This window comes from Neoarius graeffei, chromosome 18, assembly GCF_027579695.1.
Source record: "Neoarius graeffei isolate fNeoGra1 chromosome 18, fNeoGra1.pri, whole genome shotgun sequence".
Taxonomy (NCBI): Eukaryota; Metazoa; Chordata; class Actinopteri; order Siluriformes; family Ariidae; genus Neoarius; species Neoarius graeffei.
The window spans coordinates 61824363-61885310 of NC_083586.1; the positions used below are offsets into that span (position 1 = coordinate 61824363).

Genomic DNA, 60948 nt, shown 5'->3' on the forward strand with positions numbered 1-60948 from the left:
AGAAGTACAGAGAAAGATCTCACACACACACACACACACACACAAAATGGCATCTACATGAAGAGGATGTGAATGCAGTCACATCTGTAATGGCTGAAGAGTATAGTGTTACACTTGCGTGCCTCTTTTCTTTCCACCATTCCAGCACACGACTGACCTTAGACAATCACTGACACTTGTTTGAATGCCCTTTATTGTTATTTTGATTCTGAATTGGATTTTGTTTCTTTATGGTTCATATTCAGAAAAGTACCGTACAAGTACATTTGTCTTCCTCATGCTACAAACAACGTAAATGTACTAGGGTAAGATTTAAAAGTCAATCAAGTTCCACATAGCAAAGATGTTAAATATCTCATCTCATCTCATCTCATCTCATCTCATCTCATCTCATCTCATTATCTCTAGCCACTTTATCCTGTTCTACAGAGTCGCAGGCAAGCTGGAGCCTATCCCAGCTGACTACGGGCGAAAGGCGGGGTACACCCTGGACAAGTCGCCAGGTCATCACAGGGCGATGTTAAATATACTGTGGGTAAATTTGTGTGGGATCTCGATCCAGGGGATCTGTTCACATAGAGAATAGGCCTATTTGATCAAAAGTATCTTGTTTAAAAACGTAGCTTGCTCTCTTGGCTTTGGGGGAGACCATAACCTAATGGTTCGAGAAGCAGCTTTGGGAACAAAAGGTCACCAGTTCAACTCCCTGGACCAGCAGTAATGGCTGAAGTGCCCTTGAACAAGGCACCTAACCCTGGGCTGCTCTGGATAAGGGTCTCTGCTAAATGCCATTAACGTGTGGTGTGTCAGAGTGTGTTTATTGTGAGGACATTTCACAATACCAAAAGTACCGCAGAGCATGTGTTACATGTCCCAGTGTTAGAACAACAATAACCAAAAGGTTGTTGGTTCAGAGTCTCCAATTCCCTGTAAAATACACATGAAATGTCAGGAGGAATGAAGACAGGAACCACACGTTTCTCTTCCCAATTTTCCTCTCATTTATTACAGAATGTCAGAAAACATGAAATAAACATTCAAAATGTTCCCTGGTACGTGAATGTATCTTTGTTCCAATGTCCATGGTTTGGTTTCGTGTCCTTACATTGTTGCAATAAGGTACATCGGTATGTTTTTTCCCCATCATCATGTTCACCACACTCAATAACCATTGCTAGGTTACACATGACATTAGTATTTGTTCAAGTGTACCTTCTCAGCATCTGTGCTCATCACATAGCTACTACCACATAGTGAAATAAACTCAGCTAGAAGCTGCACTCCTCATATACTGTTGTTATCTGAGTAGCAAATAAACACACATATATATGTAAAATAAACTGTGAAACATAAATGAATATACATGTGTGTTGTAAGCTATTTTAAGTAGTCTAAGACTGTTTTTATGTCTCAAAACACTCAATATGTCACATAGGGAATGTCAATCAACTTCAAATATTAGTCTGGGTCAAACTCTCAAAACGGAAAATCTACATCTTTAAGATTAAACAGAAAATAATTAACTTAAGTGTTCAGGGCCATAGCACTGAAAAGTTCAAATGCACACAGTGACAATAATAATGTGTTTTTACCCTCATAAAAGTGTAGACATTGTCTGTGACTCGCGGTTAAACAATCGCCATTTCCCTGAGAGTGCTATCGCATGTAGCTTTTACAATCAGTTTTTAACTCATTACAATACACTCAGATTGACTGACAAGAATCATTACGATCGCAATACATAAAGTTTAGCTTTAGGAGGTAGTTATTTGTGATTTTTTTTTTTACAGTGTACCAACCTGTAAAATACACATGAAATGTCAGGAGCATTGAAGACCGGATCCACACGTTTCTCTTCCCAATTTTCCTCTGGGAAAAGGGCAGAACCTCTCACCTTAGAAAACCTAGGCACAGCGCATCTGTACACATTGGTTCCGCGCTCCTCTTTCCTACTAATCTAAGGATTCTTGTCACAGTCCGGTCCGGTCCATCCATGCCTGAGTTTGTGGGACTCCCATGCCGGCTCCAGGCTGGATCCGGGCCACGAATTCAGTCCTGCCTTGCTGAAGGCCATTTTCCCTGAAGCAGCACTCCCACACCTGCTACCACTCCTCTCCCATCAGCCAGGGCCTTTTTTAGAACTGTTTGGAGCCACTCCAGTTGCCATACTGTCTCCTGTAGACTTTCCTCGCCTTGCTACAACCTTTTGATATTGTGCCTTCTTGAGTCCCCCTGCCTGAATTGTTGCTTGTTTTTTCTTGTCTAGTTTTTTGTCCAGTTTTTTTTTTGCCCCTGTTGTGCCTGCCTGTTCTTCTGGATTGTGTTTTTGCTTCCTCTGCCTGGTTTTCCCTTGTCCCTGTGTTCTTTGTTTTTTTTGTGAAGATTTTTCTGTCCTGTTTTTGTCCCTGACAGTGCCTGCCTGCTCCACTGTGTTTTTGATCTCTTGGCCCATTCTTTGACCACTGATTTTTGCCTGAGCCCTATTGTACCTCTGCCCTCTACTTCATTAAGGAAGTTTTTCTCTGAACACTGCCTGTTTTGAGTCTGCTCTTGGGTCCTCACTTCACCTCAGCTCACCACTCCTGACAGCACAGTCTGGCCAACATGGACCCAGCAGATTTCGTCCAGCTAAGAGCAGCAGTGCAAAAACAGGGAGCTCTCCTTGGGACCCACCAACAGGACATCCAACAGGTGAACCAAAACCTTGTCACCATCTCTAACACTCTCAATCTTCTTGCCACTCAGCTACAACAGCTTCAAGTAACGTCTGCTCCTACACAACCCCCTCCGCCTACTGCTCCCCCAGCTCCTGCTCCAGCCCTCTTCAGAGAGCTGAGACTTCCCACCCCACAGCCATACGACAGAGAACCAGGTACCTGCTGATCATTTTTATCTCAATGTTCACTAACCCTTGAGCTTCAACCACTGGCCTTCCTCACAGAGCATTCCCGAGTGGCCTACACCATCACCCTCCTCACTGGCAAAGCTAGGGAGTGGGGAACAGCTATGTGGGATGCCAATGCACCATGCTGTGCCAGCTTCAAGAATTTCACAGAGGAGATGAGGCGAACCTTTGATCGCTCTCTGTCTGGCAGAGAGGCAGCAAGAGAAATCATGGGGCTGTGGCAGGGCGCCCGGTCCGCTTTTGACTATGCAATTGAGTTTCGCATTTTGGCAGCATCTTGTGGCTGGAATGAGAACTTCTTGTTTGACACATTGTTGAATAGGCTGTCAGACTCCATCAAGGATGAGCTGGTCTCACGAGAACTACCACCTGATCTCACCGGTCTCATGGACCTCGCCAGTCGTATTGACTCCTGGATCAGACAGCAGGTGAAAGAGAGAACTCGGACTAGTCTTGCTCCCCCTCAGCCCCCCATCCCTTCCGCTGAGCCAATGCAGGTAGACCGAGTCTGCATCTCACCTGAGGAACGACAGCACTGTCGGGATATGAGGGAATGTTTTTATTGCGGACAGATGGGGCATTTCTGCCAATCTTGCCCTTTAAAAGGAAGAGTTCACCAGTGAATTTAGGGGCCCTGGTGGGCAATGTCCAGAATCAGCCCCTTACCGGTCGAACACTACTCCCAGTGGTCATTATCCATGGCAATCAGCCCCATGACCTCCATCGATTCAGGGGCTGACAGAAACCTGATCTGCTCAACCACTGCCAAGCGCCTGGGGATTCCACTACTGGCTCTGAACCCGTCCCTCACTGTCCTGACCCTTAATGGTACTGGTCTGACCACTATCACCCATAAAACAGCCCCGGTCACCTTAAGAATTTCTGGCAACCACTCTGAATCCATCCAGTTTTTTGTCATGAGCAATCCCCATGTGCCCATAGTTCTTGGTCTGCCCTGGCTAACTCTACATAACCCCCATGTCAACTGGACTAACAACACCATTTTAGGATGGAGTCAATTCTGTTTATTGTCATGCCTGAGATCTGCCCTACCTCATGTCAAGCTGCTCCAGCCCACCATTGGTGAATATCCTGACCTCTCTAACGTGCCTCCCGAGTATAATGACTTAAAACCTGTGTTCAGCAAGTCTCAAGCTGTTTCCCTTCCTCCCCATAGGCCCTATGACTGTAGAATTGACCTTCTCCCTGGGACTGCACCACCTAAGGGGCGACTTTACTCTCTCTCTCCTTCTGAAAAGCAAGCCATGGATAAATACATCACTGAGTCTTTAGCAGCTGGAATTATTCATCCCTCCTCTTATCCTGCAGGGGCAGGATTCTTTTTTGTGGAGAAGAAGGACAAATCCTTGTGCCCTTGCATTGATTATCATGGGCTAAATGACATCACCATCAAGAACCATTACCCCTACCTCTCGTGTCTACGGCGTTTGAGTTGCTCCAGGGAGCCCAGATTTTCACCAAGCTAGACCTGCATAATGCTTACCACCTTGTGAAGCAGGGAAGGGGACGAATGGAAGACAGCGTTCAACACCCCCACGGGCCACTACGAATATCTCGTGGTTCCATTCGGCCTGACTAATGCTCCCGTGGTTTTCCAGGCCCTCGTTAATGATGTCCTGAGGAACTACCTTAACCTTTTTTGTTTTTGTTTATCTGGACGATATATTGATTTTTTTTTCCTGTTCCCTTGATGAACACTGCATCCACATCAGGCAGGTCCTTCAACAACTCCTGGAAAATAAACTCTTTGTTAAGGCCGAGAAATGTGAGTTCCATAGGAGTTCTGTCTCCTTTTTGGGTTTCATTATCTTCCCCGCACAGATTCAGATGGACCCCCTGAAACTCAAGGCAGTTGCTGGCTGGCCCACCCCGTCCTCTCAGCGAGAACTTCAACGGTTTCTTGGGTTTGCGAATTTCTACAGTCAATTCATCAGGAACTTTAGTACAGTGGCTGGGCTCCTCACGGCTCTAACTTCCACCAAGGTCCCTTTCAGCTGGGGGGAAGGGGCCGAGAAGGCATTCTCCAAGCTCAAATGAAGGTTCATGTCTGCACCCATACTCACCATTCCGGATCCGTCCTGGCAGTTTGTGGTTGAGGTCAATGTTTCGGAGTCAGGGGTCGGGGCCATATTGTCCCAAAGATCAGCTAGTGACAACAAGCTTCATCCTTGCTCCTTCTTCTCTCGTCAGCTTTCCCCCCTCTGAGAGAAACTACGACATTGGCAATAGGGAACTGTTGGCCATTAAACTGGCCTTGGAAGAATGGAGACATTGGTTGGAGGGGTCAGACCTTCCCTTCATCATATGGACAGATCACAAGAACCTTGAATACCTCAGGACTGCCAAGCACCTCAATTCTCATCAGGCCCAATGGTCTCTCTTCTTTTCGCACTTCAAATTCACACTTTCCTTCCACCCAGGCTCTCAGAATGGTAAGCCTGATGCCTTGTCCAGAATGTTTTCTCCCCTCCAGGAGGAATCGATCTCCCCTGAGACCATCCTTCCTCCACGGTGCCTGGTGGGGGCCACTCTGTTAGAGGTGGAAACCCTAGTCCAGAAGGCCCATGAGCAAGACCCAGGGCCCAGTAATGCACCTCCTAACCATCTTTTTGTTCCTGTTTCTGTGTGGGCACAGGTGTTGCAGTGGGGTCATGGTTCCAGAGTGGTGTGCCACCCAGGAGCAGCCCGGACTCTGGCACTCATCCGACAATGTTTTTGGTGGCCATCCATCAAGGAAGACATCCAGAAGTTTGCCGCAGCTTGCGACATCTGCTCCAGGAACAAGACTGGCAACAGACCCCTTGCCGGCCTTCTGAGACCCCTTCCTGTTCCCCACCGGCCCTGGTCACACATAGCCCTGGATTTCATCACCAGACTCCCTAATTCAAGTGGCAATACTTGTATCCTCACTGTCGTCAACCGTTTTTCTAAAGCTGTTCATTTTGTCCCTCTGCCCAAGCTTCCCACCACCAAGGAGATCGCCAAATTGCTGATACTCCATGTTTTCCGTCTCCACAGACTCCCCTCAGACATCGTATCCAACTGCAGACCCCAGTTCTCTGCCCAATTCTGGAAGGCTTTCTGTAAACTCATTGGTGCTTCTCACAGTCTATCTTCAGATTTTCACCCTCAGACCAATGGACAGATGGAATGGGCCAACCAGGAGCTGGAAGTAGCTCTCAGGTGCATGGTGTCCAAGGATGCTGTCTCCTGGAGCAAGACCCTTCCTTGGATAGAGTACGCTCACAACTCCCTACCCACCTCTGCTACAGGTCTTTCCCCCTTCCAGTGCTCTCTGGGTTACCAGCCACCACTCTTCCCCATCCAAGCATAAGAAGTCGCTGTGCCCTCTGCCCAGGTGTTTGTGTGCCGCTGCAGGAGAACGTGGGCATTGACCAGGAAGTAAGCTCCTACATTCTGTCAAGATGTTTAAAGAGCAAGCCAACAAACACCGCTTGGTAGCTCCCATCTATCAGGTGGGGCAGCGGGTAATGCTCTCCACTCACCACCTGCCCCTCAAGATGGTCTCCTGCAAATTGGCTACCAGGTTCATAGGACCTTTCCCTGTTTCCAAGGTAATTAATCCCTGCTCTGTAAGACTGTCTCTGCCTGTAACCATGCGCCATATTCACCCAACTTTCCATGTCTCCCAAGTCAAACCCCCTCCTCCTCCCAGGTTCATAGATGGTGGTGAGGTCTTCATGGTCAGAAGGTTGCTGAAGGTACAACACTGAGGCAGAGGACTCCAGTACCTGGTTGATTGGGAGGGGTATGGTCCTGAGGAGAGGAGCTGGGTTCCTGCCAGGTTCATCATGGATCCCACCCTCATCATGGACTTCCACCAACAACACCCTGAGGCACTTCCTAAGGTGCCTGGAGGTGCCCGTTGAAGGGGGGGGTACTGTCACAGTCCAGTCCATCCATGCCTGAGTTTGTGGGACTCCCATGATGGCTCCAGGCCAGATCCGGGCCAGGAATTCAGTTCTGCCTTGCTGAAGGCCATTTTCCCTGAAGCGGCGCTACCACTCCTCTCCCATCAGCCACGGCATTTTTTAGAATTGTTTGGAGCCACTCCAGTTGCCAGGCTGTCTCCTGTAGACTTTCCTTTCCTCGCTACAGCCTTTTGATATTGTGCCTTCTTGATTCCCCCTGCCTGAATTGTTACTTGTTTTTTCTTGTCTAGTTTTCTGTCCAGTTTTTTTTTGCCCCTGTTGTGCCTGCCTGTTCTTCTGGATTGTGTTTTCGCTTCCTCTGCCTGGTTTTCCCTTGTCCCTGTGTTCTTCAGTTTTTTGTGAAGATTTTTCTGTCCTGTTTTTGTCCCTGACCATGCCTGCCTGCTTCACTGTGTTTCTAACCTCTTGGCCCATTCTTTGACCACTGATTTTTGCCTGAGCCCTATTGTACCTCTGCCCTCTACTTGATTAAAGAAGTTTTTTTTTTCTGAACACTGCCTGTTTTGAGTCTGCTCTTGGGTCCTCACTTCACCTCAGCTTGCCACTCCTGACAATTCTCCTCTCCAGAAAAGTAATATTAATTACTTTGGGCATTAATTTCATTATTGAAATGTTTCCCCCCCCCCCCCCCCCATTTAGCTAGCAAAAGGAAGTGCTCAAAAATAATAAAAAAAAATAGTTCCCAAAATAAACGCAAAAATGGTCACATCTTTTGAGTGTATCACACGCTCCCCACCAAATAAAAGTGGCTCCTGACACATGACCTTCACAATTCTCATCCCATTCTCATTATCTCTAGCCGCTTTATCCTTCTACAGGGTCGCAGGCAAGCTGGAGCCTATCCCAGCTGACTACGGGCGAAAGGCAGGGTACACCCTGGACAAGTCGCCAGGTCATCACAGGGCTGACACATAGACACAGACAACCATTCACACTCACATTCACACCTACGGTCAATTTAGAGTCACCGGTTAACCTAACCTGCATGTCTTTGGACTGTGGGGGAAACCGGAGCACCCGGAGGAAACCCACGCGGACACGGGGAGAACATGCAAACTCCACACAGAAAGGCCCTCGCCGGCCCCGGGGCTCGAACCCAGGACCTTCTTGCTGTGAGGCGACAGCGCTAACCACTACACCACCGTGCCGCCCCTTCACAATTCAAATTTCAAATTCGAATCAATTTTGTGCATGTTATTTGACTGGTACTGTAAACATACAACAAAGTATTTTCAAGGCAAATATGGAATATTGTCAATATGTGTGTATTTTTAGCATCTCTGAATTGAGTGTGAACTCTCTGTGTGTGATTGAGTCTCTCTCGCTCTCTTTTTTTTGTTCTTCTTTAAGTTCAGATACAATGAATTGGATATGTGGCCAGTGAGTATGGGTATGGGGTGATGGTTGGAGGCTGGAAGGGGCAGAGATGAGAATGAGGGTAGGACATGTGAGTACAAGGCATCAGCTGGATTTCGACTGCATTCACTGTGGGACGTAGCTGATAAGCTGGCTGGCTGAGGGACGGATATGTGAACACGTAGCCAGGCTGCCTCTTTCTGGTAGACTGCCACAGAGGGATTCGCTGCTCAGGATGAATCACTGGGACGCTCTCCTCCTGGTGAACTACTTGTAGTGGCTCTTGGCCATCATTAATTTGAGGCGGATCCATATCATGTTCTTCATCACTGTTCATTCCTTGTTCCTCAGTTATTACATTTCCCCCGTCTTGCTCCAGTTCATCATCATTTCTCTCGAGTGGATTTCTTTCTATTCAGGTTTGTTTTGCATCCCAAAGGCAGTGCTTTTGATCTGGTAGTTTACTTCCAAGCCTTGGGGCTCTGCATCAGTCCTGTGGTCAGAGGGGGTTCTGAGGGCTTCTTAGTCCTCTTTTGTGACCTCAATGTGGTGGCGTCTGAGTTCTGGGGCAGCTCTACTGGTAAGTCGTTAACCTGAAGCAGCAGGTTTTGGTGCAGGGTGTAAATGGGGCAGCCTCTTTTCTCAGGGCTTACTTTGTAAACAGGGTTGTCTCAAACCTGCTCTCTCATGACATAGATGGTCTGTTCCCAGTAAGGTTGGAGCTTACCAGGACCTCCTCTTTCACTCAGGTTACATACAAGGACTCTGTTCCCAGGCTGAAGAGTCACACTTTTACATCATAGTATTCCTTTCCCTTGGAGCTTGACTGCTGACTGTTTGCATTTGCTGTTCGATAGGCCTCAATCATCCTTCCAGCCCATTTTTCTGCATATCATTTTGGAGTTTCAGCTTCCTCATTTGCCATAAGTCCGAAAAGAAGATCAATGGGGAGGCACAGATGATGATCATACAACAAATAATAAGGGGAAAAGCCAGTGGCCTCATGTTTGGTGCAATTATATGTGTGGATAACATGGGGTAGGTGGTCCTTCCAATTCTTTTTCTTTCTCTCCCAAGGTCCGAAGCATTTGCAACAGAGTGCAATTTAGTCGCTCAGTGGGGTTTCCTTGGGGGTGATATGGAGAGGTCCTAGAATGGCCGACACAGGATAACTGTCTGAGTGTCCTGAAGAGCTTGTTTTCAAACTCTCTGCCCCGGTCATGGTGGAGCTTATTGGGATATCCAAATCTGGGGATGAAGCCATTAAAAAGCCAATCTGCAGCAGTCTTCCCAGCTTTATTTCTAGTATGGTAGGCTTGCGTAAACCTGGTGAAGTGGTCTACCACTATAAGGATGTATTCACAACCACCTCAACAGGCTTCTAGGTGGAGAAAGTCGATGCACACAAGTTCAAGGGGCAACTTTGATGTAATACTGCCCATGGGTGCTCTTTCATGGGAAGCTGTTTTTTTTCTGTTTGATGCAAGGGCATTTTCTGGTCACATACTCTTCAATTTCTCTTTTCATGAAAGACCAGTAGAAATGCTGCAGACATGGTGTACTCTGTCCTGCTGGCGATGCAAGGTGGCTTTGTAATAGGCCTTGACCTGACAAATCAGCAGTGTAGCTCCCTAATGACTGGCATGCGTTGAATTTATGGACCAGTGGTGCGGCTCCCTAGCGAGGCAAAGATCCTTGTCTTGCGCTGACCTCCCTCCAAAGACGCCTACCAACTGCCTCATGGATTTCAGTTACGTCTCGTCACTTTGGTCCCATGGTACTTGTATCACTGGATCTGCTCCCTTGTGTAACAGAATGGCCCTCTGTCAAAGTGCATTTTTATTTTTTTTTTTAATCTAACATCACGTTTCCATTCACACCCATGCACTCATTTCATTTATATAACTTTACAAGAAATCAGTAGTTTTTTCCCCTTTCTTAATTGTCTGACCAATCACAAGTGGCCTAGTACGACACAGCAGGTCATGGTCTTTTGACAAAACAAGAAGTGAAACGTCAAACTGTGGTGAGAGTTACGGTGAACGGCACACTGGTGTGTGTGGCTGAGGAGCCGGTTTTAGTTTTCGGAAGAAGAGTTTCAGAGGCATCTTTTGGATGGATTTTACCGCTCGTGGTGGAATACGGGACTGGGATTTCTAAGAAGTGGAACGGACAGATTGGGAAATTGCACAGGTACCATAATAGGAAGCCCAACTGTTTTTTTGCCTGGCTCACCTTGGTTACTTCAAAATCATTCCCCCAGATCTCCGCTCTCACACCCGGCCTCCAACAAAATTGCCAGCCTCTCTACATCGCTCTCCCAGCTACTCCATACATGTCAAGTTATACAGTTTCCCCGTATTTTGTACGGGAAAATGCAATTTTTGGGCTAATACGGTGTACACTGATTTTCATCCAGGAAAATTATGTTTTGTATCAGAGATTTTTTCCATTACTCCGAGAAAAATTTCTTAGCATCCACCATTTATTTTTTCAAACACACATGCACAATGAAACGGAACTATTTTCGATTTATGTGGTTTTATAGTTGCACATGGTTTTCTCAATCATTTAAGTACATTGGCTCGGACTGCCCAGACTTCTGTGATGGCTGCAGAAGTTATGTTCTGCCAATTTCTCGTGGAACACAACATCCCCCCAACTGTGGCAGACCATTTTTCGCAGCTAGTGAAAAAAAAAAAGTTTCCCGATTCAAAGACTGCACAGGTAAGCATTTGTGTGGGTTTTTTAAAAAAGTTTTTACTGTTTGTATGTAGGAAAGCTTCCTCCATTGTCATGATAATTTAGGGAGGCGATACTGGGAGTCGTCGTTTATACAACGGCAACTGTAGTTACCCGGCGATTTCTGGTTTCGCTTCCCTAAACATTTTAATTGCTGATAGACATTATATGTAGACACAGATGACCAACACCTGTTACTACCATCAGTCATCAGTAAACTGGAAAAGTATTGAATGAAGAGTAATGGTGGTAACGACCGTTGGTAACCTGTCTCTAAAATGTGTAGTAGGGGACGGAAGCAATTTAACACAATTTACATGTTTGCCATGCTCTGATTTTCTTTTATTGACCAGGAAAATAATAGATGTATATTGGGGAAAGGTCTTCGATGTAAAAACTGCTCTGGGTGTTGCCAGGTTTCCAATGCTGAAACAACTTTTTACTGCTTTGCTGTGCCTCCCACATAGCAATGCAGATAGTGAGAGGGCTTTTTCATTGGTTAGGAAAATTCATACTGAGTCCAGAAAAAATATGGCTGCAGACACATTAACTGAATATCTGCAAATTAAAATGAAGTGTGATGAGGAGCTACAACTGCTACCCAAGCAGTGATATTATAGCTAATGCCAAATCTGCAACATCTTTGTACAACAAAGAACACTCCAAAAAGGAATAAGATTTAAATTCTTGTTATAAATTACTGGGAAGATTTTCAATTTAACTTCATAATTTATTCATATTTTCACTTATCCTCATCTCATCTCATTATCTCTAGCCGCTTTATCCTTCTACAGGGTCGCAGGCAAGCTGGAGCCTATCCCAGCTGACTACGGGCGAAAGGCGGGGTACACCCTGGACAAGTCGCCAGGTCATCACAGGGCTGACACATAGACACAGACAACCATTCACACTCACATTCACACCTACGGTCAATTTAGAGTCACCAGTTAACCTAACCTGCATGTCTTTGGACTGTGGGGGAAACCGGAGCACCCGGAGGAAACCCACGCGGACACGGGGAGAACATGCAAACTCCGCACAGAAAGGCCCTTGCCGGCCACGGGGCTCGAACCCAGGACCTTCTTGCTGTGAGGCGACAGCGCTAACCACTACACCACCGTGCCGCCCTCACTTATCCTTGTTTGCATAATATACTTGATGTGGTTCAGTTATCTTTAGTTGGATCGAACACTGCTTGTGGTGTTGACACTTTTTTCTCAAATGGAACTTTTACTAACCTTCACTTACTGTTTGACATGATTATATATAATTTATTACATGTAACCTACTATTTTAATTAACATACCGACTTATTACTGCTGTTATATTTCAAGTAATTTTCTTTGGTGGAATGTAATATTGTAGGTGATGTCAACACTTGTCAAATATAATTTTGTGTGATTTTTATGAATTATTTAATATTAATACATTTTATTTGCAAAATTTACATCAATAATTCTGGTATTACTGATACAATGTATATTAAATAATGAAGTTTCTAGTTCAGTCATTCTCTTTAGTAGATAATTGTTTACTTGACTGTACATACCGTATAGTCCTTTTTAATTCAGTTGTTTTCTCTGGGATCTAAAATTTCTTTTAATTCAGTACATGCTTATTTGATCCCTTTAACTTGATGCAATGTGATAAATTTGCCGATTACAATAGGAGTGTATAATGTGGAATAAAACAATCAGTGCTTTGGATTATATATTGGAATTTTTTCTCGTGTATAAGGGTTCATGGGTGTATGTAAGGGAAAAGTACAGATTTTTTAAGGGCATGGGTAACTAAAGGTTGACATGTATGTCCTCCCGGGTCACACACACAGCCGACCCCTTGCTCTCACCCCCCCCCCACACACACACGCATGCCTGCTTATATACACCTTCACTCACGGGCAGCACGGTGGTGTAGTGGTTAGCGCAGTTACCTCACAGCAAGAAGGTCTGGGTTCGAGCCCCATGGCCGGCGAGGGCCTTTCTGTGTGGAGTTTGCATGTTCTCCCCGTGTCCACGTGGGTTTCCTCCGGGTGCTCCGGTTTCCCCCACAGTCCAAAGACATGCAGGTTAGGTTAACTGGTGACTCTAAATTGACCGTAGGTGTGAATGTGAGTGTGAATGGTTGTCTGTGTCTATGGTGGTGTTTACATTAGACCGTATCAGTGGATCATCAGATTAACGTTTTTAAAACGATTCGCGTGCACACAGCAACGCCAATACACGATTCGCGTGCACACAGCAACGCCAATACACGGATACGCTCGGCTCCGCAGGCATCCTGCGCTCCAAATCACTCCACCCTGAACAGCGAGTGCCCTCTGGAGGGTGCGCACTCCGGCCCTGCGCAGCTCACAGAGCGCGCGAGTGAAGCGCACGAGCAGTGATTCGGGACAAATAGCAGGAAGTGAAGTTTGCGCCGTTTTTCAGCAGTCGCGTCACATGACCAACGTGGCATGACCAACGCCAGCGAATCAGGAAGGTGGATGTCACAGTGATGTTGTCCAATGACGACGTCAGCTAGAGCTCAGCACTGCGTATCCTCGTTCCTCAATGTTTACACAGCACCGGATCAGATACGTACTGGGTTGAATACGTGGGCCCTGGCGGATTCAAACTGTTCCGCCTGTGGAGTCGTTTCCCGGCGTTTTAATGTGCATGGACAGTGCATCCGCGACGAAAACGATACGGATACAGTCTAATGTAAACACCACCTATGTGTCAGCCCTGTGATGACCTGGCGACTTGTCCATGGTGTACCCTGCCTTTCGCCCGTAGTCAGCTGGGATAGGCTCCAGCTTGCCTGCGACCCTGTAGAACAGGATAAAGCGGCTACAGATAATGAGATGAGACCTTCACTCACCCACAGTAAACCATTTTTTTTGTTTGTTTCATTTGACTGTTTATTTTGTTGATTTTTGTTTGTTGCTTCAATTTATGGAAGACTGGAACCCAGCAAACTGAGTTTTCTAAATACACTAAAACAAAATTTATTCTGTGTCCTGTGCTATGTTGTATTTTAATGCTTTAAGAGGGTTTTGGTAACGGAGATGTTGTTGTTTTTTTGACTTGTCACAGTCTTTCACTGCCTGGCGCCCAACTTAAATAAATAAATAAACTAACTTTTGAAGACAAACTCCACCGTTACACTTGATGACTGACAAGAGGAGAGATCCTGGATGAGCCCCCACAGTTTGTTACGTGTCCCAATGTTAGAACAATAACAAAAAGGTTGTTGGTTCAGAGCCTCCAATTCCCTGTAAAATACACATGAAATGTCAGGAAGAACGAAGACAGGTACCACACGTTTCTCTTCCCAATTTTCCTCTGGGGAGAGGGCAGAACCTCTCACCTTAGAAAACCCGGGCACAGCACGTCTATACACATTGGTTCCGCTCTCCTCTTTCCTGCTAATCTAAGGATTATCCTCTCCAGAAAAGTAATATTAATTACTTTGGGCATTAATTTCATTACTGAAATGTTTTTCTTCTGTTTAGCTAGCAAAAGGAAGTGCCCAAAAATAATAAACCAACAATAATTCCCAAAATAAACACAAAAAATGGTCACATCTTTTGAGTGTATCACACGTCTACTCCATTTTGTAAAACTTGTCGTAACTTGCTGCTGAATCATGCAGTCGTTGATTTCACTTTTAAGCCTGAGATTAATCCACATAATCTAGGAATGGCAAGTACACCAGGGTCAAAATACAGATTTTGATGGCTTATCTCTAATCAAAAACAAGTTCAGACCAAGAGCGGAAAATGCAATTGTGGGGTAACAAAGGAGCATGAGCGACAAGGCTGGCGAGACACCATCTCGACTAAATGTGTCTAAACACACGTACAATGCCTGGCCAATAAAAATAAAAAAACAATCACGTACACTAACATTCTGTTGAACCACCTGAAAGTTATGACAAGTTTTATAGAGATAATGGACATGCTCTGCTGTACTTTTGGTATTGTGAAATGTCTTCACAATAAACACACTCTGAGACTCCACACTTCTGATATTCTACTAATGCTCATACTGTATATACATATCAAGTCAGATCAGAAAGCATGTCAAATCCAATCTAATCTAAGGCAAATGTTCAGAGACTGCATCTGCAGAGGGATCAGAAAGTTATGACAACCATTAACTGAAGCTGCACTCAAATAAATTACCTAACACATTATCAGAATAAAGGAGTGACACTATCACATTGCATTAATGGCATTTAGCAGAGACTCTTATCCAGAGCATAACTTTGACTATGGTGCACATTTTCCATGGCACTGTTTCGACAACTTTGTGCAACTTCACAAACATTTATTTCCATCCAGCGTTGCATTAAGTTTTCACCAGGATCTTGTCTTGATGATGGGAGACATGAACCACTCCGTAAAGTCTTCTCCAGCATCCCAAAGACTATCAATGGGGTTAAGGTCAGGACTCTGTGGTGTGTGAAAATGACTCCTCATGCTTCCTGAACCACTCTTTCACAATCTGAGCCCTAATTTTTTTCCTGTGCCATCAGGGAAGAAAAAAAAATCCATTGATGTGATGTGATGATAACCTGGTCATTCAGTACATTCAGGTCATCAGGTGACTTCATTTTATTGCCTCATAATGTTGCTGAACCTCATCCTGACCAACTGAATCAACCCCAGATCATCACACTGCCTCCAGAGGCTTGTACAGTGGACACTATGCATGATGGGGCATCGCTTCATGAGCTTCCATTCTTACCCTGACACAACCATCACTCAGAAATAGGGTCAATCTGGACTCATCAGAACACATGACCTAACTGTCGATTTTTTACTTCCTTAACAAACTGAAGAATAAGCAAGTGCAGACCCAGACCCTGGGATGGTATCTGCAGAGGAACAATGCAAGGCTAAAGCCAAGATCCAGAGGGGATCTGGACCAGAGTGATTATCAGAGGTCAGAGCCTGAGGTGATGATGGAATGATGGCTGCGGCAAAAATAGTAACAGGGGCATTAGTATGGATGTTAATTCTGGTGTTGCACTGGTATTGCAATAGCTGGGTTATAAATACCAGACAGTACCATGTCACTGCTGAACTGAGAATGACCCAGCATCCAAGTACAACTCCAAATCAGAAAATGTTGGGACGGTGTGTTGAAATTGTAATTAAAACTGAAAACAATGATTTGTAAATAATCTTTGACTTGTACTGCACTCAAAACAATATAATAGCACATTATTTGAAGTTTTACCTCATGAACTTTATTGTTTTTTTTTTCAAAATAAACACATTTCAGTTCAGTTTCGGGCGGCACGGTGGTGTAGTGGTTAGCGCTGTCGCCTCACAGCAAGAAGGTCCTGGGTTCGAGCCCCGGGGCTGGCGAGGGCCTTTCTGTGTGGAGTTTGCATGTTCTCCCCGTGTCCGCGTGGGTTTCCTCCGGGTGCTCCGGTTTCCCCCACAGTCCAAAGACATGCAGGTTAGGTTAACTGGTGACTCTAAATTGACCGTGAATGTGAGTGTGAATGGTTGTCTGTGTCTATGTGTCAGCCCTGTGATGACCTGGCGACTTGTCCAGGGTGTACCCTGCCTTTCGCCCGTAGTCAGCTGGGATAGGCTCCAGCTTGCCTGCGACCCTGTAGAAGGATAAAGCGGCTAGAGATAATGAGATGAGAGAGACATTTCAGTTTTGAATTTTGTAACACATTTCAAAAAATTCGGGACAGTAAAGCATTTACCACTTTATAGTGTTCCCATTCCTTCTCACAACACTTAAAGATGTTTGTGGACTGAAGACTCCAAGTGATGAAGTGTTTCAGGTGTTATTTTTGTCCCGTTTTTCCAGTAAGCAGGGCTTAAGGTGTGTAACAGTATGGGGTCGTCATGGTCATATTTATCATTTCTAAATTCTCCACAGGGCGGCACGGTGGTGTAGTGGTTAACGCTGTCGCCTCACAGCAAGAAGGTTTGGGTTTGAGCCCCGTGGCTGGCGAGGGCCTTTCTGTGCGGAGTTTGCATGTTCTCCCCGTGTCCGCGTGGGTTTCCTCCGGGTGCTCCGGTTTCCCCCACAGTCCAAAGACATGCAGGTTAGGTTAACTGGTGACTCTAAATTGACCGTAGGTGTGAATGTGAGTGTGAATGGTTGTCTGTGTCTATGTGTCAGCCCTGTGATGACCTGGCGACTTGTCCAGGGTGTACCCTGCCTTTCGCCCGTAGTCAGCTGGGATAGGCTCCAGCTTGCCTGCGACCCTGTAGAACAGGATAAAGCGGCTACAGATAATGAGATGAATGAGAATGAAATTCTCCACACATTCTCTATTAGGGACAGAGGGGACACGCCCTCTTCTTCCACAGTCACATCTTTGTAATGTGAGCAGAATGTGGTTTTGCATCATCTTATTGAAATCTCCCTGGAAAAGATGTTGTCTTGAAGGCAGCAGATGTTGCTCCAAAATCTCAATGTACTTTTCTGCATTAATGCTCCATCACAGAAGTGTAAGTTACCTTTGCCAAGGGCACTGACACAGCCCCATACCATGACACACCCTGGCTTTTGGACTTGTTCCTGGTATCAGTCTGGATGGTCCTTTTCGTCTTCAGAGCACACAGCATCCATTTCTTCCAAAAAGACCTGGAATACTGATTTGTCTGACCACAATACATGTTCCCACTGTGTGATGGTCCATCCCAGACACCTCCGAGCCCAGAGAATTCGATGGCGCTTCTGGACACAGTTAACCTAAGGCTTCCTTTTTACACAGTAAAGTTTTAACTGTTGTTTATGGATGTAACTCCGTATTGTAGCTTGACAAAGGTTTCTCAAAGTAATCCCAGCCCATATGGTTCTATCAGCTGTAGATGGTTCTTGATGCAGTGCTGTCTGAGGGATCGGAGATCATGGGGGTTCAGATTAGGCTTGAGCCCTTGCCCTTTACATGCCGAAATTCTTCTAGATTCCTTGAATGGTTTAATGATATTATGCACCATAGAGGGTGAAATATCCAAATCCCTTCCCATCTTTCTTTGACAAACATTGTTTTTAAACATTTCAATAATTTTCTCACACATTTGTTGAGAAACTGGAGATCATCGGCCCATCTTTACTCCTCAAAGACTAGGTCTTTCCTGGATACTGATTTTGTCCCAAATTATGATTATAGTCACCTGTTGACATCACTTGTTTCAAATCACGTTATTATTTAATTGTTTTACCTCATTACAAGCCCTAAATTTCCCCATCTGAACTTTTTTGGAATGTGTTACAGAACTGAAACGCAGGAATGGATGTATCTTAACAAATGAAACAAAGTTGACCAACAAACCATGAAATACCTTGGGTTCGTTCTATCTGCAATTAAATACAAGTCAAAGTAGGTTTAGAAATCACTGCTTTCTTTTTTTATTTGCATTTTCCATACCATCCCAACTTCTTCTGATTTGGGGTTGTAATATCTACCAAGTGGTATTCCCTTTCCCATCTTAGACAGGAGCCAAAACACTGTGCGGCCCAACAGTCAGTCAGTAATTACGTACCTACAAATGTTGTTTCAGTGGCGCTCGAGCGTGAGTAGAAACACTAAAGCTAAGTGGCCTACATCAGGTGGTACTGCACTTAAACAGCTTTTCTGTGCAGAATATTCACCATCACACAATTGGTTTGGGCCTCTATCAGCAGGTTGAATGCTCATTTAATCCGAGTCTCAGTGACTCCTGTGCCTCTCAGTGAGTTCATTGTCCTCACTAAAAAGAAGCATCTGGTTTCTGAGGATTCCAGCCCATCTACAGTGTCCTGTGTGTGTGTGATCTTTAGGGAAACTGCCTGATTGTGTAAGGGAGAAAATGAGATAGTGTCTCTTGAATGTGTCCTTTGGGGTTTTAATTTGTGTGAGGAAGAGGCAGGGCAGGAAAGCGGAGACGAAAATACACACACTGATTTCCCATGGAGACACTATTGTCGAGACAAATTGTGCAGATACTCACATGGTAGAAAAACCTCAGCTGTGTATAAAATGACTATCATTTACAACAAAATGCATAGTAGTCTTAACCAGTGGAATTAGATACAATTCTTACAGAATTCTGCCAGTTATAGAAGAGCATGTAGTAGAGTTTCATTCTCTGGCACCATTAAAACCCTTGTTTTTGGTGAAACCATTACAGTAAGTTTCCATTCTGGAAAGGAATCAACAGATTACACAGAAATTGTTGTTTAGCATTTTTGTCTCATTAAGGCGAGGTCATACTTTTGCACCGATTTGTTTTTGCATTGTGATACAATGAGGAGGATTATGGGTAAACAGAGGCTGTTAGGTACACATCTGAATATGTTTTGAGTGAACCAGCTTACAGACAAATGATAATTGGTTGTTGCAGGGAGGTGTGTCCAGTTATATTGTGACCGTTCTTCTGCGGGTTTCAAACTTACTGCCAGCATAAATCGTTAGTGTGACTCCAAACTTGATACTGCACCAATGCAGAGTTATAACTATATGAAAATAATTCATTTTAGAGCGATAAAACGTGACAGGTGACAAAATTTGTTAGCAGAAAACAGGGCTAATTATAATTTGCTACACTCCTGATCTTAATCCCTCAGTCAGATCTGAAAAATACTTGCAGCACAGTAAGGTTTAACACTAAAACCTTGTTAATTGTTTGAACAACAGATGAACACTTACGGGTACAGTTATGGAATAGTTAGAGCCGTAATTTATCTCATGTGGCACGAGACTAATGCAACATGCCTCCTGGAAGCACACTAATAAGGCTTCTGCAAAAACACACCACAAATCTTCATGGTGTAGCAGTGTCATAGAGTGTCATGGAGCTGGATGAACTTAAACGAGTCCTCTCCTTGTCCAAGTGGTATTTTGTTTTTCTTCCTATGAAGGTTGAAGGTCAGACTATATTTAAGTCACTTAAAAACAAGAAAAAAATAAAACACCCCCACGCATGTATACACACACTCTGACCGCCCATTATGAGCAGTCAGGCATGGATAGGAGTGTGAGGGAGAAAGCAGTACGTGCATGCAGTAACGTAGCCACTTTAATCCTGCTCTGCCAATCTATCAGCACGCGCACACACGCACACACACACACACAGAAGGTGCCCCTGTTTGGTGGTGTAGAACAAAAGGTTGGCCCACAGAGAGACAGAGCAACTGGACAGGAGGGGCAGCCAAGGAGAGTGGCAGATTATAGACACTTAATAAGAGCCAAAACCTACAAGATTATTGTAGCAAATAAGGTGAGAAATGTGAAAACTTCCACTGAAGCTTTTCCCCACCACCACCTTTCCATCACAAGGTCAGCCTTGTTTGTATGTGTTTGTTCATGCAAGACAGGATATCTGGATATGTGCTTGTTCCAGTGCACATGGCCAGGGATAAGAAGGTCACCATACAAAGTCAGACCCCATCACGACACAGAGATAGTCTCTCACACACACACACACACACGAGAGAGGGAGGAATATGAGATATTGAGAACATAAAAGTGTTCACTTTTACACTATTGTTCAAAAGTTTGGGGTCACTTTGAAATGTCCTTATTTTTGAAAGAAAAGCACTGTTCTTTTCAATGATCACTTTAAACTGATCAGAAATCCACTCTATACATTGCTAATGTGGTAAATGACTATTCTAGCTGCAAATGTCTGGTTTTTGGTGCAATATCTCCATAGGTGTATAGAGGCCCATTTCCAGCAACTCTCACTCCAGTGTTCTAATGGTACAATGTGTTTGCTCATTGCCTCAGAAGGCTAATGGATGATTAGAAAACCCTTGTACAATCATGTTAGCACAGCTGAAAACAGTTGAGCTCTTTAGAGAAGCTATAAAACTGACCTTCCTTTGAGCAGATTGAGTTTCTGGAGCATCACATTTGTGGGGTCGATTAAATGCTCAAAATGGCCAGAAAAATGTCTCGACTATATTTTCTATTCATTTTACAACTTATGGTGGGAAATAAAAGTGTGACTTTTCATGGAAAACACAAAATTGTCTGGGTGACCCCAAACTTTTGAACGGTAGTGTATCTTTCTCAGGTCTACCAGAATCGAGGGTGCACAGGTTAGTTGGCAACAGGTGAATTTGGGGGAGACAGAGAAAGAGAGAGATCAAGAACATAAAAGTGTTCACTTTTTTCTTTCTCAGGTATACTAGATAAAGTTTCCACTGAGGGAATCCAGAGGACAGATATGTGGTGAACAGGTGAATTTGTAAAACAAAAAGAGAGAGAGAGAGAGAGAGATCTTTCCATTGCAAGGTTATTCAAGTACACAGTGATCAAGATCAACAGAAAGGGAGGCGGAGCCTAGAGTAGCACTTATTATATGCAGACTTGTGAACCTAAAGAGGATTTTACAGTAATGTGCTCATTCATAAATAAATGAATGAATGAATGAATGAATGAATGAATGCAAAATGTCCCACTGTCAATTCTTTTTTTCCTGGTAGATTTTTAGATGCATTGTAACGCTATCACGAATTATCATAAAGCTTCTTAATCTGACTTTTAAATAGGCTTTTGTATTTTAAATAGAAAATGCCAACTGTAATGACCATTCGTGACGAAAAATAAAATTAGAAATAAATTAAGCCTGGTGTTTTTCATGGTGAATGAAAATGCAGTCTCTGGAAATAACATAATGAAATGAGTCCATATGCAAACAGAATTAAAGGAAAAGACAAAAGAGTAAGAAATAAATGAGGGGGAAAAAAAAGAGCTGAGTTTTCACTGCTCGTATCCACACATTATGGATGGACAAAATCAGCACAATAAACTGCCTTGATAGCAGAAAACAAAACCATACAATACACAGAAAAGTGCATTGCAACTTCTAGAAATCTGACCCACTGTGTTGCCATAGTAACAAGTTGTTGACGGGACCATCTTCATTCTGAATGCTTTGCCTTTTGAACCTTAAACTGGTTTCATCGTTTTATTTTTAGAGATGTTAGACAGAGTAAAATTTCATTTTCTTTTTTTTAAATAACATGGCACTACTTTTCTGGTGCCTCTATGCTGACGCACTAGCATTAGTAGTGAAGATTATAAATCCTGTCAGGTTAGCTCATGCTAGCTAGGTGGCTACATCATCAAAACCCTCTCAGAAATCCTGTCTATCACATGTTAGTTAGCCATATTATTTGTTTTATTTCTATAAATCCTTTTTTGAAATCCTGCCAAGTTAGCTCATGCTAGCTAGGTGGCTATGTTACAAAATTCCTCTCAGAAATCCTGTCCTGTTAGCGCGGTGGTGAGGTTACAAAGTTCTTCTCATAAATCCTGTCAGGTTAGCTCATGCTAGCTAGGTGGCTATGTTACAAAATTCCTCTCAGAAATCATGTCCTGTTAGCGCGGTGGTGAGGTTACAAAGTTCTTCTCATAAATCCTGTCAGGTTAGCTCATGCTAGCTAGGTGGCTACATCATCAAAACCCTCTCAGAAATCCTGTCTATCACGTTAGCCATATTATTATTTTTTTATTTCTATAAATCCTTTTTTGAAATCCTGCCAAGTTAGCTCATGCTAGCTAGGTGGCTATGTTACAAAATTCCTCTCAGAAATCCTGTCAGTTTGGCATATGTTAGCTAGGTGGCTATGTTACAAAATTCCTCTCAGAAATCCTGTCCTGTTAGCGCGGTGGTGAGGTTACAAAGTTCTTCTCATAAATCCTGTCAGGTTAGCTCATGCTAGCTAGGTGGCTACATCATCAAAACCCTCTCAGAAATCCTGTCTATCACATGTTAGTTAGCCATATTATTTTTTTTATTTCTATAAATCCTTTTTTGAAATCCTGCCAAGTTAGCGCATGCTAGCTAGGTGGCTATGTTACAAAATTCCTTTCAGAAATCCTGTCAGTTTGGCGCATGTTAGCTAGGTGGCTATGTTACAAAATTCCTCTCAGAAATCCTGTCCTGTTAGCGCGGTGGCAAGGTTACAAAGTTCTTCTCATAAATCCTGTCAGGTTAGCTCATGTTAGCTAGGTAGCTATGTTGCAAAAATTGTTTCAGAAATTGTCAGAGAGCCACCTAGCTAACATGTGGTAATGTTATAAAATTCCTCTCAAAAACCCTGTCAGGTTAGCTCATGTTAACTTGGCGGCTATGATACAAAGTTCCACTCAGAAATCCTGTCATTTTAGCCACCTAGCTAATATACGCTATGTTACAAAATTCCTCTCAGAAATCCTGTCAGGTTAGCACATGATAGCTAGGTGGCTATGTTACAAAGTTCCTCTCAAATCTTGTCAGGTTAGCTTGTTAGCCAGATGGCTCGGTTATAAAAATTGCTTCAGAAATCGTCAGAGAGCCACCTAGCTAACATGTGGTAATGTTATAAAATTCTTCTCAGAAATCCTGTCAGTTTAGCCACCTAGCTAACATGCGCTGTTACAAAATTCCTCTCAGAAATCCTGTCAGGTTAGCTCATGATAGCTAGGTGGCTATGTTACAAAGCTCCTCTCATAAATCTTGTCAGGTTAGCTCATTAGCCAGACGACAGTTATAAAAATTGCTTCAGAAATCGTCAGAGAGCCACCTAGCTAACATGTAGCAATGTTATAAAATTCTTCTCAGAAATCCTGTCAGTTTAGCCACCTAGCTAACATATGCTGTTACAAAATTCCTCTCAGAAATCCTGTCAGGTTAGCTCATGATAGCTAGGTGGCTATGTTACAAAACTCCTCTCATAAATCTTGTCAGGTTAGCTCATTAGCCAGACGACAGTTATAAAAATTGCTTCAGAAATCGTCAGAGAGCCACCTAGCTAACATGTTGCAATGTTATAAAATTCTTCTCAGAAATCCTGTCAGTTTAGCCACCTAGCTAACATATGTTGTTACAAAATTCCTCTCAGAAATCCTGTCAGGTTAGCACATGATAGCTAGGTGGCTATGTTACAAAGTTCCTCTCATAAATCTTGTCAGGTTAGCTCGTTAGCCAGATGGCTCGGTTATAAAAATTGCTTCAGAAATCGTCAGAGAGCCACCAAGCTAACATGTAGTAATGTTATAAAATTCTTCTCAGAAATCCTGTCAGTTTAGCCACCTAGCTAACATGCGCTGTTACAAAATTCCTCTCAGAAATCCTGTCAGGTTAGCTCATGATAGCTCGGTGGCTATGTTACAAAGCTCCTCTCATAAATCTTGTCAGGTTAGCTCATTAGCCAGACGACAGTTATAAAAATTGCTTCAGAAATCGTCAGAGAGCCACCTAGCTAACATGTTGCAATGTTATAAAATTCTTCTCAGAAATCCTGTCAGTTTAGCCACCTAGCTAACATATGTTGTTACAAAATTCCTCTCAGAAATCCTGTCAGGTTAGCACATGATAGCTAGGTGGCTATGTTACAAAGTTCCTCTCATAAATCTTGTCAGGTTAGCTCGTTAGCCAGATGGCTCGGTTATAAAAATTGCTTCAGAAATCGTCAGAGAGCCACCAAGCTAACATGTAGTAATGTTATAAAATTCTTCTCAGAAATCCTGTCAGGTTAGCTCATGATAGCTCGGTGGCTATGTTACAAAGCTCCTCTCATAAATCTTGTCAGGTTAGCTCATTAGCCAGACGACAGTTATAAAAATTGCTTCAGAAATCGTCAGAGAGCCACCTAGCTAACATGTAGCAATGTTATAAAATTCTTCTCAGAAATCCTGTCAGTTTAGCCACCTAGCTAACATATGTTGTTACAAAATTCCTCTCAGAAATCCTGTCAGGTTAGCACATGATAGCTAGGTGGCTATGTTACAAAGTTCCTCTCATAAATCTTGTCAGGTTAGCTTGTTAGCCAGGTGGCTCGGTTATAAAAATTGCTTCAGAAATCGTCAGAGAGCCACCTCGCTAACATGTAGTAATGTTATAAAATTCCTCTCAGAAATCCTGTCAGGTTAGCTCATGATAGCTAGGTGGCTATGTTACAAAGCTCCTCTCATAAATCTTGTCAGGTTAGCTCATGTTAGCCAGACGGCGGTTATAAAAATTGCTTCAGAAATCGTCAGAGAGCCACCGAGCTAACATGTGGTAATGTTATAAATTTCCTCTCAGAAACCCTGTCAGCATTTTTGCTAACAAATTCAGTGAAAAATATGAGGCACACCAGAGTCCTGTTTCATTTCCATCAACGCAGACGTGTCTTCTGTCGTCTGCATAAACATCTCACTGATTCGGTTTGTAAAACTGAGGACCGACCATGTCTCCTGAAACCGCCTTCAAGTATCTCAATATATTTTCGCCACATTAAAAATACATCAGGCTCACGGCAGAACAGAACAGCACAGCACCGATGCATAACAAATTAAGACTGAAAGTGAGACAGAAAGACGTCCATGGTTTAATCATGATGAACACTTCCAGCAACAAAGGCTCCGGTTGTGAGAACATCAACAATAATACATGAAATCATACAGACTCCATAAACTACTATAATATACAAAACTACATGATGTACAGACTGTAGACAGGAGTTTGGTTTGTTTGGGCTCTGATGGAAAAAAAAAAAAAAGCACAAGGTTCACAGGTATTCATTTGTACACAGCGCCACCTGGTGTAACGAGGGAGCAGGAGCAGGAAGTGAAGTGAAGTGTGTTGACTGGCTTTTTGTTTTAAGCATCTTGGGTGATTGCATTAATAAGCAAAAAAAAAAAAAAAAGAACACAAAAAAAGCTAGATTAATAACATTTTAAAAAAGCAAAATGTGAGAACCTGTTATTTACAGTACGTCTTGAAAGTTGAACACTGAATAAATACAAATACTTGCTTATAACCCAGGATTTTATTTATTTAAGCACCAAGTAGATCTTCATAAAGATGAAGATTCCATCAGGGTCTTGAGAAAGTTCCTCAGAGTCTCATCTCATCTCATTATCTGTAGCCGCTTTATCCTGTTCTACAGGGTCGCAGGCAAGCTGGAGCCTATCCCAGCTGACTACGGGCGAAAGGCGGGGTACACCCTGGACAAGTCGCCAGGTCATCACAGGGCTGACACATAGACACAGACAACCATTCACACTCACATTCACACCTACGCTCAATTTAGAGTCACCAGTTAACCTAACCTGCATGTCTTTGGACTGTGGGGGAAACCGGAGCACCCGGAGGAAACCCACGCGGACACGGGGAGAACATGCAAACTCCGCACAGAAAGGCCCTCGCCGGCCACGGGGCTCGAACCCAGGACCTTCTTGCTGTGAGGCGACAGCGCTAACCACTACACCACCGTGCCGCCCAGTTCCTCAGAGTCTGGACAACAAACTGACTGTCGGCTTTTACGCCAAGTTCGATTTGTCCAGGTGACACTACATAATAATGATAAAGGTTGCTTTTTATTTTTTTGGTTAAATGTACAAAAATGTATTGGCTGTAATTGTAATATTATTGTTATGTTGTACAAGAGGTTAGGTTCCTGTCCAAGGTGCCTCATTTTACCCAAATTTATCATACACCCTTTTCTGTGTTAGCAATCCCATAATCCTTTTCACCAAAAGACCAACAGTCAGTAAGCTTACACCTCAAACAGGATTTTTTTTTTTCATTTAGGCAAATTTATTGATCAAAACCCATACGTGCTCAGCAGACTTCAGGTCAAAAGTCTCACTGTAAAGGCTCAAACGTACATTTTTGTCTGGATTTTCCTCAAATTTCCAATTCTTACTACCGACTCTGCAGGCATCACGGCAAGGGTGATATTAATCCCAGAACTAAAAAGACGCAGGGAAAGGTAAAGGGGTGAGAGGTCAGTCCTCATCGAGGTCAGAGGGCACGATGCAGCGGGTCAGCGTGGACAGGTAAAGCGCCGTGGTCGCCATGGGAGACAAACCAGCCGACACCTTCAGGATGGTGAGGAGTCTCGATGCTGCCGTGCTAATACCGTCCTCCGTCTGTACGTGTGAGAGACGGAGAGAATGAAGTCATACACCCATCAGCGACAGTGCTACTAGTCATGATCCTACAGGCTGATGCACATATCAGGAACTTTTTCAATTCCTGAACCAGGATTAGAGAAAACTGTAAAGCTCCCAGTCCTTTTGGCTTGAATTAACAACAGACTTAACTTTTTTTTGGCATAATTTGTCGTGCAATATTTAAATACCATTTTATGTTTACATTTATTGCATTTAGCAGACGCTCTTATCCAGAGTGATGTACAACATACCCAGAGCAACCGAGGGTTATGCACCTTGCTCAAGGGCACTTCAGCCGTTCCTGCTGGTCCAGGGAATCGAACCAACAACCTTTTGGTCCCAAAGCTGCTTCTCTTACCATAAGGCCATAGCTGCCCCCCCAAAAAATGAATTAATGTTTCCTCATATTGAGGTTAGGTTTGCATTACATTACAGGAATTTAGCAGACGCTCTTATCTAGAGCGACATACACCGAGCATACTCATACCCAGCGTCTGGGGAGCAGTTAGGGGTTAGGCGCTTGCTCATGGATTTTTCCTGCTGGTCCTGGGAATCAAACCAGCGACCCTTTGGACCCAAGGATTTTTCTCTAACCTTTAGGAACTTCTGGGTTTAGGGAAGCTTAGTTTCCTAAACCCAGATGTAGTAAAACCTTTTTATATAACCATTAAAAAATTGAATATTAGTGGAAAATAGCAAAAATCAGTTGTTTAAAATAATCTTGTTTAAAAAAACATAAGGAAAAAAAAATTACCCAATTAACAAACAATTCGTATATAGACCCTTTTCACATGACGTCACGACAAACGCAGCCGCCATTTTGGACATGTACTACCAGTAGTTTACCACAGCCAGCATTCAGGAACGGCAGCAAAGAAAGTGTTTATTTTCAGCAAAACTTTCATCATGCCACTATATTGTTGTGCACCTGGATGTAGTAACCATCAACAAACAAGGCAAGGGTTATCATTTTATCGGATCCCGGTAGATGCTGACCGACGGAGAAGATGGATAGCGGCATACCAACGCTTGTGTAGTGACCACTTTGTTGGAGGTAAGACAAATAAAATTAGCCAGAAAAGGCATTACATTGCTGTTAACATTCTGTGGCGGCGAGTGTGTAACCAAATAGGCTAAAATAACCCATTGTAACCTCTTTGTTCTTCTGTATTAGCTATTAGATAACGACATTAGCTAGCGTTGTGTTCCTTTGCTGTTGGTAGACTGTAGGACAGATCAGAGGCAGTGTCCTACAAACAGCGCTTAATTTGAGGGGGAGCAAGCCGGAGCGCGCTCCGGAACCTCGGGCGTTGGCTCCGGCAGCTATTTACACTGGATCCGGTGATCCGACACCTCTTTTGACTATGTAACAACAACAAAAAAAAAACCCAAATAATTAAATTAAAAAAATGCAAGTTTATTTCGTGTTAATGTCTGATTTTGATATCTGTCTTGTTGGTGATTTCTCTCATGAAACGACATCCACAAAACATCTGCAGATGAACTTAATTTGCAGTGTTATTACAAAACATGCCCAGAAGCGCAGCGCCGCGCCCCCTCCCCCCCTTTTTTTTCCGCACCGGAGCCGCTCATCCTCTGCGCTCCGGGACCTCCCACTTTACAAATTAAGCACTGCCTACAAATAAGTGTTCAAAATAAGAGGAACATGTATTTGTCTCTTAAATCCAGGCCGTTCTCTGTAATCTGTAACAACGGTTGGAGAAAGTAATGGCAAATAGTGAGTGCACAAGCCATAGAAGGTAAACTGTACACAGCGCCAGGGCAGTGTGATGGTATGTCTACTTTTAGATTGTGTTAGCTTATCAATGAACACACTCGTCACTCGACGAGTTTCACGTCTTTACGACGGATACTTAAATGTGTGTTAGGTATTATTGTTGCAGTCTAAGCAGTCATTGTAGCAGCTAGATGAGCGAGAACCGAAAGGGTCTGTGCCATAAACCGTTATTTCTGTACGGCGTTGCTAATGTGTCGTTACTGTTGTTATTTCTCCCTCTGCTCGCCCTGTAAATGCCCTACGTCGCTGGATAGCGAAGTTGTTTTCTGCATCTCGCTCCTTTTTCTTGTATGTTCTCCGTTTGTTGCCTTCCTCGCATTCAAACCAATTCGAGCCGAAGTCCGCTACATGTCCAAAATGGTGGTCGCGTTTACGAAGGTCACGTGACTGAAAAGGGTCTATAAAATCAGTGCTGTTTGGATGCCAACTGCCTTCTGAGTCGATTTAAATTTAATCGAAGTTGTGTTTGCCCAGATCTGCGCCCCCCCCGCACTGTTGCTCTATACTTTCACAGCCTTCACCTGGTTCCTTACACTTAATCCTGCTCTCAAAGGATCGTGTCAAAATCATAACCATAAACTCTTTAGCCTACATCAGTAAAACTGTATTTTAATTTAAATATTTTTCTTTGCAGGTTAAGCTAGAGAACTAGATGTTTCACAGATGCAAAACTTTTATTTTTGTCAGAATGTGTATGTATGTTTTGTTTATTAGGGAACAACAACGATGTAGCAGATAATTCATCTTATAATCCTGTAATCAACCATTTTTGCTTTTAACGTCAACTAAAATCAGTACATTATACATAAATACAATAATCCATTTAATTTAGTGGATCAAGTAAGAATTTTTCACAATACATATATTTGCCAAACTTTTCATCCCATTCTTCTTAATTTCCACAGGATGGAGACGAGTCCCACGCAGACTCATGTTAATGTGTTTAGTTAACCCTGTGCTCAGTGTGTTCAGTAGTACAGAGTTGAGTGTCGTACCTGGTGTTCAGCGCAGATTACAGGACAGCGGTGAGACGCTGCAAGTTTCTTCACGCTCACCAAACGCTCCTGAGCCAAAGCGCCACACCGTGCTGCATAAACACACACACTCTTAGGACCTTTTCAAAAGAACACAACTGCAGAAAGAAATTGCACAAAGCTACGAGTCCATGTCATCGCTAGGTTGTTAAGGAATCTCAGTTGGTTGCTAGGGTGTTAAACGGTTGCTATCGTATTCTTCCGGAGAGTAGCGACGGCGTTATTAGGTGGAGCAGCGCGCTGTTAACTGTCTTCAGTACATCTGCATGAAGAGAAAAAGACATCACCTACCATCAGTGACCATGAAGCACACCTTCCCGAGGAAAAAATCCGAACTCAGGTGATTGAGGGAACTCTCCACCACCTGGAGACTAGACACATGAGAACGGAGACAAACATGGCAGCATGGGTTAGAAAGATGAAGGAAGAAGAAGAAAAGAAAGCATCAGGCTGGCTGATGTTCAATTTCCAAACATAAAAGCAGTCCAATCAGAGGGCCATGGAGGTTACCTGCGCTCGGACAGGAGGTTCACGATAAACACCACCAGGTCCACACGGGGCCGAGCCTCACTGTTCTTGACCGGGAGAGGCAGTTTGCACGCCAGACGTCTGAAACGAGTCAGAATTTAAAAATCATGAAATGGGACACTGTTTCGTTCCCAATTTTACTTCGATGCTGAACCCCACTCCTCACACGCCACACACACTGAATGGGAACGTTAAAACTGTTCCTAAACGTGTTCCTTCACTTCATCTTTGGTTACTGTAAGAGTTAAGGGACCAGCAGTGTTGTTAGTGATGGTCCTGTACTAATACAAGTCAACAGAGCAGGTTCAAGTGACTCACCACCAGTGGGTAAATCCTAACTACCGAGTTAGACTTGCGTGAGCCGATGTTCTCAACGACCAATTGCTGAACACTGTGGTTCTCAATGTCTAATCATTATCTCCACTGCTCCCAATAACCAATCACTAACCTCTTTTTGACATTTCCAAAGTAATAAAAACTGGTTATTCCATCCATAACCCTTTCCTCCATGTCTGTTTCCCAGTTACTCACCACCACTGCTGCTTCATTTTGTCTGCAAATTTGATAACGATAGAATTTTGTAAATCCGTCAACAGTCTATGGTGCCATGACCAAAAGTGAATTTTCTATTAGAAGTTTATATCACTGACTTTACATCATTACTGTAGAGTTACCATCCAATATTATTGCACATAAGAACTAATAAGAGGGCGGCATGGTGGTGTAGTGGTTAGCACGGTCGCCTCACAGCAAGAAGGTTCCGGGTTCGAACCCAGCGGCCAGCGAGGGCCCTTCTGTGTGGAGTTTGCACGTTCTCCCCGTGTGGGTTTCCTCCGGGTACTCCGGTTTCCCCTACAGTCCAAAGACATGCAGTTAGGTTAACGTGGGGCGGCCTTGGGCTGAAGTGCCCTTGAGCAAGGTACCGAACCCCTGACTGCTCCCCGGGCGCCGTAGTGTGGCTGCCCACTGCTCTGGGTGTGAGCGCGCACGTGTGTTCACTGCTTCAGATGGGTTAAACGCAGAAGATGAATTTCACTGTGCTTGAAGTGTGCATGTGACAAATGTAACATGCAGCAATGACCAAGCATGGATTAATTAACAAGAATACTTTTAATCTTTTAAGTTGAAAATTGTAAATGCTTTTTAATAGGAAGAGCGTTGAATAAAGTTTGTTTTGAAATGAAATGTGTTAAAATGAAATGGTTTTGGAAATGAATTCCCCTTAGTCTCTCACTATAAAAGGTAATCATCTTCACAATGAATTCTCTTCTTAACAAAAAAAATGGGTCTTTTTAACCAAGAAAATGTTCAAGCAAAAATCTCATTCTCATCTCATCATCTCTAGCCGCTTTATCCTTCTACAGGGTCGCAGGCAAGCTGGAGCCTATCCCAGCTGACTACGGGCGAAAGGCGGGGTACACCCTGGACAAGTCGCCAGGTCATCACAGGGCTGACACATAGACACAGACAACCATTCACACTCACATTCACACCTACGCTCAATTTAGAGTCACCAGTTAACCTAACCTGCATGTCTTTGGACTGTGGGGGAAACCGGAGCACCCGGAGGAAACCCACGCGGACACGGGGAGAACATGCAAACTCCACACAGGGCTCGAACCCAGGACCTTCTTGCTGTGAGGCGACAGTGCTAACCACTACACCACCATGCCGCCCTTCAAGCAAAAATATCAAATAAAATATAAAATGAAACTTAAAGTTCGTCAGCAGACCCTTATCAAATCACCTTTGTAAGAATGATAAACCCAAAATTAAAGCACAAACAATATGGGCAGTTATACTTATCACGGGAGCAATCGCTCTGAATACCCAGTAAACAATAATTCAGTCTCCCAGTTCAGTATTCTCACATAAAAGTTCACGGTTTCCAACCTGTAGAATGCAATGTTTCCTCATAAAAGTTCACAGTTCCAAACGAGTGGGCTTGCGTACAGTCTCTGTACCAAACGACTCTTCAAAACGACTGGTGGCAGGGTACTCGCACACACCGGGCACCACCGTGGCTGGAAGGAGAGAGAGAGAGAGAAGCGGTCCAGGGACAGGCAGCTGTTGGAGTAGATGATCTTGCTCCGCTGTCGAAGGAAAGGCGTCGAGCTACAGAAGTCTATTGTCTGAGACTGCAAAACTACCTAGTGAGCTCAATCCGTCTCACACACTAACGACGAGTACTGCTTCCGTAGCCTACGGCTGAATACGGTCTTCAATGTCTTCACGTTGGTTCTCCCGAACACTGACAACTACCGTACTTCTTCCGCAAACAAACAACAATACTCAAACTTTCACACTTAGACTCCAACTTACATTAGCTAGTGTAAAACTTGTTATTTTCTTCAGCGAACCCAGTCGCACGCCTGCTCCTTGGACGCCGCCATCTTCTTCTCTCCCCGTCCCACCCTCTCTTCCTCTCTCCCATTGGCCAGCGCACCAATGCCAGTGCTCCCGATTGGTCAGTCCTGTGATCAGTCCTGTGGCACACGGCTAGGTGCATTTAAAGAAACAGTATCAAAAACAAACCATAGTCCATTACTCTGGTGCACCGCTACACAAATAAAGGTTTCTTCTTTTTTTTCCTTCTTCTTCTAATCAACATCAATCCACGGGAGGTTTAGATTATCGAACACTAAGGAAAGATACTCATAATTGCTATTGATCTATACAGTAATTATGTTTACATGAATGTGTAGAGTAAGAAATTGTTCAGTTTTCAAAAAAAAAAAAGCATACAATGTAAAGAGACATTGCCCACTATACTGGGGGGGGACGGGGGGGGGGGACGACGACGACACACCACCTCAACAATATCTTCCATAAAACGTTAGTAAATAATTCCACGTTATTTTTTAAAAAGCAAATTAAAAATAATCACTGAATTAAAAACCCCTCATAATAATAATAATAATAATAATGTAGAAAGAGCCTGAGTGAGAGCACTGCTAGTGCAAATCATCATCAATAATCTCATCCCATTATCTGTAGCCGCTTTATCCTGTTCTACAGGGTCACAGGCAAGCTGGAGCCTATCCCAGCTGACTACGGGCAAAAGGCGGGGTCAGGGCTCTACACTAACTTTTTTTCAGGAGCACACGTGCTCCTAAGTTAAAAATTTTAGGAGCACAGGGGAAAAAAATGGGGGCACAAGCAGGTTTTCATTTTAAAGGTTTATTGCAGCGCAAACCTTAGACACACCAACACATAAAACGCAAAATTCAATTGAGAATGAATGAATGAACGAATGAACAAACAAATGAATAACGAACAACTGAATGAATGAACAAACAGTAGCTAAACAGAGAGCAGAGCTCAGCAGAGCCAACAACATCATCAAGGACAGCTCCCACTCTGGCTCTGAGTTCTTTGACTTGCTGCCCTCAGGCAGGCGTTACAGGTGCATCAAAGCAAGGACCAACAGACTCAAAAACAGTTTTTTCCCACAGGCCATAACCACCTTGAACAATTAGCCTTTTTCACATTACGTCACTTGCAGGGGAACTCATATCCGTTTTCAGCCTTTTGAATGGAAGAAGAGGTATACGGCGGCAACATATGTTAACAAAACTGTGTCATTCACAGATAAGACTGATAATAAAATATTGCGCATTGTTGTTTATCATTACGTATTGTTAGCGACCATTCCAGTCACCTATCTGCCTTGTTTTGGAAAGGAAGTTTACTGACTTTCTATGGTTGCTACTTGTTAGCCAGCAGATTAGCATGCCGCCTCTTCTTCCATTCAAAAGGCTGAAAACGGATGTGAGGTTCTTCTGCAAGTGACGTAATGTGAAAAAGGCTAATTACATGCACTGACTGATGCCACTTCTGGCAGGTGCAACAATGCCCCAACAAGGACCTAAAAGGACAATATTCTCACACTTACCCGATACAGTGCAATACTTATTACAGTGCAACCTCACAGAGCAACTTTTTAGTTTTTATAGCTGTTGTATATTTTATATTTATATTTCTACACTTTTACATCCATACCCAATACAATGCAATACCAAATACAGTGCAATATCCTGAGTTTTGTAGCTGAACTGAGTTTCTATAACTAATGTGCAATTAAACATCTGCAACTCAACACGCCCAGCTGTATATATATTCTTTGTTTTTCTGCTGTGTTGTGACATGCACCATTTGTATATACTGTATATTATTTGTTTTTCTGCTGTGTTGTATGTTCCCATCTAAATGTTTGCACTGGGGTGTGTGCTTTCCATCTCATTATATAATTTTCCCGCACCTTCTCCCGTCGTTCTAGGTTTTCTTCACTACACTTTCTTCCTCGTCCGTTCTTTTATTCTTGTTTCCACCATCATTGCTTTTAAAAAACGCCGTTATTCTCTGCATAGCGAATATATTTCTCAGCTCGGTCCGAACCAGCTCTCAGTTATCTCTCAGTTGAATGATCTGATGAATCCCTAAAAAGCACTTTTCCCACCTAATGCCACACCCACAACATACAACCGTGGGAAAGAGGGGCAATCACAGAAAGATGAGGCAGAACGGCAAAAAAAAAATTTAACTTTTTCACTCCCCCCGGCTACCATGGGAACCACCGCAGTGCAAGACAGAGGCAATGCACGCAACTACAGACAGGGAGCAAGGCGCAGGCAGAACACACACACACACAAAAAAAAAACACTGAACACACACACTTGCAACAATACAGGTCGTTACTCGTTACACTATACAGGGATATTACTGACGTCACCCGAAACCGGAAGTAAACAGACCCTGCGCCATATTGGAAGACCAAAACTCGTGATTAGGGGGAAATAACGGCAGCGGTATGTGAACCCACGAGAATAAAGTGGAGTGGCAAATGACTTAAGCAAACAAATCTGAGCTGTTTTATTTATGATTTATTGGCCCAACAGTAGACTTGAAAGAAACCTGTGTGAGACTTGGCAAAAAACTGTGGATATAATGGATAAGTCTGTGCATGGTCTGTGGACATGGCAGATTATTTCAAAACCCTGAAGCCTGCTGAAAGGAAGCGATATGTTGAGAAACTGACTCTGATTGATGGTTTTGTCCCTTGGCTGTGTTTATTACAGCCAGCCACTGACAGCTACGTTCAGACTGCACCCTGAAACGACCCATATCCGATTTTTTTGCCCATATGCGACCTGTATCCGATTTGTTATTGACAATCTGAACGACACAGATCCGATTTTTTTCACATGCGACCCAGGCCGCTTGGGTATGTGGTCCTAATTCCGATGCATATCCGTTATTTTCACATGCGACTGCAGTCTGACCGGACAGGTCGCATTCATGCGACCTACACGTCATCAACAAGAGACAAACGTCACTATTCTGCGTTGGCTAATCCCACCTCTTTGGTGGAAAACAACATTTGTACAGTTTTCAGAATTTAAATAGACTTTTATAGAATTGATCAAGCTAATGGTGGATTTGGTAGGGACCTGGATGTTGATCTGTTAGCCTGATTAAATAAAACAGTTTCTATAACTGATTTATAACTTAAATCATCCTGTATTACAAGAGTATAAGATTGTTCTGGAAATTTCCAGTAATTTGACACCTTCGGTCTCATTAGTCTGCTGCCCACATTAATCAGATTATTGTGCGAGTTCCGCCGCCGCCACAAAAACCACATCGCCAGGTCTCGCCTCATCTGCATGCTTTACTTGCAAACTTGAAGTGTGTGCTTTTTTTTGTTTACGTATTACGTAGATGTGCTTATTACGTGTCAATTTGCGCATGCGGGACACTTTTGGGTCGTTTTCCGTTCATATTGGAGATCGCATACAAGTCTCATATAATTGGTAATGTGAACGGCCTAACAAAAAAATCTGATTTCACAACAAATCGGATATGGGTCGTTTCAGGTTGCAGTCTGAACGTATGACTAGGGTGTTTTCGTTAGAATTTCATGCACTTGGTTCATCAAAAACCTACAATGGTAAACTTTTGTGCTGTGTTAGGGTGTTCTAACAAAGCTGATGGGAAAGGTGAAAAGAAGTCTTTCTACAGAATACCAGCTGTGATTGAGACACAAGGGGAGCAAACCAAGGAGCTTTCTGCCAGGAGACAGAGAGAGGATTTAGCTGCTTTATGCAGAGCGGATCTGAATACTTCAAGTCTACAGCAGTACAGAATATGTTCAGACCATTTTGTTACTGGTAAGTCACTAGGCTAGAGTGTTGTAGAACATTTTTTTAAATGTTTACTGAATAAAAACATCCTTAATTTTATCACATTTATGTTATATATTTCATTTCTTTCTTTTGTTTTAATTTTCCTCCCTCCATCCCTCTTTGGATTTTAAATATAGTTTTTCCCCCATGTCCAAATAATTCAAATATATATAAATAAAAACAGATAAGTGTCACTTCACTCTCGCTCGTAGTTTGTTTTATATTGTGAGTATGTATGTATGTATGTATGTATGTATGTATGTATGTATGTACTTGAGGTCTTCCAATATGGCGCCCTAACAAAATCTCACGGTACGGTGACGCCACGCGATAGTCCTCTATATTAGGTAGGCTATCCAGCGCTGGATTTACATACTTTGCAGTTTAACGTTTGGTACATTTTAGAATGTTAAACTCGTCGCGTCTGTGCTCAGTGCTTTCCTAAATTGTCGGCCGCAAGAAGCCCTCGCACGTGTTTTTTTTTCGACGTTCGTATGCTGAAAAATACGCTCGCAAACGCGAGTGAAACGTGCGCACTGTAGAGCCCTGGGCGGGGTACACCCTGGACAAGTCACCAGGTCATCACAGGGCTGACACATAGACACAGACAACCATTCACACTCACATTCACACCTACGGTCAATTTAGAGTCACCAGTTAACCTAACCTGCATGTCTTTGGACTGTGGGGGAAACCGGAGCACCCGGAGGAAACCCACGCGGACACGGGGAGAACATGCAAACTCCACACAGAAAGGCCCTCGCCAGCCACAGGGCTCGAACCTGGACCTTCTTGCTGTGCGTTTCCAGGCGGTTTAATGTAAACGGACAGTGCATCCACGAAGAAAACGAGACAGATACGGTCTAATGTAAACGTAGCCAAAGGTGTCGCGTGATCTGATGTGCTAAATAATCAGGAATCAATTCACTTTTTCCAGCAGAAGTTTGAGTAATTATTCATGCACAATTTACACATTGAAAAAAAAAGTCTTTTCTACTTTTGCAACGGCCAAAAGATCGTTAAGGTGTCGATAATTGTAGCCGCTGCGTGAATTGTGAGCATCCCTAAAAAAAAAAAAAACCCACCCCACACAACTCAAGTAACATGCAAATTAGTTTGTGACGTCATGTGACGAGTCCAGCCCTCCGTGATGAAGGCTCCCCTGAAAGCGCGGCCGGAAAGCTCGCGCTGGGTCTGTGTGGCTGAGGAAGGTGAAACCGGATGTTGTGAAATTACTCACACATTAACGCTGATGTCTTTCTCCCGCTGCACGATGGCGTCGGCGAGTTTGGACTGAAACTTCTCCTCGTTTTCAACCAACTGTTATAAAAGCATGAAAAAGCACAAACTCCAGCCGAACCGTTCCTGAAGCTCCAGCTGTGTATAAACAAACATTCAGCTGAACAACAAAGCGCATGCGAGCTGGATACTTACTAGAATAGTTGCAGTATTCAGTTCAGGTAATTTGCTGTAAGGTGACAGTAATGCCATGTTTCATTTCATTTCATCCGTTAAATTTTATTTTATACCAAACACAATTTGTGAGGACTAGAGTTCCTGCTGCCGCTTCTTTTCAAAGAAAATATCGTCACTTCCGGTATCATTTCTACCAACACTTTGCTGCCTACTTGTGGATATGTGGCACTTTACACTTTTCCCTGTGACAAAATACTCTAAACTCATTCTACACTAAATCTGTGAAATAACAGCTTAAATATCCTGTGCGTATATAACTGACAGAAATCCTGTTAAGAATTCTGATTAGCCACTGATGCTAAGTGTAGTCGTGTTGAATCAATTCTTTTTCTCAGTGATTTACCAACATATCTGAGGTAAAAGTTGATCTTCCTGATTGTTTTGTCTGGTTTCTGTGGTCACTTTGCCTTCACACGGTTCAGTGAAGGACTTGACAGCTAGTTAGCTGCATGCTAATTTAACCGTTTCTCTCAGACACCCTGTTGCCTAGCAACAACTTAGCAGCTGAATGACCAGCGGCCATTTTGGATTCAGGCGCCATAGTGGAGCCATACTGAGAAAAAATAAAATAAATCTTAAAAAAAAAAAAACCCACTTACTTTTCAAACGCCTTTATTTAACTTGTATAGCATTTGATGTGTCAGGTTTCTTCAGAAAACTTAACAGCAAACTGCAAAAATTTGCCCAAAACAAACAAAAAGTTGTGCACACAACATACTAGAAACAGTTGGCCTTTCTGATATACAACCTGAACATACAAGTAAGCATGGAAGAAAGTGGTATTGTTTGTTTCCAAAGAAAACCAGGGCTACCTCTCAAAACAGCATGCTGTTGAGCTGAACTAACAAACCATCACCATTATTACTGAGTTCACCAGGATGAGTGCTGGGAAGTAGCCAAAGTTTTATATTCACAGTTAATTGCTGCTCAGGTTTCATGTAAGCATTAAGGTATAAACTCAAAATTTGCCATTGCGCGCGCACAAAAAAAAATCCCCCTTCCCCCAGCTTTCAAACTAATCTTTAAAAAACAAAACTACTCCTACTATGAAACTGCAAGCACTTGTTAACAAGCACACTTTAAGGACTCAGATTTAGCCTTCAGTGAGGAAATTTAGTAGTTTAATAAGGAAAATACAAATATTTGAAGGCTGCATGGCGACAACTGATTCACGCTCCTGCTCAAGAAGGAAACGCAATCCATTTTTTTAAATTGTAAATTCATTAAAAGGTTCTTGTGGAAGTACACAGGTACTACTGACAAGGACCAACTTCATCACCTCTCCAAGACATGGTGTCCAAATCCAGTCCTTACTTTTTATTTATTTGTACTCATAGTTTAATTAGGGCACATGGTTAAGGAATGTCTCACATCTGAGAAATGAACAAAAATTTTGAATGAAAGGAAAATGCCACCAATCTTTTTTTTTTTTTTTAAACCTAATCTTCATCTACTGCATCAATAGCATCGTGCAGGTACCATGAACGATTTTGAGTTTCATGTACCGAAAATATTACAGAGTTTTACTTATAATGGAATGCTAAGGGCACTCATCAGGGCAGTTAACATGGTTCTGTTGTCGGTACAGGAAACGTCAAAACCTTTGTTCGTGATCGTTGCGCATACACTACAGATTTTCTTTCAAGATGGCACGTTGTCAGCAGAAATCAGTGCCTACTTTGGGTTCCACCTTAAAGCAGCTTGTTAACAAAGAACTCCAGCTTCATTGTAGTTGTAAAAACATCCTAAGCATCAGTTCTCATTTGTTTAATAACAGTAAGAATAACAAACCAAAAAAAAAAAAAAAGACTTCTGTTGTTCTTGAAAGAAAATACATTTGGAGGCATTTTATTCCTCACATTAACTCTGTAACATGAATGAAGTCAATTCCTGCCCCGCCCGCCCTGCTTTGGTTGGCAGACTGCAGGTCCATATCTGAATGCATAAAATAAATTGAGTGAACAATCTCTGGTCCTGTGCATCTTCCCACTTGCCCACCTAATAAATCTGGTTGAAACAGGCATGTTAGAGCGCGAGAATCACCAAACGTCTAACACAATCCAGCAGAATCCATTCGCAAATGTGACTTAAGCACCCATTTTTACTGAATCTCAAAAGCAAACAAGCGCACACAACTTTCCACTAGAGTCCTCTATTCTTCAATCTGCTGCCACTGATTTATAACTCGGCGGATGGGTAAAACTTCACGCAGAGACCCAGCTCTTTACAATCCCAGTGGATAACAGGCCTGTTGGATAAATGACATCTAGCTGCAGCCCTGATGACCAAACCCTACGCTGGACAGAGTCAGCTTTATCAAAGATCATCAGGTTTCATTTTCTTGTGTAAAATTTATTGGCCGTATTACGTAAATTAAATATATTTTATGAGTAATGATTTCAGCTTACCGTTCCGAAATTATCCGTTAACTACGATTTGGCAAGTTAGTTAGTCAGGTGGCAAAGCAAATTAGCTGGAGAAAGTGTTGAGGTAGCGGACATGAAAATTAGGTGAATGTTTATTATTGAAAATAAATCATGTTGATCTAACTGTGCAGCTTCATGCTGTTGGTCTACAGGGCTGCAGTTTAGACCCGTGATGGCATGCTGACAAATTTTCATTGGATAGAGCATCGAGAACAAGACCTTCAAAGGAAGCATGTGGAAAATATTTTGTTGAACTGTTTTCTGTTTAAATGAAATTAAAAGGGGGGGGGAAAAAAAAGGCTGAATTCCTATTAAAGTACAGGCCAAACAAAGGATATGCAGTTGGGGATGACGTCTTTCTTTTAATGTTTAGTTGTCAAAAGATCAGATACACAGCGTGTCTGTCTGTGTGTTGTAGTAAATAAGACCTAATTGTGCTAAAATTCTGTTTTGTGATTAGACACTGTGCATCTCTGCCAAGCCCATCCAGTCCCCGACAGATCAGCTAACACACAGAAATAAAGAACACGGGCAGGAAGTCATGTGAAAGCATATCAACCGACATCATTCTCTCTCTCTCTCAATCTGTTTATATCTCTCCTGACTCCCTCTCCTCGGAGCTGGAGCGGTTCTCTCTCTCCACAGAGACGGATCTCTCTCTGCCCCTCAGTCTTCCCATCTCCGGCGACGAGATCGACCTCTCTCTCTCGCCCGGTTCTCGCTCCATGTCCCTCCGGCTGTCTTCCCTCCGGCTGTCTTCCCTCCACCTGTCCTCTCCTCCGTAGTCCCTCCACCGCTCCTGTGAAAGAGAGCGCTCCCGCTCTCGGGTGTGTGACGACCTGAAACGGCAAGAATGAAGAATGATTAAGGGGGCGGGGGGGATTTTTCATAACTGATGTTCTGCAGCTCAATCATTCACACAATCCCTTTAATCATAAGACTGTTTGAAATTAACCAACAAGCTAATGTTGGTCCATTTTTATTGCACTTCACATTTACCCCTTTTCCACCAAATCAGTTCCAGGGCTGGTTCGGGGCCAGTGCTGGTTCACAACTCGTTCAACTTGCGAGCCAGCTGAGAACCAGTTTGCTTTTCCATAGCTCACGGTGCTAAGCGGAGCCACGTCATTCCGTCGCTGTATACGTCATTCCGTCGCTGTATACGTCAGTTACGTCGCTACGTTTGCATAAACCTTGGCGCGAATATCGAAGCAAAAACAACATGGAAGAAGCAGCAGCAGCAACAACAACAATAATAATAATGGATGACTTCGCGTTTGTACAGCTGCTGCTTCTCGTCGCTTAAAAATGGCGATCTTTCACGGTCTTATGGTTGTTGGTCTTAACAACTCCGCCCCCCCCGCTGACATAAGCGGTTCTTTCCTCTGGCCCAGCAGAGAGTTGGTGCTAGCCTGGAACCGGTTTTTCTGGCCCCAGAGCCAGTTCTTTGTCAGTGGAAACAGAAAACCCGGTTCCAAACTAAGCACTGGCCCCGAACCTAGCCTGGGCCCGCCCATCCTAAGCGTGACGCAACATGAGGGCCTGTTGCGAGCTTAGTCTGGCCAGGCAAGCTATCTACAGCTCTTCCAAGCTCCCGAAAAATCGGGAACCAATCAACTTTGAGCATCTCCAACGGCCCTGGGTAGAGGCGTGTTCAAGGCACTGACGTAGTAGAACTGCGACCGGAAGCCATAGATTGTTTACAGAATCTATGCCGGAAGCGCTTCATTCACGCTTCCGCATCTATTACGCATAGATGCTGTATTGAAAGCATTCAACGGGAAGTTCTCATTGAAAACGGAGCAAAGAGCAGCCCTGGAGGTATTTATTGAAAGGAAGGACGTTCTCGCCTTGCTCCCGACCGGCTTCGGTAAGAGTTTAATCTACCAGTTAGCCCCGTCGCGTCACATACGTCAGAGGAAAGAGTGATGTGATTGGTTTAAGCTTCGTCACAGCCTTTTCTGGCTTCGACCAGTAGCAAACTGAGGCATTTCAGGGAGGCGGGTCAACCACAGGCTCTGGAAAACGGTTGGGCTTAATATCTTGGCCAGACCAATAGCTCGTAGAGCTTTGCAGTCGCGTTAGCCAGACTACCCCGAACCAGCCCTGGAACTGCTTTGGTGGAAAAGGGGCAATTCTGACCAATCTTCTTTCCTGTGTTTTCCCAACAAGCAATACATAGGCTTGCACCGAGTACGTATGCGATATGATTATTAAGATTAAGGATCATTCACAGTATAGCTTAAGATCAAATAATGGCATACGACTTCAACCATTTTCTTAGGTTTGCTTTTTTAGTTCTTATGAAGCTATCAGATAGAAGCTAAGGAATCATTATTATTATAATTATAATTAGTGAATTTGAATTTATATCTTTAGTACATTAGTTTTTTTCCCATTACATACATTTATCTTGAATATCTTTGGAATTTAAGACAGTTATCATAACTATTATTCTATCCACATTCACTGGATATGAGCAATCCCACGCTCTGATTGGCTATCTACTACTAGGATATCAGCTCATATACAGTGAGTAGAGAAAAGAAAAAAAAATGGCAGAATGTGTTGCTGAATCAACCAAAGATGAAATAAAAACTACTCAAAAACAAACCCCCCAAAAATACACATACACACAAAAAGCAACAAAATATGGAATGAAAGTATTTGATGGTAAGAACTTTTTTTTTTTTCAAGAATTATAATCACATTTTTGGGCGGCACGGTGGTGTAGTGGTTAGCGCTGTCGCCTCACAGCAAGAAGGTCCTGGGTTCGAGCCCCGGGGCCGGCGAGGGCCTTTCTGTGTGGAGTTTGCATGTTCTCCCCGTGTCCGCGTGGGTTTCCTCCGGGTGCTCCGGTTTCCCCCACAGTCCAAAGACATGCAGGTTAGGTTAACTGGTGACTCTAAATTGACCGTAGGTGTGAGTGTGAATGGTTGTCTGTGTCTATGTGTCAGCCCTGTGATGACCTGGCGACTTGTCCGGGGTGTACCCCGCCTTTCGCCCGTAGTCAGCTGGGATGGGCTCCAGCTTGCCTGCGACCCTGTAGAAGGATAAAGCGGCTAGAGATAATGAGATGAGATGAGATAATCACATTTTTCACAAATTGCTCCTGTCATTTCGCCGCCGGTTTGTTTACATGCTTCATCTTTTGGTTCAAAAGCTCAAAAGAAGTTTAAAAATTAAAGAACTGAAATGTCCAAGGAAGAATTAAATAAATGCCTAAATCTATTCTATAGTTCGGCACGACAGCACTTTCTACAAAAAAATTAAAAAAAAAAACCTACTAAAGCCAATTCGTGCCTCCATCGATAAGTTTTTAAGAAGTCCGACTAAGCAGAAATGATTATCGGACGTTTGGTATAAAGTTTTTAACTCATCGGATTTGCAAAAAATAAAAAACGGTCCATTTCTCAAAACATGGCTTATAGCCATCAGCTTTTGTACGACTCGATTTTGTGGAATGACTTAACTATTGGATATTTCACAATAGGATGTTTTAAAGTAATCATAAGGTGTTTTACTATGGAATCAATTTTGTGCCAAAATGTTCATACAATACTTTTGAAATATCAAACAAAAACGACAAATCAAAATACAAAAAAAGAAGTCAATTTTTTTAGACTGGCAAACAAATTATTCGTGTAATCGTGCAAAATATCAGTCTATTACTCTTCAGAAACCTTTTATTTTTGTTCCGCATCTTTCTCAGTTTTGTTTGACGTAATTTTGGTTGCGATTCCAGCTCTCTCGTTTGCGCTCCCTGACTTTTTTTTTGATACTGAATTAATTCAACAAAGTGTAAATATCATAGTCGCCACTAGCCCGGGCCCGCCCATCCTAAGTGTGACGCAACACGAGGGCCTGTTGCGAGCTTAGTCTGGCAAGGCAAGCTATCTCCAGCTCTTCCAAGCTCCCGAAAAATCGGGAGCCAATCAACTTTGAGCATCTCCAACGGCCCTGGGTAGAGGCGTGTTCAAGGCACTGACGTAGTAGAACTGCGACCGGAAGCCATAGATTCTGTAAACAATCTATGCCGGAAGCGCTTCATTCACTAGAAACATTACGAACATGGAGCAAGTTCTCATTGAAAACGGAGCAAAGAGCAGCCCTGGAGGTATTTATTGAAAGGAAGGACGTTTTCGCCTTGCTCCCGACCGGCTTCGGTAAGAGTTTAATCTACCAGTTAGCCCCGTCGCGTCACATACGTCAGAGGAAAGAGTGATGTGATTGGTTTAAGCTTCGTCACAGCCTTTTCTGGCTTCGACCAGTAGCAAACTGAGGCATTTCAGGGAGGCGGGTCAACCACGGGCTCTGGGAAACGGTTGGGCTTAATATCTTTGCCAGACCAAATGCTCGCAGAGCTTTGAAGTCGCGTTAGCCAGACTAAGTCGCCACTGAAGTCCACTCGATCCTTGTTTACCGTCAATGGATCGGTCACTCGTCAAACAGTCCGCCAGAATCCGAGTAGGGAACGGCTGAGTGTAGCTGTCAGTCAAACACAAGTTAGCCAATGGGAATGCATTCCTGGACAGCCCGCCCACTCGTCAAGTTTGTGCCAAAACCGCAAGCAAGAAGTCAGGGAGCGCAAACGAGAAAGCTGGAATCGCAACCAAAATAAATTACGTCAAACAAAACTGAGAAAGACGCGGAACAAAAATAAAAGGTTTCTGAAGAGTAATAGACTGATATTTTGCACGATTACACGAATAATTTGTTTGCCAGTCTAAAAAAATTGACTTTTTTTTTGTATTTTGATTTGTCGTTTTTGTTTGATATTTCAAAAGTACTGTATGAACATTTTGGCACAAAATTGATTCCATATTTTACTATAGCACATTACCATAAGCTATTTTATATCCGTCACACTTTATGTTGATTTTAATCTTGGAATGTGCATTTCATCATACTGATGTGTAAATTTGCACAATAGAAGCATGAAATATTAATTAAGTTACAAGATGTAAACACTACAGGTAATACTCCGATAACTGAGTAACAATTGTTAATGAAACTGTAAACAATAAAACAACAATTCCAATAACGCTTTAAATAAAAACTTCCTAAGGTTTTGCTAAACCGAGTAAATATTGCTTCAAGTTTTTTTTTAATTTAATGATGATTGACTCAGATTCAAGTTCCTTCGGGAGGGAATTCCATAATTTAGGCCCAATAGCAGCAACAGTAAATTTGTAAATATTAGTTCTGCAAAACTTAACTCTGTAATCGCTTGAGTATCTTGTAGCATATTGATGAATTTGAAAATTTTTATAAAAAACACTTGTAAATGTTTCTGGTATAATATTAAAATAGAGTATATGACTAGTCCTAATTGTAAAAAGTGAATGTTATTCAAATTTAACAAATTATATCTATAAAATAAAGGACCAGTCTGTGCTTCATATGAGGATTTAGTGATAATGCGTACGACACGCTTTTGGCTCAAAGCTGCATAAATTTGATCCTGTAAATGAATGAAGGTGTGTAATGAAGGTGAAGATGATAACCGAACCTCTTTTTCTTTCTCCTGTGAGAGTGGGAGCGAGAGCGATGGCTATCTTTATGTCTGTGCTTCCTCTCCCGGTCCCGGTCTCGAGAGTGAGATGAGCGATGTCGCCGTGAGCGATGAGACGACGAGCTTCCACCATCCCTTTAAAAACAAAACAACCCCCACACAACCTTAAAATAGTTTGACTTGTTTATTTACTTTTTTTTTTGCACTTCTTACTGAACAAAGGCATGTATAAAGTTTGGAAGTAAAACAAAAAAAAAAAAAAAGGGGAGAGAGAGTGACGGATCATTCATCAGATTACACGTCATCCCTTCATCATGGACCATGATGCTAAACTGGTTGCTCATAACCTCAGTTACTTGTTAGATACATATATGTTATTTACCACCTGGGAGGTTCGTATGGTGAAGTACCGTGACCGAGGTCTTGAAAGTACTGAGCGAGGCCCTCTGGGCCGAGGTCAGTATTCAAGGCCGAGGTCACGGTATTTCACCATACGGACCGACCTTAAGCTGGTAAATAATATATTTATTTTTTTCTTTACCAAATTCTAACAGAAAACGAGAGCGCCTGAAAGGGAAAACTGAGCCGAGCCGCCATTTTGAATCCTCATTCACGGCTGTAATGCAAGTCGCTTCCTCCTCGGTATACAAGTGCACTTCCATGGCAGGAAAAAAAACTACATTTTGCCGCCTATGTAGTCCCCTATTTATACAAATAGGAGCCATTCAGGATTCAGCCATGTTTTTGCTCGGCGTTAGCAAGTTAGAGGTTTTTAGCTTTCTCCTGAAATGTTTTCTTTTATTTCTTCTTCCTCAGGGTAGTAAAACTCGCTTTCGCTGTGAACACTGTCGTTATCACTATCCATTAATGCTATTTTGAATCCTCATTCACAGCTGTAATGCAAGTCGCTTCCTCCTCGGTATACAAGCGCACTTCCATGGCAGGAAAAAAAAAAAAAAAAAACTACATTTTGCCACCTATGTAGTCCCCTATTTATACAAAATTGAGTCATTCAGGATTCAGCCATGTTTTTGCTCGGCGTTAGCAGCAGTTAGAGGTTTTTAGCTTTCTCCTGAAATGTTTTCTTTTATTTCTTCTTCCTCAGGGTAGTAAAACTCGCTTTCACTGTGAACACGATCGTTATCGCTATCCATGCTGTAAAATTAATGCTATTCTCCTGAGAAATGCTGGCAAAAATTTATAAGATTTTTGATAAAAATCTTATAAATAAATCTTATAAAAAAGATAAATGTTGACAAAAATTGCTACAATGTTTGTTGTCGTGAACGAGCGAGTCACCAGAGGTCTGTATCGTAAGATACGGACCCGCTCGCCAGCCAATCAGAGCGCAGGATTTGGACCGCGAAAAAAAATAAATTAGATATATTTGGAATAATTAGAAAGACTGGGTGTATTTTATTTCTTTAACTCTTCTCGTGTGTAATGTAAAGAAAACGATGGTGCTTGTTGATGTCTCAGCTCTGCTGCAAGCCTCTACACACATTGTACTGTAAATCATATTCACCTGTATCTGTCCCCACTCCGAGATCTGGACCTGCAAGAGAGACAGAGACAAAGCAAAAGATACGAGTTTAGAAAACACTACAATTTCGTAGATCATGTTGCGTTTTATCACAACCCTGTGAGAATAACTCGCCTTCTGCGCTCTCTCTCCCTCTCGCGTTCCCTCTCCCGCTCTCTTTCTCTCTCTCGCTCACGTTCACGCTCCCGCTCTCTCTCCATCTCCCACTCCCGCTGTCTCTCCTCCTCTCGCTCTCTCTCCTCCCGCCGTTTCATGCGCATCCGCTCCTGCTTCTCCACCACCGCTTTCTGACAGACGGACAGAACCACAAACACGTTAAGATTTCCAGGATGGCAAGCTGAGCATCATTCCCACATCGTGTTAAAGATTAAACGTGTCTTTTCATATATAACGGATCGAATAATGACAGCTGTGTGTTTCTGTCCTCACTCTCAGTTTCTCGAGCTTCTCCCGGATCTCGATGAAGCCCAGGTGCAGTTTCCCGCCAAAGTGGTCGGCAAGGCGGCGGTCGTTGTCGTGGAGGCCGAGGTAAGCGGAGCATACCTCACACACCCTCAGCTTCTGCTGCTGGAAACTGGAGGCTGGCATGGAGTTCCGGTATATGTCCTAAACACACACGCATTAGTTCAGTTAAAACGAGCATGCGTTTGTGGCCACTTTGAGTGTAAATTCACTTCATGTTCCTTCAGGAACAGGGAAGAAAACCATGAGGTCATCAATATTATACCTTTATGGAACAGACTGGAGACAGAAATAAAAAAAGTGCAAATATAAATCTGTTTAAAAAAAGGTACAAAAAATATTTTTAAACAAGTATATAGAAGAGGAAGTATGTTAACGGAGGATGATGAGGGATAAATAGAATAGGGTTGATTGTTATATTAGAACTAACTTAGTATATGGTATATATTTATTTATGGGGATAGTTTATATCTTCATATTTACAGGGATGGGTATGTAGTATATATATATTTTTGTAATTATATATTTATATAGATATTTATGAAGTGTATATATGGTATGTAGTAGATATTTATTTTTGTAATATTTATATAGATATGTATGTAGTATATATTTATTTTTGTAATTATATATTTATATAGATATTTATGAAGTGTATATATGGTATGTAGTAGATATTTAATTTTGTAATTAAATATTTATATAGATATTTATGAAGTGTATATATGGTATGTAGTAGATATTTATTTTTGTAATTAAATATTTAGATATTTATAAAGTGTATATATATGGTATGTAGTATATATTTTTTTTGTAATTATATATTTATATAGATATTTATGAAGTGTATATATGGTATGTAGTATATATTTATTTTTGTAATTAAATATTTATATAGATGGGGGCATCGTGGCTCAGGTGGCTAAGGCGCCATACCATAAATCCGGGGACCCGGGTTCGATTCCGACCCGAGGTCATTTCCCGATCCCTCCCCGTCTCTCTCTCCCGCTCATTTCCTGTCCTGTCTCTACGCTGTCCTATCCAATAAAGGTGAAAAAAGCCCAAAAAAAATCTTTAAAAAAAATATATATATATTTATATAGATAGTATGTATTATATATTTATTTTTGTAATTAAATATTTAGATATTTATAAAGTGTATATATATATATATATATATATATATATATATATATATTTGTAATTATATATTTATATAGATATTTATGAAGTGTATATATGGTATGTAGTAGATATTTTTGTAATTATATATTTATATAGATATTTATGAAGTGTATATATGGTATATATTTTTATAGGTGTATTAATGTAGTTTGGATTTCGGGGTAGTTAAAAAGGGGTGGGGAAATTAAAGTATTGTACTTCTTCCCACTCCTTTTTCGAACAATGTGCGGTGTTTTGTAATGTCTTAGCTCTTTATGTTTTTTTTTTTTATTTCTCATTTTCTTTCTTTTGTATGTACAAATAGTCACATACATTTTTTTATACATGTTCGAAATAAAAATAAATCCATTCATTCATATTTACTCACTGAAGAGTCTCTCCCTTCAGAAGAAGGGCTGATGGCATTTTTTAAAAAAAAAATCACCCCCCAAAACAGACTGACCTCTGCCTCTCTTTTAAGGGCACGCGTTTTCTCCACCTTCTCCAGCACCTGCTGAGCCTCGTCCACATTTCCCTCTCCACCCAGCTGCTCTGCTCGCGCCAGCAGCTTCCCGATTTCCTCGTTGAGTTCGTGCACACGCTCTGCCTGAAACACACACACAGAGCACAGACATCCCAATCTATAAATCCCATAAGAAGAAGGAGAAAAGAAAACAATGGAGAACAACAAGACTGACCAGTAGAACAACGACAACACCACCAGATGTCCAACAACAGTAAAGGGCTTCCAAACTAATCACGACATACAACCTAAAAATATTCACGACACAAAGCAGTGATTCCTGCAAGTGCAACATCTGGATGGAGATGTTCTCGATCAGAAGCATGGCACAGAATGCTGCAGGCCCACCATCCCCTCGTTCTCTATTCCTTGAACATCAGTTCTAACTTGGCAGACGCAAACAGCATGGTGTAACGTGTGAAGAGCGCACAAAGTAAAATTAGCCTTTAATGTGAAAGGAAGATGTCAAATTTTCTTGCCATCATCTCAGAAATCATTATACAGAACCTCATCGGGTAACGACGATTAAAACACGTAAAGTGTTAGGATTTAAACTTGTACGGGAAAGTAGGACGCGGTTATGTAGCAAGTTAATCTAAAGAAAGAACCTCAGCACGTATAAACGGCACGGCTGACGTGTTTAGCTATTCCAAACACAAACAGCCCAATATTTAAATAATGATTAAGAAGTGCTGTTTTGTGTGTGCAGTGCTAATCTGAACTTCCTGTGTACCAGGTGTACAAACCGTCCGTTTCAGCACTAAGAGTTTCAGCACAAACACCAGTCACTCTAGGAGTTTCCCCCCGCGCGCGCGCACACTGAAGATAAAGAAAGTGAAGTAGTCCTGCAGCAAAATTCAACTCTGTGGTAAAGGGGAGAAGCTGATTTTAAGAAAATCCCCCCAAAACTCAGTATTCTTTGATTTCTTTGAATCTTTTATAGTTGCTTTAATGAGCTGAGCTGTTTACGAAGTGAACTCGGTTTTAAATGCAGCCCACATGTTCAGCGATATACAATACGGCTCAAGTTTCACTCATAGATGCGTTTTACTCCACAGCTGTTCTGCTGATCAGAAAAAAAGAACGGAGAAAAAAAAAAAAAACCCCGTGTTTAGCCAGAAATTAATCAGCATCCTTTTAATACATGTTTTTGGTGCATCGTAAAAAGAAAACCCCCGAAACGGTTACCTTGGCAGCGACCTCTGCGCTGATTTCTTCCTGAGTCTCAGCCAGTCGTTTCTTGGCGAGTTCAGTCCTCCGGTCACAGTCCGCGATAAACGACTGCAAGTGTTCGGCAGCCTGAACACACACACACACAGCATAAATCAGTCAGTTATGTGATTGTTCTTATGAAGACATGATCTGTCATTTCTTACAATAATTTCCATAAAGCCGTATATTTAATTATGTGTCGCTCTGACTGTTTTAGCTCGCTCTAGGAAAAACTCTAAACACAACAACAGTGTGGCGATGCACAGAGCAAGCTGATTGTAACTAGAACCAGAAGTGACTAAACGTTAATAAATGGAGATAACGCATGTCTGAATATTTCTCTACGAAAAGCTGTAGGTGAAGATTTAGAAAAACAAAGCAGAGCCATGGCCTCACTTTTCGTTTATAAAAATGCCTTGAGACCTCAAGAATGCACAGGAATAGTTTTAAGCATTAAGAATAAATCTAATATAGTACTTTTTACGATTAAAGTGATTTATATAGGTAGCGGTCTGACTGAATGACCTTGACGTCCATAACCTCGCAGCAGGAAGTCTATCGGTCTCATCGCCATTTCCGCTATACTAAAACACAGAGCTGACTGCAACTCCGATCCTCCATTTTGAGCTAATTTATCGCCATGCCACGTAGATGTGTTGCTGGCGGGTGCAGCAACATGACGGAAGGTGGATTTACGTTGCATTCATGGCCCAAGAATGTTCAAACTGCAAAGATTTGGACGCATTTTGCGAGAAGTTCATGGGCACATTGGGCGGCTACGAAGTGGTCTCTCCTCTGCTCTGCACATTTTACTGAAGACTCGTACGAGACCTCTGATCTGTTGAGGAGCGTTGGCTATAAGTCCGTATTGAAAGAGGGTGCAGTCCCAACAATTAAAGGGAGCAAAAAAAAAACGAGAAAAGTATTGATTTTGTTTTTTTAAGTGAGTTCAGTTGCATCAGTTCTCCCAGAGTGAGCCGAGGGTTGTTGCTAAAACCCAGGACGGGACATATCGCTCGGGCAGTGACCTCCCCGCACTAGTTGCTAAAACTGGTGACATTCTGTCCCGCCCCGGGTTTTAGTAATTGCCTGAGCCGAGCAGTAATGGCGGAGTACTCAGTATGGAGAGAATGAGTGGAGCAGCCGTCTGATTTCTAAACTGGATATCGCTGCCATCTCGCCCTTACGTGGAAGAAGCGAATGAACAGAGAACTGAACGAACAACTGAAAGTCAGATTGTTTCAAAACAATCGGCCACAAGGTCGGCCTTCAAGAAGCGAGAACACAGACGGGTAAGCTCTGACTCTCATTTGGATTAAAAAAAAAAAAAAAGCGTTTACCTGCATTTAGATTAATCCATGTAACGTGTATTGTGTGTTTAAGTTAGCGGTATAAGATTATTTAATTTGCTTCAGAATGTGATTGTCTCAGTTCATCTGATTATTTAATGAGCCTTTTACGTTTTATCAGTGAAAACGCATGCATGTACATGTTGCATAAGTTATAACACCCATCCTGTTTTAATGTGAGTCAACCCACAATCTGTGAAGTCAAATCAGTCTTAGTTGAGCAAGTCGGTAACGGTATTTCTTACTTTCACCGTAAATTTTTATTTATATGACTTTGGTCTATAGCTGTCAAAGGCCTCGGCCTTAAAACCAGTTCCTGCTGTGACGTCACGCGCTCAGGGCCGGCTGGCTCAGCTCGAATCCCAACTTTGCGGTCGGTTTTAACTCTCAAAAATATATATTTTTTTATTCCCATTTATGCAGCATACAAGAGTCAAGGGTGGAGATCCTATCCACTCAGAAATTTATTTAAAAATAAAAGGTTCTGTGTGTCTGCTTTAAGGAAAAGAGCGCGACGCTCTTCAGTCGGTGCTGCTCGGACACCATGATCAAGAGAGCGTTCGTAAGCCAAGCCAATATGTCAAAACATAAAGATACATGAGCATTATGCTAAACAAAAAGTTTGGCCTGTAAGAAGTCCCACTGCACGTTCAGAGTTGGTCTTCTTTTTCAAATGTAGAGCATTTCGTACAACAAGCAGTCGAATATTTCTCTATGAAAAGTTGTAGATTGCTATTTTTTTGTGGGTTATTCCATGGACAGGGATTTTCTCCTGAAAGCAAACGCACGCTATAACGAACTCTTACTACGAACTAAATTCGTGACAGAGTCGGAGTCTTCAAAAATAAAAAACGTCACTGAGCCTGAGCCACGTGCTCCTCTTCCCATGAGAGATGAACCATAAGTAATCAAGGCTGCAGGTGAGTGAACGATACGTATTAACTAGGGATGGCGAAAACTAAAAAAAAAAATCTTGACCGACCACCGAGCCTCATTAGCCGGTTAAAGTCGGTTAACCTATGAGTTTAAACAGGGATGCAAACGGCGCGCCTTTTAGCGGATGCCGCCTTTTTCACGGCTGAATTGTGCAAAGATCCGATTTTTTTTTTAGGGGGGGCGTTGGAGTGTCTGAATAATTTCATCAGAGTAAATTCTGTATGCTCAAAGGAAAGCAATCGGATCTGCACGATTCAGCCGTGAAAAAGTCGGCATCTGCGCCTTTAGTTTGTGTGGAGAGATATGATCTGCAATAACATGCATTGTTGGCTACAGACCGAAACATACTTTCAGAATGCACTGGCCAAGGCAGGACTAAACTCGATGTGCCTTCTAATAATAATAAAAAAAAAAAAAAAACAGAATAGTAATTTGTAAGCTAAAAAGCCTGTGTCTACACTTTTTTCATTCGCCGAGTGGCAGCTGTGTTCAACTGGGGCGGGACATGACTGAATGGGTGTTTCTGATTCGTCAGCTGTCGTCCTTACACTGCATGGCACGCCCCAAGCATTTACAACACAGAATTCCAAGTCCTCCGCTCCAAAATCGGCAGCTTCAAAACGATTAATTTTTTTTTTTAACCAACAACCAAAAAAAAAATTAACCGGTTGACGTTGATTCGGTCAAACGGTCATCGGTTAACATCCCTAGTATTAACGCCATAAAACAAAGGCTTAGCAAGTCTCGCTTAGGTGTTGATCCCTAACAATTATCCAGAATGGTGATCAAAGGATTGATAAAAGGATGAAATGACTGCTGATACCGCCAAACTTCCCACCGGTGCACTTTAACTTGGTGTTTTTATACCCCCAGCCCCGCGGCACAACATAAATGACATCACTGCTGATTTGCAACACATGAATGAACTGAATGGTGAAGATTTAGAAAACAGAGCGAGTCAGTGTTTGGACACCGACAACGACACACCGGTGTAACCTCCGTCAATCAATCATCGCCTCCGTTTGTGATCCTTTAACTCAGTCAGAGAACTGCAATAGTTCTCTGAGGAGAACAGAGCGCGCCTGAAATTTCATATATAACACGAGCGTCTGGTGACGAGTGGCTCCATTTCAGTATTACGAAAATACTTTTCGGTACAACGTACTATTTGGACGTCGTTATAGCGCGGCTGCAGTGCAATTGGTGAAAAAACGATTCTGTAAACGACAGGTTCTGATCACGACCCTCGCCAGCTGTTGTGTTCTGTCGCATAAACTAACGACATCCACACAGCTGTTCTACTGTATCGAACTGAAGGAAAATAAACAGACAGTGCCAATTAAGCCAGAAAACGATTAATCGGCTACTTTTGCCTGAGGAAACAGCTGACGGGGTGTTGCCATGGTAACTGGACCAATATTTTTCACAGTGGATTTCGTGAGAGCATCGTTTGTACACTGTATTCTGGTGCATTAGAGGATTCAAGTTTTTAAACGGCAAGACAAACTGGCTGATCCCTAAAATGGCGCACTATATTAGCGATTAATTGTTCAAAACGCCGTCGTTACGCAGTGTCCTGACGTCACACTTACGTCCAGCTCGAAGAAGTATTCCTGGTGTTTGGAGGCGATCTCGTAGTCCGCCCTCAGAGCCAGGTCGTGGACTTTTAAACACTCGCCCAGGTCCATACGCTGCACAGGACATACAGAACACAGGAGCAGAGCTTGAAGAGGAAGCATTTACAAGTTAGGAAATAAAATCTGCACAGATATTTCTACGACAGAGTTAACTGTCAAACTTTGTATCTCAGAAACCCATTAGAGATTAAACTCTAAGTGGAACATACAAAACAACACAGAAGGTCAAGTATAAAAACAAATGTTCCACCACAAGGTGTCGAGGAAAGACGGTTACAGATGCAGCATTTGTACGTATGAAAAGTGAAGCAGCTTTGGGACACCAGTTCAGGTCCCTGGACTAGCAGGAATGAATGAAGTGCCCTCGAGTAAGGGACCTAACCCCCAACTGATCCCCAGACTTTTCCGGGCGTGTTGTATGTCGCTCTGCCTGTAATGTAATGTATGGTGTGGCAGATTATGCTGATAACAGACTACCCTCTTTGCTCTGACAGAAAAACAGGTTTATCTCAACAAAAAACACTGCTAACATTAACATAGGTAGGCAAGTACGTTAGCTAGCCGATATCGATTTTCCCTCCCTACAACAACCTTTTTTTTCCCCTCCTGTTGATGAAACGCACTGGGATCCTTTACCCACCTGGATGTGAAGAAACGCTCGGCTTCGGTTCTCTTTAAATGCACTGAGCTCTCGAGAACAGTGAGGAGGGTTTTGTACGAGATGCAAAAACACATATTCAATAAGTTTAATTTAAAACAGCACATCGAAGATGTTTTCTCATATTGAAAATATTTTCACTCGTTCACCACTCAAACACATCTGTGAAGAAACTCAGTCGTCCAGGTACATAGTAATCTGTGGTTGGTTGAAGAGAGCAACTGGACTTGCTTGACGATTCTTGAAAACGTTTCGCGAAACGTTTTCAAGAATCATCAAGCAAGTCCAGTTGCTCTCTTCAACCAACCACAGATTACTATGTACCTGGACGACTGAGTTTCTTCACAGATATGTTTCTACGCACTTTGGGATGAGATCCCTTCGACTGGTGCGGGAGTATGAGAGGACTTCCAGAAAACTGGCAGACATCTTAGCCAGAGAGGATCGTTCAATTTTGTCAACCTGGAACGACCATCACTGAACAGAGGTGGGTGTCTATGACATCTATCAGCCACCTTCAATGCAGCCATCAGCATTCTGATTCGGATTCTATTATGATCCTTGAGAGGATAAATACTGGATGCTCCCTATTAGACAGACAGAACTGAGGAAGCCTTTCGGAGGAGAGGCGAAACGTTTTCAAGAATCGTCAAGCAAGTCCAGTTGCTCTCTTCAACCAACCACAGTTCACCACTCAAAGATAAACTTCATACCTCCACACCACCACGTAATGTTCTTTACATTATATGGACACACACACACACACCACAATAATAATAATAAAAATAAAAAAAAAACTCCACAAGTTAATGAAAAGAATTTTAATTTTGAACCGGTTCAGCATTTTGACAACGCAGCAGGAAAACACTGGGAGTCATCGGAGTGAAATGTCGGGAATTTTTTTTTTCGCAGTACAAATCCTGCGCTCTGATTGGCTGGCGAGTGGGTCTGTATCCTACGGTACGGACCTCGGTTACGGACCTCTGGCGACTCGCTCGTTCACAACAACAAACGTAGTAGCATTTTTTTTGTCAACATTTATTTATTTTTATAAGATTTATTTATAAGATTATCAAAAATCTTATAAATTTTTGCCAGCATTTCTCAGGAGAATAGCATTAATTTTACAGCATGGATAGCGATAACGACAGTGTTCACAGCGAAAGTGAGTTTTACTACCCTGAGGAAGAAGAAATAAAAGAAAACATTTCAGGAGAAAGCTAAAAACCTCTAACTGTTGCTAACGCCGAGCAAAAACATGGCTGAATCCTGAATGACTCAATTTTGTATAAATAGGGGACTACATAGGCGGCAAAATTTTTTTTTCCTGCCATGGAAGTGCACTTGTACACCGAGGAGGAAGCAATTTGCATTACAGCCGTGAATGAGGATTCAAAATGGCGCCTCGGCTCGGTTTTCCCTTTCGGGCGCTCTCGTTTTCTGTTAGAATTTGGTAAAGAAAAAAATAAATATATTATTTACCAGCTTAAGGTCGGTCCGTATGGTGAAATACCGTGACCTCGGCCTTGAATACTGACCTCGGCCCAGAGGGCCTTGCTCAGTACTTTCAAGACCTCGGTCACGGTATTTCACCATACGGACCTCCCAGCTGGGAAATAACATTTATTATCCATATAGGACACTTTTTCCATGGAATAAAAACGTGTTCTATTCCCTTCTAGCGGGTTTCATTCATTTGGTTTGATAGCATGCAATATTGTTAGCATATCGCTTACCCTTCATGTATTACATCACACTACCCAACGGAGAATGAGTGTTGAATACGGTTTACGATATTGCACGGTTGTCAAGATAACGTCACATGTCGGAGACGTAAAATTTCCGCACTAGCGAGTGAGCGACTGGGACAATTTGTAAACAAACATGGCTGCCAAGTTTGCTTCGTGACAAAATATGGAAGATTTTGAGAGAATTTTGAAAGTCGCGTTGAACACCCAAAAGGAATGTGTATAATAATAACAACAACAATATTGACTGGCTTTTTTTTCGTGGTCGATCAGATATATTCCATTCAGCTACTCGTCTTCGACTCGTTTAGCATCATGCTCGCTGAATGGAATACATCTGATATACCACTCAAATCCAATATTATTGAAATGTCACTCAGATCAACGATGTATTTCGTATGAAACATGCAAGGTTTTCAACACAAGAAGATAAACTTCATATCTTCAACCCAATGTGTGATTTTCTTTTTATTATACTGACACATTCACAAACAAAAAAGCACCCAAATTTATCAAAACTTCAATTTATTATCGATTTCTTCACGAGTGACAGAGATTTACGTCACGGTTTTGGTTCTCCATGTCCCGGATGGAGCTCAGATGAAAAACATGAGTGCCGAGTGGCGTATTTCCCAGTAAAACACTCACGTCTGTGTAATATAAAAGGAACATCTGCTTCGTTTAAAGTAAAGCAAGCAATTTTATGCCATCATTCACCAGATATTTCGAAGTCATGAGAAAAATCATGTGCTGAAGCTCCAGAAGAGATTATCTAAATTTTTTTTTTTACACTGAGGGATTTAAAACGAGAGCCATGCATGAAGTGTAATACTGTATACGGTGTTTAAATACTTTTCACTACGCACGTTGCCGTACACAATAGGTATATAACAGTTATTTTTTAAAGCAGACAGCGTCATAAAACCCCAAGATCATCCATCTCGAGATCAGTCACTTCTATGAACACACGGCTACCTGTCGTGTGAGTAAAAACACAGAAAAGTTTAAAACGCTCCATAAATTCCAGAAGTTTCAATCGAACTCTCGCACACACTCACCGTCCCTGATAAGATGTCGTGAGGGCAGGATTCCAGTAGATGACTTTTACACACTCTCTCATCTGTGAACTTGATCCTCTGACGCATTGTGTCTCCTGGAACGACAAGAAAACACCAGCTTCCTGAGGCACCATCAGCAACTGCTGCATCCGTTCGAAACTTTCTGGATGCGTTCACATTTATTCATAAATCTCTACATGCAATAACTCATGACGGGACTTTTATTCCATTTGAGCTACTCATGAGGATTAAAAACAACTTAAAACTTCAAAAAAAAAAAAAAAGTAATTGGTGGGATCTCATCTAATCACAAACGATAAATTTCTTTTTAGTCTGTAATCTTCCATGATAGCACAGGAAGCTTTTTCCCCCAATAACATAGCTGTGTGTCGCAAATGTAACAAAAATAAACTAACCACACTGGCGCTCATTAGAATGACATTCACATTTTCACAGGAGGGGAAAAAAAAAATTCTCTGACACTCAAAGTACAGAGATAAGTGACAAGGCTCTGAATTCAGAGGTGACCATGACAGCGATAGAAAGGGGTTCGTACATGACATAACTAACACATCAATATTAGATCATCATCAGCCCGAGGTCAAAGTTTGTTCCACATTGAAACGAGGAGCGAATCAAACTGTGAAAGGGACAAGCTGTTACACCCATTAAACGTCAAGAAGAGAGAACTGTTCACACGGTGCTCAGTGATGCTGCAAGAATAAAATTAAACACACTTAAGGTTTACAGAACTAAATTTACTCACACAGCTGCACTTCATGCACTTACGGTTCATTATGTCATAAAACTATTACACACACAGTAGTATGTGCACCCCTGACCATCACACCCATGGGTCCTTGTTTACTGGTATAATAAGCTCCAGTTTTCTCTTCTCTTCTGCGAAGGCTTTCCACTAGATTGTGGGGTGTGGCTGTGTTAATGTATGTTCATTTGTTTCAGCTACAAGAGCATTACTGAGATCAGACCCTGATGTCCAGATGTTGACGAGACTCCAGTTCATCCCAAAGGTGTTTAGCGGAGTTCAGCCAGGGCTCTGTGCAGGACACTCGAGTTCTTCATTCCAACCTTCACAGAGCTCCTGTGCTTTGTGTACAGGAGCATCACCATGCTGGAACGGGTTTGGACCTCTTACACACACACCCTTTTGTTTCACGTGCGAAACCTAAGAGCCGGTTTGCTTTTCCATGGGTTAAAGAGTCATCGGTGTATGTATACTGTTACTGTATACATCTCCACTTTCCCAGCGCCAAGCATAACACCACCAGACCCTACACTAACACTTTTTTTTTTTAAAAACACTAGCTCCATTTACAAAGTTCTAGTTGGTCACGATACTCTCACCCCAGCTCCTCACACAAGTGTTGGTGCCACTCTGGAACTCGTTTTCCCGGCTGAGACCCGATTCTTTGGCTGTCGAAATCCGCACGACTAATTTGAGATCGGCTCTGAAACAGCTCTCGACCTACCTTGATGGAAAAGCGATATTGGAAGAAGAAGCCTTTATTTTTGTCACATGTACAGTGAAATTCCTTCTCTGCATTTCACCCATCTGAAGCAGTGAACACAAGCACATTCTATACAACTGTGTGGTAATAGTTTGGGGAAGAACCACACGAGTGTGATGATCAGGGGTGCACATACTTTTAGTCATAAAGTGTATGCATGTGAGGTGAGAGTTTAATAGTATAGAAATGGTTCCTGGTACATACAACATATAGCCTATCACACACACACACACACACACGTGTGTATACATATATACACACAGGTCCATGTTCTGCTCTGATACACACCCTAATCACACCTTTGTGGAGTGGCTGAGGACTTTTGGAAACATCTGATGGAGCAAGAATGGAGAAGCTAAAGCTAAGCTAAACATCTAAACATGGTTGATCAGGAAACACTCGTTCTTACTCACCGTCTCGGCCTGTGCCCATCAGCTGGTCCAGCATGGCTCGCATCTGCGCCTGGGCCGACATCTTCAGCGTTATAAATTACTGTTATTATTATTAATATTATTAGTATAAAAGTGTTGTGTTTCTCTCCTGAGAAACATGCAGGCCTTCAGTTCAGTGCGTGCCAGAGCGCGCGCGCGCCTCTAACTTTCCTGACTGGAAAAAGCCCCGGATGTAGGAGATAAGATTCTAGTCAGGATTTTGCTAAGTGTTTAGCTTTATAATGTTTATTTCCGGTTCGGGAATGTGTCTCTGTGAACGAGCCAGAACTGTGTGAACGGTTCTGTCCTTTTTCACCTCCCTCCCTCCCTCTCTCTCTCTCTCGCTTTGCCTTGTTAGCAAAGCCAAGCTAAGCTAAGCTAAGCCAAGCTAAGCTAAGCTAAGGCTAGTCGGCGAAGGAGTGAGAAACTTCCGTTTTATATTTATTTATTGACTTATTTATTTGTTATTCTTCCAAAAACGAGTTTCCCAGCTTCAATAGCGACCCACAAACTATTCCACTCTGAAGTTATCCATATTCTGGATAATAATAATTATTATTATTTTAATTTATCGATGTTTGTTTGGTTCGTGTCTTTCCGAACTTCCTGCTCTCTCTCTCTCACTGAAGCGCGCGCTCGCCTCAGCGACGTAGCGTCATCGCACCCGGATCCTGATTGGCTGAAATTTTGTGACGTCACGGCCTAGGTTACGTTTCCTACGTTGGCCTAATAATCATTAAAAAAAAAAAAAATAGTAATAATAAACTTTATTTGGCACAGGGTTTCAAAAGCTGACACTTAAATGAAAGCTGTCCATGGCAAATATACACTACCGTTCAAAAGTTTTTTTTTTTGCACCAAGTCTTTTTATTTATATTTGTGC

General features: G+C 42.5%; 2 protein-coding genes across 2 annotated transcripts; both read right to left on the bottom strand.

Annotated features, from left to right (window-relative positions):
• Positions 1 to 26271: 26271 nt before the first annotated feature.
• On the bottom strand, positions 26272 to 37983 carry pane1 (proliferation associated nuclear element). The gene is made up of 6 exons (XM_060899171.1): positions 37833 to 37983; positions 37639 to 37718; positions 30196 to 30294; positions 29977 to 30056; positions 29647 to 29738; positions 26272 to 26829 (listed from the first exon to the last, which is right to left on the bottom strand). Exons 1-6 carry the CDS (start codon positions 37887 to 37889, stop codon positions 26686 to 26688), a joined length of 552 nt encoding a protein of 183 aa, XP_060755154.1. The 5' UTR covers positions 37890 to 37983; the 3' UTR covers positions 26272 to 26685.
• A 486-nt stretch (positions 37984 to 38469) lies between these two features.
• zgc:158803 (LUC7 domain-containing protein) lies at positions 38470 to 60712 on the bottom strand. Its single transcript, XM_060899172.1, has 10 exons — positions 60048 to 60712; positions 58106 to 58200; positions 54597 to 54695; positions 50696 to 50806; positions 49448 to 49591; positions 47788 to 47964; positions 47473 to 47645; positions 47341 to 47370; positions 45813 to 45950; positions 38470 to 41139 (listed from the first exon to the last, which is right to left on the bottom strand). The coding sequence occupies exons 1-10, from the start codon at positions 60106 to 60108 to the stop codon at positions 40890 to 40892; spliced, it is 1278 nt and encodes a 425-aa protein (XP_060755155.1). The 5' UTR covers positions 60109 to 60712; the 3' UTR covers positions 38470 to 40889.
• Between the last annotated feature and the right edge of the window lie 236 nt (positions 60713 to 60948).

Excerpts from the sequence above, each read along its gene's own strand:
- pane1 (XM_060899171.1), bottom strand. The coding sequence starts at position 37,889 with ATGGCATTACTGTCACCTTACAGCAAATTACCTGAACTGAATACTGCA. Across the intron at positions 37,719-37,832 it reads TGAATACTGCAACTATTCTA|TTGGTTGAAAACGAGGAGAA; the intron begins GTAAGTATCCAG and ends CTTTTATAACAG. Across the intron at positions 29,739-29,976 it reads GTGCTTCATGGTCACTGATG|CACGGTGTGGCGCTTTGGCT; the intron begins GTAGGTGATGTC and ends GTGTTTATGCAG.
- zgc:158803 (XM_060899172.1), bottom strand. The coding sequence starts at position 60,108 with ATGTCGGCCCAGGCGCAGATGCGAGCCATGCTGGACCAGCTGATGGGC. Across the intron at positions 58,201-60,047 it reads GATGGGCACAGGCCGAGACG|GAGACACAATGCGTCAGAGG; the intron begins GTGAGTAAGAAC and ends TTGTCGTTCCAG. Across the intron at positions 41,140-45,812 it reads CACAGGAGAAAGAAAAAGAG|GTCGTCACACACCCGAGAGC; the intron begins GTTCGGTTATCA and ends TTGCCGTTTCAG.